We start from the raw sequence: 65,302 nt of genomic DNA, 5'->3' as shown, positions 1-65,302 counted from the left end.
CTTTCCATACTTCATCTTCTCTTGGATTAAAAAAAAAGAGAATTAACACCATTTCTCTGCTCCTGCAGGGAGCAGTGAGGACAAGGACCTTTAGAGGTGGCTCATATGCTTTGGCCCACAGGGCCTTTTAAGTCCTGTATATAGACATGAATTCAAATTCACATGTCAAACATTTCACATGGTGCCAAGCAAAGAGATAAAGATTTGCGTTTGCTATGGAGAGGTCACCACAAAACTATGTATCGTTCTGAATTGTGCCAGAAGTTCTCTTCAGTTTTATTTCCGCAGCGAGGGGCTCCGTTAACGTCAGCGTGTACAAACTTTAAAGAATCTTCAGACTTTCTGCAGCAGGCTGGGAGGCTTGCAACAAAATCACGGGATGAGGCTGATGCTGTCTAGCATGCTGGCCAAATGTGCTGTACAAACCCCGGAGCTTTCTGCACGTTCCAACCGTATCCAAACTAGGTTAAAATGTTCAAAACCTAAGAGACATGGTGACAGGCGCTGTACTAGGAATGATGTCCTGCAGCATCAGTGGAACATCCATTTTGCACAAGGAACCAGGTATTCCCAGGTTTCAGCACCAAATAACAGAGGAGAAAACCTGCGGAAGCTCCTTGTTTGTCTCTGTGGTTTCAGTCTTAATAACCCTGTTGTAGCTCCTGTCATAACCACTGGTACCTGTTCTCACCTTTCCCATATGATGTATAAAGGTCCTTGACACTGAACTGACGCTTGAATTCACTTTCTTATAATCTGAATAGTTACAAAGTCTTATCTTGCTATTCGTCTAATTTGCCTTCAGCTGAAAGAAAAAGAAAATCGAGAAAGCACCTCTCAGGAGAAAGAATATTCTCTGGAGGCACTTGAAGAAGAGTATCAAAGAGGCATTCAGAAATCTGAACAAACTTTTACCTCCATAGATAGTACAAAACCTTACTTCATGCGCACTGGATGCCTGAAACAGGAGGAAACAGTCATGTTTCTGTGTTTTGTTCACAAAACTGTTTCCATCTCCTTTAATGTGGGCTTTGTGGACAGAGGAGGTCAGCACTAATAATCTTCATCTACATGTCAGTCAGATACCGTCTTATCACAACCAGCCATCAGTAATGCAGCACTTAATCTTGCCTTTACATGGAAAATAAACCTATTTTTGCCATATAGAATAGAATTTATCTTAGTACTCCTGTTTTAACCTTCCTCTGGTTTGTGTCTAAAGTAGGAAGTACACAATTTTTATGGACTTACCTTTCAGATAATGAAATATTGCTCCTGGCACTTAGAAACCCATTCAGTTTTGCTTTTCTTGCTGCAAACAAGAAGTGATAACATGCCCACCGTAGCTGACTTTATTCTTTTATGTTAAGTGCTTTGTCTTCTCCAGGAACAGTAGGGATGCATTTGAAAGGTCCTTTCCTTGCATTTTGCAAAACACAGCTCTCCTCATTACCTGTAACAGCAGCTAGCATTCCCACGTGCTAATCCAAGTTATAACTTTTAAATGTTCTATGATTTAAAATGCAAGGAGCAATTTCTCAGTACAATATACAGCCACAAGCTCATTTCAGTGCTTGCAAATACAAAGTTTCACTGGATGCAGAATATAGATTTCATGTTGTTTTCTTATTAAAACAGTTTTGGACTGTGGGCCTTAATACCCTATATGGTCAGATATGAAGACAATTCACTACTAGGAGCACTGCCAGCTAATGTCCTAATCGTTCCTCCAGTGCAGCATATTGCATCCCTTGAAGATGGAGTACGGTATGGAAATCCAAGAGGATGAGTTGAATTTCAGACCCTCTACCCTGAGGATGTAAGGAGCTTCAAATACAGCCCTGAGTTATACTGACTGTAGAGCCAAGTCGAGCTCCCCTGTGATGTGGGATTTTATGAACATCCCTAGAGACTGACTAGAAAGATGACTTCTCATCCATGACAAGTAATAGGATCCAAGATGGATGACCTTTACTGAGGTGGAGAGAACACAAGGTTCATCCATATGAAATGCCAAAAACATGAGCTGTGGAACAGGCAAACAGAAGCTTGAATGGCTTATAATTTTAGGTGTTGACTGGGCACTAACAAATTAATCCAATTATTAGACAACCCTGGCTTGTCAACATCGCAAAAATTCCCTCTAATTGCACATTGCTTCTTTCCTTCATTCCACCTTTTCCTCTGCCTGCGTCTGCTTTGGCTTCAAGCACTGAAGAAGAGTCAGGTGAAAGCTGAGATGAGGGCACCAGCACAGGACATCCTCGTTCCCAGCGTGGAGGCCCTGCTGCCGCTAGAACTGCCCACTGCAACTTGGACATGCCCAAACGCGTGGGACTGCAGTTTGTTTGCATCATTGATGTGGTAGCTCTTCATCAACCAGCCTCTTCCAGAGAAGTTTATGTCAGTCACGGAGCACTGGGGAGAGAAGCCATAAGCAAAACCCCATCATTTTTAAAACAAGTCATCAAGCACAACTACATTGTCCCACGGGGGCCTCCAGATTATGCACAGGCACGTGCACATCCCTCCAGCATGTCCAGAGCCTGCCTGGTAAACACCGGTGCGTGATATGAGAGCTCCCAAAGTTTTGGCTTGCATCCCTGCTGTGCTATGTGTGTCCTCCATGGTGACATGTGTCTCCAGTACACTGGGTCCCTGCTCTGGCTTGCGTGCGTTTAGAGACAGAGACAAATGATGGAGCCTATGACAGAGTGGAGGAAAATAAATGAACCTTCAGGAAGAAGAAACTCCCCCCCCCGAGAAAAAAAATAAAGTGGTGCTCCTATCTTGGAATTAGGTGAAAATATTTCTTCAGCAGCTATTTAGCTTCTTTCCTCTTTCTTTGTCTACTCCACTAGCATGTTTTAAAGTTAATTACAATATTCAATAGCCTGTTGACAGCATGTCAGCAAGACTCTAGAAGGGACTCAGCAGAGGGTCTCTGGTCCATACTGAGGACAATTTTACAAGTGCTTCCCTTCTCTCCTGAAGCACTGCAGGGATAATAGAAGATCTGTCCTCCCTATGCTGCTGCTAGAGACGGTGCATTACAATTTTACTTCACATCAGCAGTTCTGAGTCATCTCCACGCACAGAGGCTTTCCTTGTTGAATAGAGGAGGTTCATTAGCGCACACGGCAGCGACTCCAGCCCAGCCACCCAAGCTGTGGTGCTTAACACCCTCAATCACCTGACTTGCCGCTTCAGATAGATAAATTACTGGAACTCTACATTAATAAAACCAGTGCTCACTCTTGGGTGGACTCCTCATTTTCCTAAATCTTGTCTCTTCACATTCCAAATCCTGGGTACTCTGAAAGCCATTACTTCCAATAAAGGCCCTTTAGGGCAACTGACTGCTTTATTTAGTTCTCCTCTGCTGTCCTGAACTATATGAGCAGAAGGCGTTTTAACCAGTATCTCCCAGCTATGCTAAGCATGGTGCAAAGGGAGGTGCAGGGAGCAGCAACCAGACACTGAGTTGTCGCATGTTAATTTGGGTGCAGGCAGATACGCATTTGCTTACATTAAAGCATCAAGACATGAAGAAGTGGTGGATGAGTGAACTGGGAGAGAGCCCCAGTTGCTGGCCTGAAGCTCTCTCCCTTCCTGTCACCCTTCCTATTTTTGTCAGGGTTTTTCCTTCGCAATTTGATAATGAAACCTCTTTGTGTGAGTAAGTGGGCAGCAGCCCCACCACATGGCCCTTGCAAGGTGGTAGACAAACAGCAGATGGAGGGAGCAGAGAAGAAAATATTTCTTCCTGGGGAAAAATGCTAAGAACGCAGGAAATCCCACCAGCAGTACTGCAGACTCATAGTAGCCTTCACCAAAACCATCGGGTTTCATCTCTTCCTGATCCTGGCAAAGCCCATGCTGAAGAGGCTTCAGCACAAGAACAAAACAGCCCCCACATACGCATGGCTTTGCCCTTTGTCTCTGTCCTTTCCCTGCTGTACCAGACCTTAGTCCCAGCTCATGATGGCATTTATGAAGGACATTGACCTACTCAATTCCTCCCTTGAAAGACCTACAACGCTGCTGTGCCAAACCACAACTAAAAGCAATCTTTGAAAAAAAAACCAGATAAAAAATCCCTCCCTAATCCTTCTGTCTTGGCAGAACTTAAAAACATGCTTTAACGCATGAGTAAGTCCTCAGACATCTCCATGCATCCTATTTTTCTCCCAGCCACCAGTATGATGATCAGAAACCTGTCTGTTCTGCACTGTGCAGCGCTTCAAGACCTGGGACTGTGCTTTGCTATGGCCTGCCAGGAGCCCGGGGATGGTCCCTGGGTGTCACCCCTGCACGTATGGGACATTGCATGGTTGTCATCTCCTCCCTTTGGGCCACCAGCTGACAAGCACTGATCACAGTGGCACCAAAAGGGCTTTAATTCCTCCTGGGGCTTTACAAACTGCTGTGCCAGGTGAAAATGTGCTTGAGAGGCGCGTCCGAAGCTGAGGTTTCCTTGTCTGCTATCAGATCTTCTGCTCTGCAGAGATAAAGGATGCTGCCAGCATGTTCTTCTCCCCATGACTGGCTCTTAGTGTGTCTGACAAGTCTCACTGAAACTAAAGGCCAACTAAAAGTAGTCTTTGAGAGAGGCAAATGAGGCTCGTTGCCTTCTGCTGTCAGCTGGCAGCAATGGGCTGAGCTGTTGATGATTCAGCTCTGCAGTTACTGCTACAGCCTTTTCTTCTCTTGTTTTCCCAGGAGAGCCCCCCTGACCCAGCAGAGCAAGTGATCACCCTGCCTCGAACAACTGCACAAATGGGAGCTGTCAGCAACATCTCCGACCATCAAGGAACCCTGACAGTCAATATGCCTTTAAGAAACCCGTGATTTATAATTTGCAACAGGAGATACACGCTCTGGGGTGAAGGATCCAAGGCTAACAATGCTGTGTCCTTATCAGCAGCCACATTTGCTGGGGAGTGGTCCAAAACCAACTGACGCAAGGCTCCTTCTCTGAAGTGCTTTGTCCTATTCCCAGGTGAAGTACGCTTGCATCCAGTAAAATCCTTTGAGCTTTATCAGTGGGTGTATATATAGATGTGGGTAAGAAAACGATGATGGACACAGTGGCCAAAAAAAAAAAAGAAAATTCCTATAAGGCTCCTGCTTTCCTTATTCCAAATCGATATGTTATGTGGCAGATGGCTAGCAATACTTGAGCTGTGGTATTAACTGTAATAACCACATAAAGCATCCACTTCCCTAGCCACCATCCTAGAAGAAGTAGTGGATAGCTACTATCAATTTTCCAGTAACAGCAGAGATAGAAGTCGCCAGAGATGAACAGACCCTTTATAGATGAAGAACAGATGATTTGGCTCCACTGACAACCCAGATAAGAAATTCAGTAGTGCTTCCACCAGTAGAACGGAGGGAACTATAACAGCCCCGTTAAATATGAGACACACTGCATGGCCACCCTCACTGCTCGGCTACCTTTTTTTCTTAAAGGGTTGGGCTATTTAGTTGTAATTAGTATTTATGTAATGAATAGCTAAGCAACAAGCTTGTTTTTCATTTAGCCAACGCTAAACAGCTATCATGTACTTTTATTTTGTGAAGTAAATATATCAGTGGAAAGTAGGTGAGTAAAAAGAAGATTTTGCCTTTATAGGATAGAGAGGACACTGCACACGGAGTGAAAATTGTTTGAAGATGCTTTGGAGGTCACGTGGTGCCATTACATTCTTGGGTCTAATCTAAGGGCATCAATGAAACAATTTGAAACAATACTCCAGGAAAAGGTCTGCATTTGAGGAAATCCAGACCCTAGCAGGACTCTGCTGTAGTCCTGATAATGGACTTGAATGTGCAGGAGAGGGGCCTGAGAAGCGGCCAGGAGGGAGATGGTGCAGCCATGTCAAGGACAAGGCGGAGGCGTTTCAGACTGTGCTCAGCTACACTTTTGCCTCCTGTTTTGCCTTTTTGGGGTTCAATATGAGGCATTTGCTTCCTGACACGGGCTCCCCTTTGAACGATGTGAACAGGCATGGAAAAGTCAAGAGCTGGGTCTCATGCGGCTGGGCCAGACGTCTTCGTTCCTCCCCCCACGGCAAAGCTCCTGTGAACTGGGGTCTCCTACATCTCTCACAAAAGCTGATGACTTCACTCATAATGATAATAATAACACAGACTGTGAGGGTTGTTTAGTTAATGGGCTTCAAATTCTTGGGGGAAAAGAAAGGTTTGGTGACTTGGCTGGCGGTATGAGTGATGGAGCCAGGACCCATGACCTCCTGGTCCCACACTCGGTCTGAAGGAGAAGGTTGTTACTCTTGGCACCACAGACTGGTGAAAAGCAGCCGCTCTGTGTGCTCTGGACTGCTTTACCTGCTGCAATAAACCGTCCACATCCACCCTGGCTGGGAAATACCACTGCCGAAGTCAAGTTGCTAGCAGGTGAAGGGGCGGGGGGGTGCCGTTTATTTTAGTTTAGTTTATTTAAAGCCTCATAATTACTTTTCACAGGGCTATATTCATTATTATTTATTTTGGACTTCAAGCAGGATTTTCCCTTTTAAAACTGCACCCGCTCGAACTCGGCAGCTGCCTTAACTCATGCAATAGGAATGAACTGAGATTTACAAGGAAAGGGAATGTATACCTTCCCATAAAATATGTCTTATTAGGGTCTATCAGCCACAGTCACCCTAAAACCCTAAATCTGGAAAGGGACAAGGCTTTTTTCCAGACGAAAAGTCTGGGATACACTGCACAGGACAGTCAGAACTGGTAGAGCAGACATCAGACACGGCAAACCACCAGGTTCTCCTCCACACCTCTGCTTTGCCTCTAAAATCACCCGTGGTCTTCTAACTTTAGACAGTATCTTTGGAAGCTATTTAAGTTGTTATGGAAACTGCTTAAAGGAGTGAGTTATTCTCCAAAGGAAGCCTTCACCTCAGTCACCTATCGTGTTTTTGTGGGAGAAAGCCCTGTGCTACGTTCGGCCGGTGGCGGTGACAGCTCCTGACCCACCTTAGTCTGCAGCTGAGTGTCAAAGCCGTCCACACAAGCTGTGCCCCCAGTCCTAACGGGGACTTTGTGCTTGGGTTGCTGAGATCTCTTCAGTCTGTTTCTTTCAGCTACACAAGAGTGGTTTAGGAGATGAAACTAAGGATCTGTTGCAAATATCTGGTGAAAAACAAGGGTTGTGTAAACAGGTGACAGGCAAAAGTTCCTGTTTCTGGACCAACGTTCCTCCACCCTGATGTGCCCAGCCCTGTGTTGTCAGCTCTGGGAGGTGAACACTGCTCCTGTACCACACTTCAGTCTTGAGAAGCAAAATCAGCTGCTGCGCTGGCAAAGGGCAGCCACCTTCCCCGTGTGCCCTAAGCAGGCAGGGACCACGCACCGAGAGGGAGCTGGGAAGCCCATGCGGTCCGGCCCCACCACCCTTCTGGCTAATCGTGCATGGAGGAAGCTCTGGTGCCAACAGGGATGCACACAGGTCCCTCCCTGTGCGTGTTTTACCCACACTGTACGCGCATCCCGCTGGCTGCCTGCGGTAACATTACCAATGAAGCAGCGATGACTAAAGAATTCATCAATGACAAGGACACCAGGGAGAGTGGGGAGCTGTGGTGACTCACAGAGAGGTTAAAAACTGGAATAAAAGCCCCTTGTGCTCCTGCGGGGAAACACAGGGGCTCCTCCTGTGCAAAGGAGGTGGGACGAGGACAGCACAGCACACCGGCTCTCGGCTGGCATTGGCGTGAGCTGGAGGAAAGCGTTTCTACCTGCTGGATCCCCAAGGCTTTTCTATTTTAAGGATGAAGTCAATTTGTTTGACGGCATCTGCCTTTATAGCATCCCCAGAAAAATGTACAACTCCATGAGATTCAACCATGCTGCTGCTGTTTGGTTGCGCGGCGGAGCTGCCAGGCACAGGCATGACCTTTTGGCGAGAGCCGTCAAACTCTGGCTCAGAGGGACCTGGCAGCCGCGGGGAGAAGAGCTCAGCATGATTTTCAGGGTAACCAGCATCTCTGCAGAGGAGCCAGGTGGGCTGCTAGAAACCCCACAGATGAAACCGCAGTGGCCTGCAGGGAGGACATCTAGCCAACGAGAGGGCAACGGCATTTCTGCCTTCTCCCCTCCCTAGTCCTCAATCCAGATCTACGTGCACATCTAGCTCTGCATTTTGGAATGGCAGGATCTCCCTCGTTGCGCCACCTGCTCCTCCAGGTCTCTGGGACACCTCTCCCTGCTTTCCACTTCCATCAGAGGATTATACAAGCGATGATGAAACCAAATGGCTTTGACCTTTGAAGTGGGAAATCAATGGCTGGGCAGGGCTCAGTTCACTGCAGAAATATTTACAGGCACATCAGGAACATTGTATTAATTTCTTTCATTCTGGGGAGAAGGCAAGGAGCCAGCATGTCAATTCATACATTAAGATCTTCATTATGGCTCTTGGTTTACCTGCCCTCGGGAACAGCCCAGCTGCGGTGTGAAAGTCGGAGACATTTTCAGGGAAAAATGTTTCCAGAACTGGAAATCTAAGTGCAAAAAACTCCTCCCGGGGGCCCGTAGTGGCAATGAGGTCCCCATGGATACGAAGAGCTGGACACAGGCGACTGCGTGAGAGGAGTGCAAGCACAGAGGTTGGGTTCCTGGAGAGCTACTCTGCTTCTGCGCTGACTGCCAGGACTGGGCCATCGCTGCAGCAGCATCTCCAGGGATGCAATCAAAGAAGTCCTCAGGCATCATGCACGACCTTTTTTTTTTTTCGGCAAAAAAAAGTTGAGCCTTTGATACTTTCCTGGTGAACTGAGGGAGAGCACGTCTGTTCTCTGGGGAATGGGAAGGAATTCTAGAGGATATAGGATTCTCAAAACGTTGAGTCTGTGCCTCCGTCGAAGAGGTTCATAGCCTGAGTAGGAGAGACAACCCAGGCTGCAGGTTCTCTTATCTATTTAGCTGGTTGGACTTGCAGACATTTTTTATCCCAAGTGTTTTGTCGTGAGCTGGCGGAAGGGGAGAATTTGAGTTTGCCAAGGCTAATTTTAGTAAGAGACAGCCTTACACCATTTCCCTCAGGGCTAGCTACATTAAAAAAAAAAAAACCAACCACAGATTAAAATCACCCAATTACCATACTATACCAAATAAAAACACCAGCCAGAGATGTAATCTCACGTGCTATTAAAATGCACCAAGACACAAAACGCCATTCAGAGATACCATCTCCTAGACGAATGCCATACACAATAGCCCGTCTAAAAGCGATTGCCTTCATTGTTTAAGGAATTACACACAGTGTTTGTTCTGACATTCCAGAGTGGGCTGGGGTGGGTAGAGAGTCTGGGTGGTCATGAGAGACGGTGCCTTTCACTTTCATGTGCTGCTCTGGATTTAGCCCGAGTTCATTAATGAGCAGAAAAAATGAGGACTCGCTGATGTATAGTAGGTGGGATATGCAATATGAGCTGGAAATGTGCTGCAGATTTCTCCCAGAGTTACGGAATAAGTTAAACAGGGTTCACGTCAGGTGTCATGACCAGGCTGAGAGGGTACAAGCCATATGCGAGCTATGGAGCCTAAGTTCTGCCTGCCTTCTTCTGTTGTACACATCACCTTGGTATCTTAGTGTTTACCACACTTTTTGTTACTAGACGTGGTCCCCAATTAGGCAAATTTGTTGATGGTAACCAGCAAAATAAGTATCTTTGCATGTTCTGGAGATGTTTGTGATGTTTGTGTCCAGGACTCTCAGAGTGATCATTTTCCTCAAATGCATTCACTTCTAAAGGATCCTCTTGTCCCCCAAATCTTGCATAACACAACTGCTGCGTTTCTTTTAGAGCATCGACTCACTTCCATGCTAAGAGCAAAATTTTCCTGACAATTCCCACTGCAAGTGTCCAATCCCTGTGTAAAACAGTCGGACTGATGGCTACAGTCAGACTGAGGCCTAACAAAGAAATAAGACAAGCCTGGGTTTATCCTAAGCCACTTGTGAACTGTGATTTCTTTTTTCCAGCAAGGTACTTAGGTAAAGGATGGGACCATATAAGTTGTAACCACAGAGAAAAACAACCTTTTCAGCCCTACCTTGTGAAGCCTTCTCCAAAAGATCTGACAGACAGTAGTGGATGTCCTCTTCAGATGCTTGGAGGAATAATTAATTCTGCCTCACTGAGGGAAAACAGAAAATTAAGGGCACAATGACTGAGAAGGTCTACCTGATCTAGGAACCAAATGCCAAGGACTATAGTCTTTTCTCCTTACACAAGGAGTATTTATGCTCCATTACACAATGCTAAGCACTTGCCCAGGGGCTCAGAAGACATTGTAGCTCCCAGCGACTGCATAGCTTTTGAAAGATGCCCACAGGATGGCCAGGCATCTGCTGACAGTGTGGGCATGGCAGACTTGACCTACTCATGCTCTGGCTACCCAGGGTGCCATCATCTCCAGCATGGGCTGTTCAAATCTGTCCAAGATCTTGGCATTGCTGAAGCCCTTCCTCCTGCACCCTTGCCGCTGCTGCCCGTCCCCCTGGCCACGCACACAGTGCAGAGCTATGGTTAGAGCTCAGCCCCATCTCCACCTGCCATCTTCTCCTTTCGCACATCTCAGCTCCCCAGCTGGCTCTGTCCTGCCAGGCTCAGGGCACCCAGGCACCAGCTGTTGGCTTGACCCCGGCACATGTCGGTGTACCTGCTTTCAGATCACGCCAAGGGCCTTGCCCACGGTGAAAAAGGTGATTAAATTAAATTAAACCCCCTCAGGTTTGCACCAGATGAAGAGCGTTCACACAGCACCCACCATGGCCGTGCCACCCTGCAGCAGGGCATTAGCAAATCCTCCTCTCGCTCTTGAACCATCCCTCAGAGCTGAGGGAAAGCTTGGTCTGACCAGCAGCCACACAAGCTATTTTGGGTTTGATATGCAGCAGATTTGATAAGAAAGCTCTCAGGAAAAAACAAATTTCCTCTTGGACTCAGTAGAACTGGGCACATATTCCGGCACACAGAGTTCCCTTTCCTATAAGCTCATGAAGTAGCCTTCTAAAATTAGGAATGAGAGGTGAAGCTCTGGCCCCGTTGCAAGCAGGGACCTCTGTCTCCAGGACCAGGGCTCACCTTAGGGGTACAGGAGACCCTCATTGATGGTGGAGAGGTGAAGAGGGCAGGGGGGCCTGTGCTTTCTGTGCTGCTTCCCTGTTGTGCCCCTATATACATGCCCATTATTTATGCGAGTCAGAGGTTTACCTTGGGTCAGCGTAGGCGCCATACAATTTGCCTCCTGTCTAATGGTACTGAGAATTATCTGAGGAGCTCAGACCGCCTTGCAAGAGCAAGGGCTGGAAAAAGGCTGGAAGAGAGAAGCAAAGCACCTCAGTATGACCGCAGCTCGGTGCATTTGTGTTTGAACGAGACCTGTCTGTCTCACACTACGACCGTGCGATTCAGCGTGGCTCCAGCCCAGGCTCCCATGAAATTATGGCTACATTTATGTAGCCTTACCTGCTCCGTGGCCCCGGGTGCCCATTACACCTCACTGGTGTCTCCTCCGATCTGCTGGGTGAGGGTAATAGAGCAGAAGCCACCTTGGTGCTGCTGATGCCTGGAGGATGGGGTGCATTTTGCACTCAAAAACCCTCCCCTGTGTGGCAAACTCCCCTGCTGCAGCCTCACACCACGGCTTTGCACCACGAGGGGAAACAAGATACCGGGGAGAGGACTAGAAAGGACTGCTGGCAGCATGGGCTCAGAGGTCATTGCCAGGGACGAGTCGAGAGGGAGGTGCAGGTTAGAGACGGTCTCTGCTTATGAAAATGATGTTCAGTTATGAGAAACACAGTAACGAGAAGAAAAAAAGTCTTGATAAGAATCTTTTATCTCTAACTACTATACCGGTGCTCTCTTCTGTTTCCTCTGCTGCCCTCATGTTGTGTCACTTCGTAACCTGTATTCACCATCAGTATTGATTTACAGGCAAGCAGTTCAGTATTTGGCCCAGAGACAATGAATCTCTGGTGTTCAGCTGTTCCAGCCAGTGTCATGTTCCATATAAAGCGCCTCAGTTTTCACTGGGGTCACTGCTCATATTCAGTAGTTTCCTTTTACTTTGGTCTAGCCGAAAAAAGAAAAAAAAAAAAGGACAATAACCGCCTCCCTACAAATGCCAGTACTCCAGAGGTTAATAGCCGTGGTCTCACACTCAGCAGGTGCCCTGGGAGATGCACAGAGAGGAGCAGAGGATCCTGACCCTGCCCGCCTTGGTGCGAGGTGATTGATTTGCCCCCTCAGTTTCCCTTCTCACCTCCACGTGGGAGGATGTGGGGACGGGCACTCTTTAACAGCGGTGGCACCTGTGGAAGCGTTAGGGATGCTCCCGTGTCAGATGGGCACTGTCTCAGGCACTTCACGTTATCCTGCAGCCCCCAGAGCGGAGGAGAGCCCCTCTGCCACCCCGTCCTCCTGCAGAGCGCGGGGTGGGCACGGTCCTCGCGGGTGCTGGGGCTGGGGACGGCTGCTCGAGGGTGCGGGTGGCAGCATCTTCCATCTTGAAAAGCAGCAGGCGTGTTTCTGTCCCTTCTGCTGTCCTCCCCGAGGTAGGTGGGTGCCAAAGGGAGCCCTGGGCTTCTCCTGACGGCTGCGGGCTCCTGGAGCAAGGAGATGCCCCAGGGCTCCCACCAGGCCATGCAGGGAGCTCTGAGAGAAAAAAGCCAACACAAAACCCCCACTTTATCACTCGAACCCTAGTTTGTAATTGCGCTGTTGATCCAAACAGGCATAAAGGAGAGAGATTAACGGGGAGCTGCGAGTCACGGGTGGCTCCCCCTCATGGCTTGTGAAGCAAGAGAGGAAGAGGAACGCAGAGCCAGGAGGCTGCACTGCTGCTGCCCCAGCCAACCTGCCCCGGGCTCCCGCAGCCCTGCCAGGCTGCAGGAGAATGAGGAAGCATTCCCTGAAGGAAGGCAGAGGTGACCCGCAGATATTGTCCCCTGTCCCTTTTCCCGCGGGCTTGGAATGCTCCCATGCCATCTGCACGCTGCTTCTGCTCCCCAGCCCTCCCCGCGGCGACATGCCGGACAAATACTGCTACTTAGCAGTTCTCTGCAAGAAGAGAATTTTACAAATTCCTCTCCTGCCGAACACTGTCACTTGCGAGCGCCTGCCAAGGGCCTGACCTGGCCAGCTGCTTAATATCAGAGCGCTTCGTGCTTTCCCGCTTGTGATAAGCATCTGGGCAGGCAGGGCTAAGGCCAGCGTCCCAGCTAGTCCCAGTCCCGAGGAAGGTTTTGCGTGCCCCAAAGCCTGGCTGTTTTTTCCAATTATGTCAGTTGGGCTAATAAAAGTGATTACCTCTTTCGACCAACCCTGCCTTTCTCATTGATCCCACCGGCCGTTCTTCAAATGTCACCCAGCAAGGAGGGAGCACACATCCAATTATAAAAAGAGAAAAGATTAGCGTGATGACAAAGCAGCGGGGTCAGCGGTGCAGATGTGCTGCACGAAACAAATGAGCCGTGCCTGGTTTTGACATCCGCCAAGCCCAAGGAACCCTGAAGGAGGCATTCTGGGGTGGGCTGGGGCTCTCCCCAGTTTAGGCAGCATAAGAAATGCAAACTTAACTGTCTTCTTCACCTCTCCTCTGAGGGCTGGTATCATATTTGTTTAAATAAGAAGCCTTGAACACGCTGGAAAGATAATAACTACTCAAAAGCACAGATAGAGGCATGCAAACCTCAAAAGCAACGCAGAGTTTGGGTGATGAAATTTATTTTTCTGTGGGGCAGATTTCTGCCTTTGTTTTGAATCCGTGATCACTAGTCCCACTTGGTGTGGGTCACGGCTGCGTAGCCACGGGCAGGAATCAGCTCAAGCCATGGGCCCACCCCGACACACCTCACTTGGGTGAACAAAGATTGCCAACACAAGCAAGAGCTGCAGAATCAAGGAAGAAAAATCAGCCTTTCTCTGCTTCCTCCGCCACACCCCATTAACTAAAGCAGAGGTTCGGGCTTCTTTGAATACAGTACAACGAGGACAAATATTCAGATGTAACCTGGGCTGGCTGATTTCTGCACCGTGGGCCACAGAGATTTCCAGAGCCCTGAAGCAGGCTCCGGAGAGGGATGTAGGACTGTTCCCAGGGATGTGCAGGACATCAGACGCCTTTGATAAAGCACTTGTTACGGAGCAGAGAACTTAGCTTTGACTCTCCCAGAGCTGCTGTTTCCCACCGAGTCCCCAGACCTGCTTCTCCTCCTTTCAAGACTCAGTGCTTCATGCAGGGATGAGCATTTGGGTGTCTGTTGCGACAGGAGCCCTAACGCTTTTTGAATGCTTTGATTTGGTGTCAGAGTATTCCCAGATGTTAGCCTAACCCACGGGAAACAGCACAGCTAACTCACCAGGACATTACCAGAAACTTACTTTGATCACTTTCTAGACCTTTCCAATCAGCTCTTAAAAGAGAAGTGGGAACAGGGAGCTGAGGATGTGTCATTCCCACGCCTCCTGCTTTTCCTTCCCTGTTCTGCTCTGCTCTCCTGATATTGCATCTCATCTGTGCCTCCGCTTTTCCAGCAGTTTCTTGCCGTGCTTCCCTGCGACGTGTGTGCAGCTGGCCCCGGGGCAGAGGGGGCGTGTGGGGGCCGCTGTGCATGGGACCGGGGAAGGGATCCTGCACCCAGCAAGCACTCACCGAGCCCGTGTCTGCGGCCGGGGCAGGCCTCCGCTGGCGTGAAGCTGCGAAAGCCAACGGAGTGCTACAGGCTCCCACCGGCCAGTTGCAGTCGTACCTGTCGGTACCCGCGGGAAATGTACGGCCCCGTTTATCTCCACGGTGGGCAGGGGAAACTCCTGGTAATCAGCTAAGGCCATTAGCACTGCACACGTGGCTCCCCCGGACGCCCCTGCTTTCCGAAGGCTGCGCAGGTCTGCAGTGGGAAGAGGTGCCCCGTGGACCTTCTGTCCCCGTCTCTTCATTTTAGTGCGCAGATACCGAAGCGGAGCGTGGAAGCCACCAGTTCAGGAAGATCCCTGCCTCGACAGAAACCTCACACCACCGAAACTGCCTTCCATCTCATTTCCTGATTTCCCAGCCCCTGTTCCGCCCCTCTGTTTTAAAACACAAAGCTTTCTCTCCGTACACCAGGCTCTTCTCTATCAAGCGCCGGGGTGCAGCCCGGGTGTGACACAGACACCCGGTGGGATGCGGCACGGGGCGCAGGCTGCTCCCCACCGCAGCCCAGACGCCACTGCCGGTGCCCGGCCCTCGGCACAGCCGCACCACCTTGTCACCCGGGAAAAACAGGGCAGAATCGTGAAGCCCCATCAGACATCAGCCACTAATGTGTTTCAAATAAGATTTAACATTAATAACTGTTTAATTGCTAACAAAGGCAGGAGTCCTCCGCTGCTTCTGCTGCAGGATAGCCACAGTGCAGCACCCAACGAGACACTGAGCAAAAGCGACTCTTTCTGTTCTCCCTTTCTGCGGCATAAGGTAATTTTAGAAGCCACTTCGCTGTCGCCCCCACGAGCCCCCCGGCGCCTGCAGGCAGCGTGGTGTCTCTGCAGGAGAGCGGCGCGGGGCTGGAGGGTGTCAGTGCGGAGCAATGGGCAGAAATGAAATTCCAACAGCAGCGCTATCTCCCGTTAGGTTAGAAGGAAGTTTGCAGGATTCCTTAGTCCTTATTTAGCAAATTTGTTTGCTTTGGAGGGAAATATTTGTGATAGCGTCTGAGGCTAAGCACACGCCTGGCTGCAGCGTGGCAGCGCGCAGCAGTCACACAGCCTCCCCCCCCGGCCAGCGCTCCTGGGACAGTTGAGGGGACACCTTGACCATCTCTGGGGTTTCTGGAGCTCGGCTGAAGCTCCAGCACTCGGATGCATCCCACCACCCTGTGCTCAGTGGGGTGCTGGGCTGGGGGTGAAGCTGCAGCGACGGTGCTGGGCTGGGGGCTGGGAGGGACAGAGACCTGGGTGACATAGAATCATAGAATAGTTCGGGTTGGAAGGGACCTTTAAAGGTCATCTAGTCTAACCCCCCTGCAATGAGCAGGGACATCTTCAACTAGATCAGGTTGCTCAAAGTGGCAACCTTGAGTGTTTCCAGGGATGCAGCATCCACCACCTCACTGGGCAACCTATGCCAGTGTTTCATCATCCTCATTGTAAAAATTTTTTCCTTGTATCTAATCTAAATCTCCGTTCTTTCAGTTTAAAATCTGTTACCCCTCATCCTATCACTCCACTCCCTGATCCAGAGTCCCTCCCCATCTCTCCTGGAGCCCCTTTAGGGACTGGAAGTGGCTCTAATGTCTCCCTGGAGCCTTCTCTTCTCCAGGCTGAACACCCCCAGCTCTCTCAGCCCTCCCAGCAGAGGGGCTCCAGCCCTTGGAGCATCTTCGTGGCCTCCTCTGGCCCCGCTCCAACAGGTCCATGTCCTTCTGCTGTTGGAGGCCCCAGAGCTGGATGCGGTGGTCCAGGTGGGGTCTCCCTAGAGCAGAGCAGAGGGGTAGAATCCCCCGCTCGCCCTGCTGGCCGCCCTGCTGGGGATGCAGCCCAGGATGCGGTTGGCTTTCTGGTCCATGAGTGCACATTGATGGGTCACACCTCCTGGCACTAAGTGTCACCCGTGAGGGTGGGAGCTCTCCGGAAAGCCAAAGCCCCATGCCCAGCCAGGAACAAAGCCTCTGTGAGTACCAGCATCCTCAGGATTTTCCTGGTGCCACTCGTGCTGGGGACACCCCGGGGCAGGGAGCACACAGGGGTGCGTGTGTGGGGGGGTGGGGACACCCCCCGGGGGGCAGGGGCTGCAGGGACACCCCCTGAGGCAGGGAGCGCTTGCAGAAGGCGCGGGGACACCGCGGGGCAGGGCCTGGGGGCACAGGTGGGGTGGAAACCAGGGGGACACCCTGGGGTGGAGACACGCGTGGGCGGGGGAGGGCGACACCGCAGGGGGGGGGGGGGCATTAAGCGTGGAGTATGCGGGGAGCGTGGGGACACCGCGGCGTGGGGACACCCTGGGGGGGGGACCACGCGTGGCCGCGGAGAGCGCGCGGGCGGGGACACGCGTGGGGCAGGCGGCCGGGGGGGTGTGTGTGTGTGTGTGTGTGTGTGTTGGTGCGGGGGGGCTGTGGGGGGGTGCGAGGTGCGCGCGGGGCGCGGGGCGCGGCGCGGGCTGCCATTGGCTGTGTGGGGCTGATGTCACGGCGGGTGTCGCTATAAGCTCGGCGGCGCCTAACGGGCCGCGGGCAGTCGGGCGGGCGCGCGGCCGCCGCGCGCGGGACGGGAGCGGCGCGGAGCGACGAGGTGCGGAGCGCTCCCAGGCACGTCCAGCGTGAGCCCCCCCCCCCCCCCCCCCCCCCGCCCCGCGCCCAGCCCGCCCCGCACCTGCCGTCCCGTATGCGCGGCTCCCGGTGCAGCGCTGCCGCCGAGGAGCCCTAGGCAAAAGCAAGCCCCCGCCGCCCGCCCGGGGGGCTGCTGGAGGGGAGGGGAGGGGAGGGAAGCGGGGGGCCATGGGGGTGGCAGGCACCGAGCTGCCCGGCGGCAACGTGAGCGCCAACCAGAGCGCCGCCGACCCCACGGTGTCGCGGGACGTGTGGATGGTGGGCATGGGGATCCTCATGTCGGTGATCGTGCTGGCCATCGTCTTCGGCAACGTGCTGGTGATCACTGCCATCGCCCGGTTCCAGCGCCTGCAGACTGTCACCAACTACTTCATCACCTCGCTGGCCTGCGCTGACCTGGTGATGGGGCTGGCCGTGGTGCCCTTCGGCGCCAGCCACATCATTATGGAAATGTGGAAGTTTGGGAACTTCTGGTGTGAGTTCTGGACCTCCTTGGACGTGCTCTGCGTCACGGCCAGCATCGAGACCCTCTGCGTCATTGCCGTGGACCGGTACTTTGCCATCACCTCCCCTTTCAAGTACCAGAGCCTGCTGACCAAAAGCAAAGCACGTGTGGTCATCCTCGTGGTGTGGGTGGTCTCAGCCCTCACCTCCTTCTTGCCCATACAAATGCACTGGTACCGGGCAGACCGTGAGGAGGCCATCCTGTGCTACGAGAAGGACACATGTTGCGATTTCTTCACCAACCAAGCCTACGCCATTGCCTCCTCCATCATCTCCTTCTACCTTCCACTCGTGGTCATGGTGTTTGTGTACGCCAGGGTCTTCCAGGTGGCCAAGAAGCAGTTGCAGAAGATAGACAGGAGCGAGGGGAGGTTTCACACCCAGAACAAGGAGCTGGAGCAGAAAGGGGGAGCTGGGCACCGCCGTTCCTCCAAGTTCTTCTTGAAGGAGCACAAGGCCCTCAAGACCCTGGGCATCATCATGGGCACCTTCACGCTGTGCTGGCTGCCCTTCTTCATCGTCAACATCGTGCATGTCATCCAGGACGACATCATACCCAAGTACGTGTACATCCTCTTGAACTGGCTGGGCTATGTCAACTCTGCCTTCAACCCTTTGATCTACTGCCGGAGCCCGGACTTCAGGTATGCCTTCCAGGAGCTCCTGTGCCTCCGCAGGTCCGCCCTGAAGATGTATGCCAACGGCTACTCAAACAGCAACGGCAAGAGCGACTACAACGAGGAGCACAACGGCTACCCCCTGGCATCGGATAAAACCTGCGAGTTGCTCTGCGAAGAGGGCTCCTTCCCTCACCCCGAGGACTTTTTGCACTGCAAAGGTACTGTGCCTAGCGGGTAGCTTCGAGACGCGAGGGGCTCTGGCGTGGCACACATCGGTTATAAAGAGGAGCCTTTATCTAAGCAAAAACAAAACCCATAATAATAATAATAATAATAATACTCCTCTAGAGCGCACCTAAAATCTAATGGCTGCAAGAAACCCCAAAACTCGGCAAACCTTCTGCAAACAGGTGGGGTGTTGCCCCGGGCAGGGTCGGGCGGGCTCCTTGCAGTCGGCCCGTTTAGGGGCACGGCCGTGGGTCCTTCGAGCCAGGGGGGTGGAGGGGGGGCGGAATTTAAGGCTGTGCAGAAATCTCGTCCCTAGAGGAACTGCCTGGCCGCGGCCAGTGTTCAACTACCTCATGACCGTACCGGGGCGGCGGGAGGGGGGCCGGGGCTGCAGCCCCCCCACCCCCATCCTCCGCCGGCAGCAGCGCCCGCGGAGCCGCCCGTCTGCCCGGGTCCCTGCTCATCACCGAGCCGCTGGCCGTGGGACCCCTCCCCGGCCAGGAGGGCAGCCTCGGGCGGCGGTGACAGGGTTGTGCAGCCCAGGGGACTTGTGCGGAGATGGCACCCTGCGACAATATCCCCGGGGAGGGGGGCTAGGAGCGCGGCTCGGCAGGGCTGTGTCGGATCGGCGGCTGGTGCAGGCACTGGGACGGTTTAAACAACGCCCAGAAACAGCGAATGTTGTTTTTTTGGTTTTTTTTTTTTTTTTTTTTTGCCAAATGCTATAGGACTTTCTGCTGAAATAATAATATAATAATAATAGAAATAAATCGACTGTTTGCCCAGAATGTGAGACTGTGACTGTGGGACTCAGGAATGTGGTGCTGGGAAGTTGGGTGAAATGCTGCTACAACCACAGCCCGTCCTCTTGTTGAGGCTCCAACCAAAGCTTTTAAACTGCCCGGTTTGTTTAATTAACTTCAAGTCTCAAATGACCGCGAGCCCGAGGAGGTGGGGAGGGAGGGGATGTTTTATTTTCTGTGGCAGGCTGGAAGCACGGCTCTGGCCGCGGGACGGCTGGAGGTTGGTTGGTTTGTTTGTTGAGGGGTTTGGGGTTTTTTTGGTTTTTTTTTTCGGCTTGTTGCAGGCTTTGCATTTCGTTCCCGGGCTGGAAGAGTTGGCGGCGGGCGCGCAGGGCTGTCAGGGGGGCGGCAGACACGGGCGGGCAGGTGTGGGCTACGGGACGCCACGGGACGGGGACGGCGACGGCGACAGGGGTGGCACTGCTGCCGAGGGCTTGCTCTCGGAAAGTTCCCAGCTGGGGAAGATCAGCAGTCGGGGTGGGAAATGGAGCGCCCCCCCGCATTGCTTTCACCTGCGGCTGCTGTGTGAAAGGCTGGACCCGAGGGGCGGGAGGATGATCCAAGTGCGGGGGTTTTTCAGAAACGCTCGGGAGAGGTGCGGGGGAAACGGTGGCTGATGGGACCTACCGGCAGTCCGTGGGGCCCTGGTGTCCCGTGGGGGGATGCTCGGGCTCATCTCCCCTCCTGGGGACGTGTTGTGGTCAGTTTGGGGATCGGTGGGTGCCCGGCAGAGCTGGCTTTGGGGATCGGTGGGGTGACCAGCTAGGCGGGGGGTGACCCGGAGCCGAGTCCCCTGGGGCTGGTGCCCGCCGCTGCAGGCGGCAGAGGGTGTTTGGGGCAGAGCTGGAAGGAGGTCGGGGGCTGGGAGGGGGAATGGAGCAGAGTTTCTGGCTGCCGACACCTCTGTGCAGTCCCCGTGCGGCCCTGGCTCTCTTGTGTGCTCTGAGAAGGACTTGCCCCAAGCGCTGCTGCCGAATGGGGCGGCCCCAGGGAGAACTGGAGGGGAATCCCCCCTCTGGAATGGCACTGGGCGGGGGGGGGGGGGGGGGGGGGGGCGGATTGCTGCTGGCCTCTGCTGCGGCTGTGCAAGGTGCAGGGCAGTGACCAACCTCTCCTTGAGCTCTCATACTCCGCATGGTAAAGCCCAGCCTGGCTCTTGTTGGCTGGGGCTGGGGTCTGGAAAATCCTAGCGCTCCTTTCTTTCTTTCCCAAAGCGGTCCTGATCCTGCTCGGAAAGGGTGCTGGGAAGGAGGAACAGCTGTAAAAGCCCTCTGCGCCTCTAGCCCTGTCACGGGTGCTGGCTCAGCTCCTCTTGCAGCCTTTCCAGCTCAGCACTACAGCAGAGGCAGGGAATGTGCCCGAGAGCCCTTCCCTCCTGCCTCTGGCTGTCTGCTGCCATGCCTGTGCCTCTCGCTGCCCTCACCCGCTGCCTTGGTGGGGCTGCCAGCAGCGCCTCAAGTCCTTTGAGCATGAGCCGCTTGAGCAAAGGAGAGGTGTGATGGCATGAGGTGTGTGAGGCTCCAGGTCAGCAAAAACATTTGCTCCCCAGATAAACATTAACAGGCTGTCGGAGCAGGGGGAGACCCAGCGCAGGACTGGGACCAGCAGTCAGGTGCTGTTTGCTTCGTACTGTACAAGGATTGAAAGGCGAGAGGGTGGCATGCTGTGGAGTCCGCGTAGGTACGCGCTGGGGGCTAGAGATGCACTTTAGCTCAGTGCGAAGCAAGATTATTATGGAGCATTCAGGGGGAAGTAAAAATTAACCTCTTGATTTTAGTGATCGATATCTCCTGTGTTGGTTTATCTCCTGTGTTGGTTTATCTCCTGTGTTGGTTTATCTCCTGTGTTTTTGATCTTGCCAGCCACTTGCTGCATTTTGCAATGCCTGGGGGCAGCGTAGGTTAGCGGGTAGCAAGGGCACAGGGGGAGGAGGTGTCCCACAGTGATGTCCCTCCTGATGGGGGTCAGACCAGCCTCTGGCAGCCTCAGCAGCCAAACTCCTACTGGCTTTGGGGCAGGAGCCTCTGGCGCCAAGAAATCCAGTGTCCACATTTCAGTTGCTGTTTGTGTTTTTACTGTTATTAATTATTTGCATTTCGGTAGCACATGTTGTGGACCAGGAATTTGTTGTCCAAATAATTGCTCTATCTGTTTGGCTGGCTCTGCTCATACTTCAGGCGTTGTGGCTGTATGTAGCCAAAGCTGAGAGACGAGCAAGTGGCTTGTTGCAGAACCACTACAGCATCCAGAGTGCACGTGGAAGGGATGGGGGACATGGGGCTGTTTGCACTGGGCAGTTGACCTCGGTACTCCCATGCTCAGCTACAGTTTTAGGAAACCTCGGGCTTGCAATGAAGTCTGAGTGTTGAAGAACTTGTTTCTTTCCTCTAAGGCAACGTTAGTAAAACTGGTGAATAGGAGCTGTGCAGTTCTGGGGAGCAGCTGTAATTGAAAGAGAGAAATATTGGAGGAAAAAAATATGGCATCACCAAAGCTGAACCTGACAAACCTTCCCTGTTCTGTGGTTGAAAAAGAAAAGTTACGTAAAGGAATCCTCTGGCTTGTTAGAATATTTTTTTAATAAAAAATTATAGTTTTATAGATACATGCTAGGCATTAAAAAATGGAGCATTGAAGTCAGGATACTAGCTGCTTAAATTGATTTTGGGGTACTTCGGATTTTAACACTAAGCAGAGAGTTGGCTCAGGTTAAATATATCTGATCAAACACACAGCTGTGACTTCATTTGAGGAGAATCACTGTGACAAAATACCAAATTCCTATTGCAAACAGAGCAGGGTACCTTCTGTGCTGCTGGTTTGTACCTTACGCCACTGCCACAAAGACGGATAGAGCACGGGTGGGACACCGTCCACCCCCCGGTGTCAGTGGGTACAGCTGATGGGAGCTTTGTGGTACATTCACTGCTTTTAGCCTCTGTGGCCAAACAGATTGTTATTGGTTTTGAAGTCTTAGTCAAGGTGAGCGTCACAAACGCAGCTTTTGTGTTGTTACAAAATACCGCCCTCGCTGTAGGTCCTGCTTGTGATTCAGGCAGCTGTAGTTTCCACATCAGGGGCTGTCTTTGCTTTGTCCTCCAAAACGGGCAGGGTATGGAGAGCTGCTGAGTTATGTCAGTCCTTTGCTTCTTGGGAGCATTCCTGGAGAGCTTTTGCTTTCTGGGAGGCTCAGGCCTTGAAATATAACCTGCTGCTTGCTCCGGCACCAGGGAGGTGTGGAAGTGCAAGGGGAGCTGGTGGAGGGGACCGGGTCTAGGTGCAGATCCCCACTGGGAGCTCGACCCGAGCATCTCTTGAGGACTGGCTGTTCCCAAAGCGCCTCATATCACCGGTTCTTTGGCAATTCCTAATGCGCAGCGTCGCCTGTCAGTGCATATCGCCTTGGTGTGGGGTGTCGGGGTGTGCTTGGCCTCACCTGTGGAGCCCAGTCCACGCCTGGTGGCCTCCCCTGTGGTTCAGGGGAAGGTGGGACCCCGGCCCAAGGACACTGCCGAGGCAGCGGGTACGGCAGAGAGGGAGGGAAGAGACTTAAGTTACCAAATGCACCCAAATGCTTGAAAATAGTCCAGGGATTAGTAGTGCAGAAAGGAGAGCCCAGCTCCTCCGGAGAGCGAGCGGATGTGCGAGCAGGCACACAACGTGCTCTTCAGCTCTCCCACGTCACAGCCGCTGGGCTTTTCAAAGGGCTTATTTATGTATTTATTTACCATAAGGGACATGTTTTTGCCATAGAGGGGAGGGCTAGGAGTAAACAGCAGGCTGCAATCTGTCTCCCAGCATCTTGTGCCCTTCTGCTATTACGATGGTCCTGCTGCCAGCAGTCTCAAGCACCGGCACTGGCTAAAGGAAGGGTTTCTGTCCCCCTCCCTTTGCCAGTCCTCTGCCTCTGAGTGTTTGCTTCCACTGGTGTGATGAATCCCTTTCCCAAGGAGGTGGGTTTAGGAGCCTGGCAGGAGGGAGGGTGTCCTATCTTGCACGTTCCATTCTTTGTTCTCTGTCAGCAGACAGAAAGCGCCATCCTTCTAAAAGCGGCGGGGAAGCAAAGGTTTCCTGAGCGAGCGTGGCAGTGCCTGGCTGTGTCCCTGGGCAGGGAAGATGGAAAGGGGGAGCCAGGAAAGGTGCCTGCTGGTCTGCTCACCAGCATCGCCCCAGTCTTCCCCCTCCCCAGCTGTCTTTACAGAAGCATCCAGCCCCAGTGAAGCACCTCGTACCTCGGCTGACCCACGCCTTTTGCTAACTTGTAAGACAGTATCGGCGCCTGCACTTCAGGTTTGCAGTGTGCACGGTACCCAGGGTGCTCCTTCAGGTTCAGAGGAGCAAGGGCTGTTTTGAAAAGCCACCCTGGTCTTGGATGTTGCTCTCAGCAGAGAGGTGGTGTGACCCCGGGCTCCCCGAGGCTAGTGTTTTGCAAGGATTAAGGTCCCTTACCTCGCTGTTTTTACACTTGTGCTTGGTTTCTCAGGTCCACGAGTAGGACCGAAGCCACGCTTTGGTGTCTCCTCCCAGTGCAACACAGTCTCTTTTGATGTGAAAGCTTGGCTCTTTCTGAGACTTGAACCCAGCAGCCCGAGCACTTCTTCCCCTTGTTATTCTTTTATTGGAGCTGTTTTGAAAGCGAACATCAGCCCTAACCTTTCTTCCTAGGGGCAAAGAGAACATTTTGCAATGAACACACATCCCAGGCTGTGAGAACACCGTCATTTGGCAGCTGGGGTAGCTACACCCTCTTATCAGAGACATTCCTGCGGGGTGACCAGCCGCACAGGGCACCTGTGGGGACCTGTAGGTGCTTTTTGTCGTATTACAGAGTTGGGCTGCCTCTTGGGAGATGCTCTACGGCTGTTCCTCAAGGGCCCGAGCTGCAGCTGGTGGCACGGGCAGACCCTGTGGCACAACCGCTCCCTCTTGCACCCTGGGCAGAAGGACAGAGGCTCGTGTTTGCCTGCCACAAAACAAAGTACAGCCAGCTCGGTCGGGAGCGCAGACGCTCCCCTGGGGTCTTGGTGACACAGCCGGGGTCCAGACAGAGCAGTGCACCCTCAAAACTGGAGTTTACACAGAACTTGGGAGGAGGTCATCCCTCCTGGTATGTGTTGTAAGGGTGGGATACGATCCTGATTCACCTGGATTTGGCAGTGGGTACCTGCTGGAATTGTTGTGTGTAAGGCGATGAATCAAGCAGAGTATTTCAGGGGGTGTCGAGCCTCTACAAACATTCTTTATCATGAAAAAAAGTGGATTTGCTGCTTTTCCATGCATGCAATTTCAGGTTTTCTCCTGTTTTCTTATCCTCCCAATGGCAGGACCATACAACTGAATTTCGGTGCAATATTGCCAGTGCCAGCAAGAGTGGATTGGGAAATATTTACTTGTTTACTGTTCTTGGTAAGGTCATTTTTGCACAAGTGCACATATATTTAAATATATGTATGTTTCTGTGTGTGTGTATATCTCCATTATCTATATACAATGATATATAGATTGTATATAAACAAGGAAATGTAAAGGTATTTTGTTGTGCTAGGTAGATCTAGGTGAAGATCTGTATGTTCAAAAGTTTGAGTATTTATTGCAGGTCCTATTGATTGATTGTGTTTAAATAAAGAGTATTTATGGTATGCTTGTAGTCAAGTGTCCTTGCTTAAAGCTGTTTTGCTGGCTCTATTTCCCCCATACTCTCCAAGACTCTTCCAGTGAATCCTTCAGGGCTCATTAAAACAAACCAGCGCCTGAATAGCCCAGTGCTGGCGGGGAGGCACACGCAGCCTCCTCGAGTGGATAAGGATTTTATTAGTTTATGCAGTGCATTGAGCCCTGGAAAGGGTGAGGAATTGGAGATGCTCAGCATCTTGCTGTAAAAGGGCTTCTCTGTTTTTCCACCTCTTATGTCAGGGTTCGCAGGCAAAGCGGTTTTTAAAAATCCACCTGCTCTTCTGCCTGTTTGGACTTGAAACACTGGCAGTCTTGGGTGGCTCCTGTGCCCCTGTGGCAGAGCAGGGCTGCTGCAGAAGCACGGACCGGTACAGCTGGGGGCTTTAATCCTCTGTTGCTGATCACCAGTGCCAGCCTTCCCCGGGACTGGGAAGGAAACACAGATGGAGAGTGCAGAGACTGTTGGGATGGGAAAGGTGAAACACTGCAAAATGTACGCAGGGCTTGTCCATAAAGCCCGGTGTGCCTCTGCTCCCGCTCCGTCCCAGAAGCAACCCCCCCGCTGGCATCGCAGCAGGATGAATGGTGGCTCTGCTCCCTCTCTCCTGCTTGGGCCAGGTCTGCCCTCGCCGGGGATGGGCACCACACACCTCAGCAGGGCTCCTGGCTCCGCACAGGGCCAACGCCTCGCTGCAGCTCCTCCAGCCCTGCCAGTTTGGAGCTTGGGCTGGAAGCGATAACGGTAATGGAAGTAACCCTGAAGTAACAGGGGTGACAGGCGCACAATGTGGTAGGTCACTTCTGTCTGCCCCAGATTTCTTGATCTTCTAATTAAGATTGGAAAAGCTTCCGGGGGAGTGTCTTTGGAAAAGTATCCTAGTCTCTCTGTTACCTGTTGCCTAGCCCTGTTGTCCTGGTGCTCTTATTGCTTCGGGTGGGGATGGAGAAAGAGCATGGTTAATGTAAAGCAGGATCCCAGCCCAGCATGTTGCAATGACAAGTATTTTGTATTCTTTGTGCCACTTAAGACCATGATGAAAGTCTTGGCAGCAGAGGCCAGCGTGTGCCCTGCACGTTTTGAGGCTTCTCCTTTCCAGAAACAACAGCGGGGAGTCGTCGTGCAGCTTGGACAGGGAGGGATTGCACCAGGCACTTCCAAAACATGGCAGATGCCCAAATTATAATAATTTATGGGTTTGTGACTTTGTGCTTTCAAGGGATAGAGAGCCCCAGCTAGAAACATAAGCTGTTGCTGATTGCAGGGGTCCTGAAGAGGGAATCGGAGTCAGACCATCCGCATCTTGCAGGGGACAGCCTCAGCTGCCGTCCAGCTCCCCCCGGCCCCGTTGAAACAGGATGTTTAGACTGGAGGATGTTTAATATCCCATCTTACGGAAAGGTGCTTGATCTTAAGAGGCGCTTAGAGCCCAGAACGTGCTTCACAGCACCTTTGGTGATTGCCCTGAGGCTCCCAGCAGCCCCTCTTGGCTCTGGTCCTCCAGTGATGCCAAAGGAAAGGCATTAGGAAACCACAGCGGCCGCTGCTAGAGCTACCTGCAGTCTCACAAACATGACTTCATTGCAGGCGTAGGCAATGGGAGCAAAGAAGAGAGGATCTCACCAGCCCTAGAGACGGTCTGAACGCAGCTCCCCACTCGCACCACCTCCTCGGTGGCTTGGGCCGGGGGGGGGTTCAGGCTCCACTGCTGAGCTCCGCAGCCTCAGCCCAGTCCTGAGAAATGCATAAACAACAAACGGCCTCTGGGAAGCCCCTGCCAAGTCCTTTCTCCCTCATGTAAATATTTTCTCCTCTTAAGTGTATGCGAGTGTGAAAAATCCTTCCTTAATCTTTTTTTCTCTCTGGCTGAAGGAAATGCTTGTTCATCCCTGGGTGGGGACTGCCCTCATCTTGCTATTTCGCAGGCATCAGCCCAAGCAAGAGCCACGCTGCCGAAAACATTCCTTACTGCCCCCAAAGCCGCACTGCTCTGCCTGCCTCGCAAGCCCACTGGCATTGGAGCGAATGGTGCCTACCGCGACGGGCGCCTGTCGGCACGTTACACTCCTCAGTGGCAGCTGGATGGAGGTCCCATGGGCTGCAGTGTGTGGACAGCAAATTGGAGAATTTTTTCCACAATTTGGAAAATTCTGTGGAATTCCCAGAGGCCCTCTGCTCGGGACCTCAGCTGAGGTCTGCGTCTCACCGAAATAAGAAGATGTTGCTGTTGGTGGTTTCAGAGAGGAAGCGTGTCAGCGCGGTGGCCAGCCTCGCACAAGAGAACGATGCTGAGATAGATAGATCCGTACCAGCCTTGGCTGCAGGTCTCTTGTGATACCCCGTTGCAAGGCAGACACTACTGTGCTGCTCTGCCTGAGCGCCAGCCTGGCTGAGCATGGCGCCTTCTTAATAGAGACAAGTTAGGCTCAAAACCCAGAGTGCAGAGCTGCTGAGTGTGAAGGGATGTACGAACAGCTTTGTAACTAAAGAAGAGGGGAAAGAAGCTGTTCCCTCGTGCTCAGATGAGAAACACCCTCACAGCAGCCCAGCAATTCGATACGGAGAGATGTTGACTTTCTAGGCTGGGTTTTAGGATGGTCTCCCAGCGGGATTTGCTGTGTTGGGCTCTTGAGATGCCTTTCCTGCCCCCTGCGCCTTCCTGGGTGCCTTGCTAGGCTCTGTGTACGTTAGCCCCCTTCAAGCAGGACCTCTTTCCACCCAGCTTGCCATATATGAAAGATGCGTTTGCTGTAAACCACCAGGTCACAGATTTTCCACTGGGATGTGTGTTACTCTGTTCCTGGGCTGGACTGCGGTGCCAGATGCAGTGGTGTGAGCTGGAAGGTAACTCGTGAAATCCGTCGTGACAGTCAACACTCTGCATGATCTTGAAAGCTGGCTTGTAGGGGGGTCCGTGTCTGATTACAAAGAACTTTGGCGTGGAAGGTGGGAGGGAAGGAGAGATGCTTTCATAGTTGGGCTGGAAGGGTAGGTGGTACTCAGCACAACAACTTTTCTAGCACAGACATCAGCGCAGTGTCTCACCGTGAATGGCATTTTGCTTTGGGTTGCAATGAGTGCTGGTAGGGACCTGCCTTTCACCAGGACCAGCCCTTTGAAGTGCTCTGGCTCAGAGGCACCTCTCCCCTTGCCTTCTCCTGGCAAGCACAGGTTGTCCTCTTCTTTTCAACTTCGTGAAAGTGGAGCCATTTGTGAACTCGCCAGAGTTTTGCACCAGGGAGATGCTGGCACGTTCCCTGCCGTGGGAGACGGGGCCCTGAGTAGCAGTGGTGGCCGTGGAGAGGCAATGAAGGCAAGTCCCACCCAAACCTGGAGATCCTGCTGTCTCCAGCTGAGATACAAATACAGAGATACAGAGTACAAGTATATACAGTTATAGGCATGGAAGCGGGGAAGGCACTTAGCCGGGGGCACAATCCACAGCTATCGGAGTTAATGCATATCACTTCAGCACAGCAGCTGAGGCAAAGGGGAGCTGCAGGGGGGAGACGCATGGGAGGAAAAAGGAGGAGCAAAACCACAGAAATGCATTTTGTGACTCAGAGAAAGAAGGCCATTCCTCAGTAACTGCATAGCGTGATTTGTTCAGCTCATTTAAAAGCTGGCTGTGTGGTTCCCCATCCCGCCGGGGCTCCCTGCTGCAGAGAAAGACCCTTCTTAAAAGGGAATCCTCAGGGTACCTATTTATAGCATGGAAACCCCTCCAGGAGAGTCATCCAGCCCTGAACCAACATCTCCCTGTCCCCGGCAGCGGAGCGATGTGCAGGCTGTCCCTCCTGCAGGCCCAGCCCCTCCTTCGCGGGGGCCCAGCTGACAGTGGCTATCACACTGTTGGGGACAGTTGGGGGCATCTCTCCCTGGCGGGGGAGGTGATGACACCCCAGCTGCCGGGCCGGCAGGGGCAGGAGGGGGCAGGGAGAGGGACAGGGTGCCGGACAGGGTGCCAGGCTGCCCCTCACTTGGTGACAGGGGAGAGTCAAGTGATGGGAGACGGGAGGTGCCTGCTGTTCCCAGAAAGGAAAGGTCAGGGCGCAGCGCTGTGGGGCGATCAGCCTCCGTGATCAGCCTCCGAGCAGAGCCGGTGGCAGCAGGGCCAGGGCCGGGGGGCTGTGATTTCTAGGCATGGCTTGTGGATATTGGCCAGGAGGGACAGAAATGAGTTGGAGAGGGGGGAAATCGGTTGTCGGTCTGAAGCGAAGCGTAGGGCTCTGCTGGCTGGGGGCACAACAGGCTGTCCCTACCAGTGTCCCCTCCAAACCTTAAAGGGACCCCAGGAGGGGGTGCTGGCATTGCATCTCCTCGGGTTTGGTCTCAGGTTGGGCTGGCTCCAACCTTCCATGCCGGGGACAAGCCGCTGCTCAGCAGCACTTGGACTCACTCGTTTGGCTGCAGGGTAGGATTTCAGTTTGCCACAGTCAGATGGCAGAGCTTTGGGGATTTTCCTTTCTGATATGATTTGCAAAGCCAAAGGCTTATAGCAAAGTCAGAGTGATTTCAGGGATGTTTTCTCTCTCTGCCTAAGAATTCCCTTGAACATGCAAAACTCAGAAGGGGAAAGATAATGATAGAACTGGACCGTGCCAACTTTTTTAGCATAGGTTCAGACAACTGCAGCTTACTGAGGGTCTGTGTCTGTAAGGAGGCTTCCATCAACTCTGCCATAAGTACAGTCATAAATACAGTACAGACTGGTGATGAAAAACAGAGAGAAAGAGAAGGACTCAAAGGAGAATGGTTGAAGGGACAGATGAAGGCAACCAAAGAACTGGGGCAAAACGAGATGTAGCCCAAGGAGAGTGTAATGATGATGAAGAAAGAAATGAAGATGAGAAATCAGTTCTAGAAGGGACGATGACTCAAGCACCAGCAGGAAACTCAATGTAGGTAGCAAGAGGCTGGATCCCATGAGGAAGAGGAGGGAGAAGCTGGAAAGGGATTGCAGGAGGAGAAGAAACAGGGCTGGAAAATGCGATGACAGCAGGATCGGCATTTCAGTGCAGGCAGTCTGACTGGTGCCTCTTCCCTCCTACGTTAGTAGCTCCTTGTCTGCTTTCAGCCAGTATGAGTTTGATTTAGCAGACCTGTCAGGAGGAAGATGACGGGACGAAGGGAGAGGGGATGGTTTCTCCGTGATACAGAATTGCTAGGGAACCGCGGGTGAGAGAGGACGGCCATTAGGGAGGCAATGCATGCACAGCATGTTCCTAGCGTCGGGGGAGTTGTCCAAGGCAAGTGGCCAGCCTAATTTATGCACCCAGAGCAGGGAAGGTGAGTGTTGTTTTATTTTTAAAGACAGTCTCCTCCGCCTTGCGCCATGCCACCTTCTGCAGTGGGGTTCCAGTTTCAGGAAGAGGAGGGGGAAAAATAACCTCAACCAAACAAAACGATTCTGCTTTTACCTGTAAATAGCATCAAATAATATTTTTTGTCTCAAATCATTACTCCTCCCTCTTGCCTGATAAAGCCTGTGCTGGAAGCCCTGGCCCTGCAAGCCAGCACCTTGGGAAGATGACCTGGGCAGGTGGTGGGGCAGGGCTTGGCACAGGGCAGCGGGGTGATATTTAAACCCAAATCACCCGAGCGATGAGCACAGTGAGAGCACACGGTGCCAGGTAGCTTCAGACCTCACTGGCCTGATCTAGGTAGCCATGCAGTGGGTCCATGCTGGGTAACCGGTGACAAACTGGAGCTGGAAATTTTCCATCCAAGGCAGAACAAGCACCCAATTCACCGAGAAGGCTAGTGAGAGGTAAAGGAGGGAGGTGTTGTTTGAACATGCCGCAGCTGAGCACTTCGGAGGGAAGGCTGGCTGCTCAGCGGACTCTCCTTTCCCTTGCCGTCAATGCCTTCTGCTGGGTTTGGTTTCTCCTGGGGCCGGTAGATGCTGAAGAAGAGCTGGCTGATTGCAAACAGCAGGTATGCAAGGAGAAGCTCTCTGCATCTGCCAACTGCAAGTAAGGATTTAAGTGGTCCAAGTTAGGTGTTCAAATTATGCTCGTGAGCAGAGCCCTGTCCCTGCTGATGAGTAAATCATCTGGGAGAGGGCATTCAGACCTAATGAAGGGATACGGAGGGGATTTCCCCTGGAAATGAGTGAAAAGAGACAACTGGTCCTCCTGTCCAGGAAAATCCAACAAATCCTGGCGCTGAGCGTCCAACATGGATGTCACCTTTTCACTCGGCCAGTCTCAGGGCCAGGGGTCACAAGACAGCAGCCCTAGTCACGTCCCATCCTGGCCTGACACTGGAGAAGGCACAGAGCATGTCACACCCGTGCTGTGCTGCTCAGGTATTCTCCCCTGCCAGCCAAAACTTTCAGCAGGCTCATTACAGCAACTTTATGGCTCCTTCGTGCTGCTGGAGTGGGAAGAAAAGCCAGGGATTTTGTCATGGGGGGGAACTCCAACTGCAAACCTGAGGTGCTCCATAAACAGCTGGATTGCTTCTGTCTTTAGTGTTTATTTTCCTGCAGTGTAGGAAAAGTGCCACATGTTGACTGATGGGCACTGCAGGGCGGTCCCGCTCCGTGGCGGTGCCCCCTCGCCATGGGAGCGGAGCAGGAGCGGGAGCAGGGATGTCCCTGGTGCTGTGCTCCTCGCTCCAGCGTCACCTGCGGGATGGGACTGTCCTCAACCTCTAGATTTGGCACTTCAGGGCATGCTCTAGTGGCAGAGATTGTAGATTGTTTGTTTGTCAGGTGTTGTGGTTTTTTGTTTTGGTTTGTTTTTTGTGTGTGTATGGTTGGACTCGATGATCTCAAAGGTCCTTTCCAACCATGAAGATTCTATGATTCTGCGTCTTGTTTTTGGATGGAGGTGCCCCAGCTCTGTACTGCTTATTACAGTCTTGCTTACAACGTTTTTCTCTCCCGTCTCCCCTTCTGGCCAGCACGAACGCAAGGATAGTCATGAGGTGGCCTAAAGGTGACCTTGGGTTACCTAACCCTGCTGGAGCACTGGGACAAGCTGTGTGTGTTCATGTGGGTGTGTGTGGTAGAGAGAGAGGAAGATGACTATAAAAGCCAAATAGCTGCAGATGCATCCAGGACCTCACTGTTATTGTAACTGCAGCGGCTTTCATGTGAATTACTGCCGTGGGTACGCTGTCACAGCTCACAAACAGCACGAAGTTCTGTGGTTTGGGCTTAAACAAACGGGCAAATTAGGAAAGTTGACCTGAAATCATCCTGTGCAGGCATTGCCTTGCCTTGTGTCTCCTTGGAGGGGGTGGTGAGGTGCAAACGCGGTCGCTGTGCCTCTGCACTCCAGCTCTGCCCTGCAGCCTGCAGCATTCCCCAGCTCCAGAGCTGGGCCATGATGCCAGCACCATCCCTGTGCCTGCGGCAGGTCCCTGTTTGTGCTTTGGTGCCTGTATTTGTATCTTGCCCTCCTGTTGCACAGGATTTGCGCCTCTGGCATCCCTGTCTGTGACCCCTCCTGCATGCCCACCAGCCCTTCCTGTCCTGCCATGGAAGCTTGGAAAGGGGAAATCTTTCATCCCCTTCTCTCCTCCGTCCTGAGATAACTCTGCAAAGACTTTCCCCTCCATCTCCTTGGAGCAGTGCGGGGCCGCCAAGGACTCGGACTGGGAGCAGAGAGCTGCACATCCCTCTCGCTCTGCTGGGATCAGCCCTGGAGCTCCCGTGGAGCTGGAGGTGAGGATCCAGGAGCCGGCAGCTGCTGGACCAAACAGGGAGCGCAGAGGCAAGCCTTGGCATTGGTGCTGTGTTTTGCCAACACGATGCCTATGTGGGAGCCTGTGTGGCTGGTGGACCAGAACACATTACCCTCGTGCTGGCAACGAGCTTTGCCCGCTGCATCCAAGTGTAAACCCTCTGAGCACAGAAGCGGTCTTTGCTGTTAGTGAAATGCCTCTCCAAACTCTCCCGACGTGTCGGGAAGGCGTTTCTTCGATCCAAGCAGGTGCTCTGATGGTGGAAAGGGGAGAGACGCAGTTTCAGCCATGCAGCCGGGGCAAAGAGCCGTCTCCAGCAGCCTGCTGCAGCTCTTTAGCTCTGGGACAAAAAACCTCTGGAGGCTTCAGAGTCAGGCACTCCTGCCAGGCACCATGGCACCCACACCACCCCGCATGCTGTGTAGGGATGAAGCGAAGCTCACAGGGAGCATTCAGCACCCGGGAGCCCCAGGGCTGAGTTTATTTCATGGCAAGCGGAGCAGCCTTTCTGCTTGCCCCTGAAGCAGTCAGAGGGTGAGGTGGGGCAGGGCTGGGGGAGCCCCCAGCAAAGCACCTTGGCTGGGGGGTGGTGGAGAGAAGGGTTTCACGGGGTGGGCTGGGCAGGCAGGCGGACTGAGGGGGCTGTGCCGCACAGGGCAATTAGAGTTTCCCAGCGGAGTCCTGCTGGAGTCAGGTGAAAATTGTGGCATTTTTTTAAAGAAAGAGCTTATACGGATGGGATGAAATGCTTGTGAGCACCTCCCAAAGCGCCACAAATCAAATGGCCAAGAAAAGAGTCCCTGCCAAATGCATTGCTTTCTGAACAAAAGCCATAGCTGGGGAGAGCAGCGTCTTGATTTGGAAATTGGGGCAGACATGCTTGCGTAGTGCCTGCTTGTTCCCTGGCTGGCATTAGCTGGGGTTTTTAACTTCCGATGTCCCCGAGTGCTGAAAGAATTAAAAGGTGTCTTAAAAAAAGCATTTTTTAATGTGTTTTATATTAGGAGCCTCCCTGTGTAGATAGAGGTGCTCAGAGAAAAACCAGTGATGGACAACAGATGAAGAGAGCCTGGTATCCATTTCCAAAACACACTGTCTACCTTAGTATACCATCTTTATTTCCCTCATTTTCCATCCCTCCCCTTCTGGAGCTGGGGCATTTGAGTCCTACAACCTGGCTCTTTCCTGAAGCATTTTTTTCCTCCTCTTCCTTGCAGAAGACACAAAGACAAGCCCGTGCGTTTGGAAAGTCCCCTCCCAATCCTTGGTGCAAGGCGGGATTATATAAAGCAATAATTCACGATTTCCTCTCAGCCCCCAGGTTCCTTCCCGAGTTGTTGAAGCTTTGTGTAGAGCGATGATTTCCTCTGAAACGAACAGCAAGCTCGCTTCCTTCTCGGAGGCCGCTCTGCTGCCTGCCAAGGCGCAATTAGGGAGGGTGCGGAGCTGGCGTTTCTTGTCGTTCTCCAGGCACGTGTGCCTCTGCAGTGAGCGTGTCGGACAGGTATGGAGGCAAATCAGGACAGCCGTCTCCCCGCCCCGGCGATGGCCGTGGCGATATGCGGGAGATGCAGCTGCGAGGTGCGAGTGGGGAGATGGGGTTTTCCCGGGAGGCGAGCCGCGGGAAGGGATTGGGTACCTGGGTGGCACTGGGGATGCTGCTTGGGCTTTGGCATCAGCATCGCTCCCAGAAGTCTTGCTGCTCTTAGTTTGCGTTTTATTTATTATCTTGGGGTGTCTCCACAGTGCAAGACGTGCCAGCCAGCAGCTGTGGTTTGGAAGGGACAGGTCAGCGTAGCTCGCCTCTCCTGGTGTGCCCATCGCGCATGCTTGTCAGCGCGGCGAACGGGCCTGCCTTGCTGCGGCCGTGCTATTTCCAGTGCCAGCGGTGACAGCAGGACGTGCTGCGTGGCCAGCGTCAACGCCGCTTTGCTGAGATGGCTTTGCCACGAGCAGCCCCGAGGACGTGCGGAGGGGCCCTGCACCGTGCCCCCGGGACAGGCAGACCTCCTGCGGGGCGGTGGGAGCCCAGCAGGACTGGGACCGGGCAGGACCCTGGCCATATTAGGGGTGTAAACCTATCCGTGGTCCAGATCCAGGTGTCCTGCTGTGCGAGGCAGCCTTGGAGTAACGTGGAGATACCCCCACTCTTCAGAGTCTGTAGCCATCCCTGAAAAGCAATCTGGGTTACGTTGCCACTGGGCAGAGATCGCGCTGTTACTGAAACACACGCGACTCGGTAGCGCCGAAATGTTTGTTCAGGCTTTGTGCGCAATTCCGCAAGACCTCAATCCTCTCTGAAGCACAAAAGCTTTTTATGTGAGGCGCTTGTTGAGCCGCAGAAAGAAATACAGCATGGAAATATCACCCTGTTCCGCAGTGACAAACATCTCCGATGCAGGACCCAGATTAGAAACCGAGAGCGCTGAGGTCTGCACTCCGCTGCCGTGACTCATCTCACGTCTCGGTGCCTCAGCGCTCGCCTGCAAAATGGAGCCTGCCTGGAAGGGCAGCGTCCCTGCAAGCGGTGGCCGGGAGTTTGGAGAGAAGGTGCTTCACAACTGCCAGATATTGTCATTTCTTGGCTTCCGCTGCCGGGATCTGAGCCTCAGCCTGATCCAGCTTCACTTAACAATTAAACCCTTTTGTTGCTTTGCCAGAGCCTACCTGGAGTACCGTGAGGTTGTCTGTGAGACAACTGCCAGCGGGGCATTACGCCTCACCACCGAGAGGGCGAGACCGGGGCTAGCTCACCAAAGGATAACCACAACATAACCCTTTGCACCAAGAGGGCAACCCCTGCCTCGTAGCAGCGGAAAGCCATTTTGTGTTACGTTTATCAGTTCGTCTTGAGTCCTCCTGCCTAATCTAAAAGTGACTGCATCCCCTGCAAAAGCTTCCCGTTGTCATTAACACTAAGTACACGCGGAATCTCCTTCCTTCAGCTGATGACAAAAAAAGGTTGTGTTTGCAGAGAACTTTCTTCCTCCCCCTCCTGCCTCTTGCATGATTCATTCAGGGATGCCGCATTCCTCTGTCGTGATAGAAGCCAGGCTAAGGAGGCAATTGCATCACAAACATCAATGCGAATCGGGCCAGAGAAGTCGGAGGATGCTAATGGGTACTTTTCTGTACACGTGCTAATTATAGCATCAGCAAAGCCAGGTCGAAGCCATGGCTTTGCTTGAGGAAATCCCCAGTGATTTTAGCCAGGAGTTCCAGTTACTGTTTGTTACAAGTAAATGACTAATAGAAACTTGACCTCTTAGGTCATCTTGAGCGTTTCTGGAGGATTCCTCCGCTAACGTGTAAACACAGGGATGGGTATATTGTGCTCAGATGTCACCGGAAAGTTTGTCATGCTGTGTTTGCCCTGTGCAGGATGATGGGGTGCCCACCTCTTCCCTGGACAGAAGATCCTGGCACACCCCAGAGGGCACACACGATTTCCAGTGCCCGTGTCCCCTCTGTTTTACCCCTTTGCTCACGGTTATTCTGTTTTGACCCCTCTTCCTGAGCTCTCTGCTCCAGGAGGACAGCAGGGGCTGCCCATCCCCTGCTGGTGCCGTGCCTCTCACCGCAGGCATCCTCATCCCCATCCACAGCTCCTACAAAGGATGCCGATGCAAACAAGCAGCACTTTATTGTTAACAATAGAGGCAATTTGGAGATGGGCGATTAAAGGGCTGGCTGGACTGGTTTTTGAGGCGAGAATAATAGAGCTGAATGTATGTGTGCGTCTCACCCGCTCCACCTTTTATCATCCTTACATGGAAATTGTTAACATTTGACTTCCAGTAATTTATGAAAAGCTCAGGTACAATTTCCACACGGACTCCCTCAGGATGGATTTCCGTGCCACAGAAACTACTCTTTCATTGCTCATCATGGGTTCTTTATTGGCCATTTTATCACACTGTTGAGAACTCCTGTGATCCCGAACGCTGCTCTGTCCCCTGGCCATTGCGGTGAGCCCTGGTATCACCAGGTCAAATGTGGAGGAGTCAGACATTACATTGCTGCTCACTCTCCAACAAGAAGTTGGGGGCCTTCAGATTTCAACGCTGTCATAACCATGCGACTGATTCAAAATATAATAAACTGGAAAGCCCTTCCATGTTGGACCATCGGAGGGCTGTAGATGAGCTGCTTGAACCCCTGCTAAATACCAGGGCTGTCACTCCTGCAGATGGACCGTCCATTTTTAAATGGAGGTTCAGGTTACAGCTGGGCTTCACAGCACAGCCTGCGATTGCTGCAGGGTCATGATGCTGTGAGGTAAGATTTGGCCCTTCCTAAAGAGCAGGGAAATTACAGTAAATAAATCACTGAAATGAGAACCCGGTGTCCCTTTCACATTCTGCCCCTGCCCTTTCTGCGTGTTCCTGGAGAGGTTTTGCTGGGCTTTTCCTCTCCTTTGGGCAACTTCTGCAAGGGCTGTCTCGCTTCCAGCCCCCTTTCTGGGGGCCAGGAGGACAGGTCTTGCTCTTGTGTTGTGTGCAACTGAGATTTGCGCTGGAAAGGACGGGTTAGGTGATCCCAGCCTCCCTGGCTGAAAACTCGGCTGAAGACAGAAGTAGCTGCTGGTGATGGTGAAGGAGGGCAAGGGCAGGGGCACTGGAGGAAGGGGTGCATCCATCAAGTGCAGCAGGTCACCGTGACTGCAACCATGAGATCATCAACAAGCCGAGCTCCACCTTGCAGGGAAGTATGTCTTTTTATATCTCCCGTGGCAGATGCCAGCCATTTGCTCACTCGCTGAAGAAGGTGCTTGCCAGAGAGTGAAGCAGAGAAGCCCCTGAGGGCTGCCGCGGCGCAATGACGAGCTCAAAGCCAGGCTCTGGGAAAACAGGCTTTATTGCAGCCGTTGTGTTTACCCAGGCGCGATGCCCGCTCCACCCATGGATCCCTGGCCGTTGCCTTCGTGCTGTTTGTGCTGCAGAGCTGGGTGGCTGCTGGCTGCAGGGCGGTGTTGTGTCTGCCTGCGATACCATCAGCCCTGGGCCTGCCATCCCGGTGTGCCAGCCGCTGCTCGGGCGGCTGTCGCTTTGCTTTGATGAAGGAAACCAAAGCGTAGCGTGAACAGGGCCGTGCTGAGGCCGAGCGTTTTCCCCACAGGTTTAGCCCGGTGAAATCCCTAGGAGTATTTATCAGCCCTGGCACCAAACCTCTGGGCTCCGCGTTTTGATGTAGGTGAGCAGGATAAGGGAAAAAGAATCAGACTTACTCTCAACACGTAACATATGCTCATCTACAAGTGAACAATTGCCCAAGGAAATTTTGAAAATGGGACTTAAGCTCCAGAGCTGCTTTTGGAACAGTTACTGGATATTTGTTGCACAAGGTGATAGAAATAAAGGATGGCCAGGGCTCCATCTCTCTCCCTGCCCGCACAGTTATGTATTTCTAATATGGTTGTCACCAATTTAATGGGATGATAGAGCCGCCAACCTTCCAAAGAGCGGTGTCCTCCAAACACCAATGATATAACCACGATTGCAGATGTTTGCCACTTGGACTCTCCTTCAAATTGTTTGTGTGACTCCGGCATACACAGGGTGAAATGAATGTGCTTGCCCTCGGGTTATTCTTTTGTGAGGTGAAAAATAGGTTTGGTCTTTATTAAATTAAGTAAGGTGAGGAGGGGACGGGAAGAGGGAGTGCCGATAGGTGCTGTGCACTGAATCCATGCGTGTGGGCGGTTCAGAAATAGTCTACGGGGAGAATGTCCAAGGGGCATAACATGCTGCTCGGTCTTCGAAATAAGACTTTCTGCATGTTCTTAGGTGGGACACAGCATCATGTGGGGACCCGCCTGCCTCAGGCCCGGTTTCAGCGCCGTGCTCTGCAGTTCTGCGTGACTCTGCCGCATTCAGCATCCTTTTCTGATGCTTCATTGCTCTCTGGCTGGACGAGAGCAAGCCCCTTGCGCTGCTGCTCGGGAGTTTCCAGCCTTTCTTTAGTCTTAGAAACAGAGGTGAGAAACTGCAGCTATGGAGTAAGTGGGCTGAGAGCCCCCAGCCTGGGGGAGAGCTGCTTTGTGCTGTGCCCCATGTGGGTTACGGATGCGCGCGGGGAGGATGCCAGCTAAGAGAGGGTTAATGCCACCTCCACGTTCCCCAGAGCCACCTCTGTCCTGCAGGACAGTCACGGCAGAGAGTGGCTGTGGAGAGAAGGCTGTGACAGGGATGGCCGTGCCGTTTATATTGCTTTTGTGTTATTTTCGTACTCGGTTAGTCAGAGTCACCACTGCCACCGGAGGGGAAGGACTCGCCGTCTCCAGATGGTTTCTTTGTGCTGAATCACTTAACACTTGTGAAACTGCCTTTCCCCAAAGGTTAGCAAACTGTGTGGACCCCCAAAGTCTGCCTTAAGAAAACCTCAAAACCCTCAAAAACCTGTGGCTTTTCTTTCTTCTCCCTCTTTCGTTTGCTTTCCCTTGTTCTCTGTGCCTGCTCCCTTCTGAGCCGTTAACGTTCGTGCCAGCGTCAAGTTTTTGAGCTGCCATCAACTATGCCGAGGGGCACCAGCATATCTCTTACTTCCCAGTGGCAGCGGCAATACCCTGCCAGGTCAAATGTTGTCAAAATTTACAGCTTTAAAAAAGAAACCCTGACCTTTATGACCGCTGTAAGCACTCCTGAGAAGAGAGAGCGCTTCCTGCCCCGCGGCAGCATTAACATTTCACCAATTTCTCTTTATACTTTGATTCCCGTTCACCAGAGAAGCTTCTCTTTCGCCCTGTGCACCTGCCGCAGTCTGGCTAAAAGGCGGCCGGAGCCCCTGAACAAACCCGATCTGTCCTGGGCAGCCCCTGGAATATTTCCACATCTCTGGGTCCTGTCCCGCTCCACCAGGAAGACGGAGCAGAACAGAAACTGGTGACATCTTCCTCCTTCCTTCCCGAGCGGTGTTGTTTAAAAATACGTCAGCAAAGTCATATTTAGGAACAGCTGCTTTTGAGCTGTCCCATGGCCTGGATCCTCTCGCCAAATACGAATTTGTGTAGCACGACGGTGTGATTTGAAATCCCAATAACTGATATATCCCATAGTCACCTCTCATGGACAGCTGCTGCCCTGTCCCTTGTCCCCTTTGCCACGTCCCAGTCTCAAGAAGTCAAACAGGTGGATAATGCCCAGTTTAGGAGAATAAGTTCTTCTACGGGAAAGGAAGGGATTTATTTGAATAAATAATTTTATTTGTGGGTAAAATGGCATCCACTATGTCTCTGAGTCTAAACTAGTATACATGTTACCTCATTAGTCATGTTAGTCATAAACCAGCATTAGCATTAGCTCACACGTTCATCAGGGGATGTCAGAGCTGTGCAGGGAGTTGGCTGAAGATTGGAGATTTGGAAATCGGACTTACATCACTAGTGGCTCTGGCTCGGTAAGCGGCCTTGGTCAGATGCTAACCCTTTGTCTGCTGGGTGGGAGAGGTAGCGCTTCTTTCCCAACTGCTTGGAGATCAGCAGATGAACTGCACCATTTTGAAAACGAGGGAAATACTTTTGTGTTGACGTAAACAGGCAAATGCTGTCCCTTCCTCCTTCCTCCTGGCCGCCGGTGGGGCCACGCTCCAACACCAGCCGCTGGCCGGGGGCTGCAGGCAGGAGCACCTCCTTCCCTCTCGGGGAGGGACAGGGGAGCCATTTCCTCTGTCCGGCCTCGCTTCAGGCCCTTTCTGGCACCACGTGTGGTCAGAGCCCCACGCACGTCACACTCGGGCTTTCATCGAGGAAGGAGAAGAGCGTCGCGGAGGCGGGCTGGGCAGCAGGAGCGTTGGAGGTGGACGGACACAAACCACCCGTGTCCTTCCCCGGCGAGGCTCTGCTCCTCCCCGGCAGGAAAGGTAAACCCCAGCAGCTGCCAGCTCCCGGCGTATGGAGCGGGCTGCTGCCGCTCGGCAGGGCACAGCAGTCAGTGAGCATGGTGGAAGTGTCTCCTCCAGCCTCCCCGCTCTCCGCCTAGCCCCTGGGGCTGCCCTGGGGTTCGCAGGCTGCCTGAGGATAAGGGACTTGCTTGTAAACCATTTCCCACATCCGAGGCCGTTCCACTCGTGCCCTTGGGATCAGAGATCATCCGCACTGGAGCTTTGCATGGGAACGGCGCCTGCGAGAGAGGCAGCGGCAGAGCTGCGCGTGGGAGACGGAGGGGGGACGTCCTCTGTGTCTCGCACTCTCTTGCTGCCTCTTCCCCCCAGGAAGAGTCTCCAGGGAACCGCAGCGGCATCACAAAAGCTCAGAGCAAAGCACAAACGAGGATGTTCTCTGTTGCCAAAGGGGGAGGTGGTAACGCCCAGTTTCACCTGGCCTGAATTCCACCTGCATCCCCGTCCCTTGTTGAAGGCTGCCAGCCATCCTGGGAATGCTTGGTTCAAGGAGGCAGAATTTAGGTTAGAACAATCTGGGTAGCTGTGACTGTCAGTTATGGGTGTAGGCACGTAGGAAATGCACCAAATTCCTCTAAAGAGAGAGATCCTGTGGTCTGACCAACCACGGGACAGCTGGTTTGGATGTTTGCCAGTGAATAGGAAGCAGAGGACCTCCTTCCCCATTCCCTTATCTCCAGCCAGCTCACTGGCTGTGGATTGGGTCTCTGAATCTGGCTTGGTCCCTCTTTACTAGCAATGGTATGCTAGGCATCGGAAAAGCTTGCTCTTCCCACTTTATTCGGTAAAAAGGAAGCCTCTTACAGGGAAAAGGAGCAGATTTGCTTCCACTTATTACCTGTTGGACCCTTGCACCTATAGAGCATGGAGGTAGCCTTGAGGGACACTGTCATGGCTTCATGCAGCATTAAGGAACACTGTAATGGCTTCATGATGGCTTCTGCTAAGCCACCTGGCCTTGACAGCTTTATTCCTAATTCCCTGTGCTTGCTCTTTCAAACCAGACCTTTAAGAAAAACTTAGCACTGGAGCGTTGTGGTGGCTGCTGCCAACCCATGGAGTCCCTCTACAGAGCTGAGAAGGATCCTGTCTTGTAAGCATCTCCCCACATGACAAGGCAGCATGGAGAGGATATCCCTGCTTTTTGTGGTAGGAAACAAAACCCTGGCTGAGTGCTCGGTGCGTTAGAGAGCTGCCCCGTAACACTCTTGGACGTTCCAAAATAAAAATTCTTTTGTGTTTTCCCCTGACCCCAGGTTATTTTGCATAAAACAATTAAACAGACCACACAAAATCCATTTACAAGGTTTCCCAGAAATCCTTGGAGCGTTTGAAGCAGTTGGAGGAAATCAGAGTTCAGACCTGAATTCCACAAGCAATGACGCTAAGTCTGGAGAAGAATTTTCATTGCTTGAAGCCAAATGTCCACAAATGTTTCTTTCTTAAAACATAGGACTTTTTTTAGCGTGAAGCCCCCCCAGACATTCACAGGCGAGCACTGAACGACCTGCTGATATGCCGCTTCAGTCACAGTTTTTCAGATCAATGGCTCTTTCTCATCCAGACGACCATCGTTTGCTATTCTAATGTATGGATTTGCATCTAAAAGCAGGGCAGGGAAGGCACCTGGGCTTAATCTCTGTCATAGTGGCCCTTAAGTTTGGTTCTCTTGATGGTGGTCCGCCTCTGCCTCCTCGGGCTGGCAGCCTGTCGCTTCAAATACTCCTGGGCCAAAAGGAAACTAGTGGAGCCTTGAGGAACAACTTGACCCTAAGTGGGATCCCGCCTCATCAAAGCTGAGAAACAGCCCTGCCGTGCGCTCTCAGAGCATCATCTGCCTTCAGCTTAGCAGCTTCCATCAAAGGCTGGTTCTTTTGATTGTCTGTTTGCAAGTAGCCTACACAGCAACAAATCACAGTGTAGCAGGAAAATGGAGAACTCCTGAATTAAGGAGGAAAAACAAACACAGTTGTAAATAAGTCAGTGGTGGGTCTCTAGCTGGTAGCTCCCACATCACCAAGACCTTGCCACTCAAATGCCCGTGACAGTGAAATGAAGCGTCCTCGCTGTTGCAATTCACTGGGAGACTCAAGAGCCCTTAAGGAAACTGCCCCTGGAATGCCCCTGTGCGCCCGCCTGGCAGCCAACGGGACTGACTGACAGCCCCACAAGCTCGGGACTGACAGCCCCACAAGCTCAGCGTGCTGCCCGGAGGGCAGAAACCAGACATTCCACAGGAAAATTAGGAGATCGTCTTTGCTACTTCCCAGCTTGCTGGCACGAATGAAGAGATGGTGGTGTCAACATGTATGTCCTTTTTCATGTTGCACGACCTTCTGAGCCTGACGCACAGCGGTGCTCCTAAACCGCTGTATTTCACGGGATTTCAGAACAGTTGGGGCTGGCAGGGACCTCTGGAGATTACCCCATCCAAACCCCCTGCTCAGAGCAGGGTCAGTGAGAGCTGGTTGCTCAGGGCTGTGTCCTTTGACTGTGGCAGGAGGGGAGCTGAAATCCCATCCCAGCACCGTCCTTCGTTAGGGTGTGGAGTACAAAGGCAGGTGGAGGAGTGAGGGTGCTGTTTGGGTATTCTGTTGTTCCTACAGGGAGAAGGATGTTCTGCTCATTGTTAACATGTTTGGTTTGGTTTTAAGTCTGTATTAGTTGAAACAACTGCTTAGGAAACTGGGTGTAAGCCCGGCTTAAGTCTCCACAATGTTGGCATCACACCAAGGAAAGGAAATTACAGCATGCCACAAACCAAGACAAAAGCATTGCCTGCGCTATCTGGCATGCAGGGCTCTGGTTATAACAGCACACTTATCTCTGTCATAATTTCAGGTTTGTAGAGCATTGAAAACGTGTTTTTTTGAGTAGTCATGAAATGATGTTTCTGTACCTTGAGAGCATAGTGAGATCCCACCTACAGGGTATTTTACACTTACATCATGTGTACAGGCAGTAGCTCATGTTTCAGCGTAAACCTCTTCCATTAAGGCTTCAGAAAATGTCTTCCCTTTCTGCAGTCCTCCCTCTTGCCCCGAGAGTCACGGTTGCCACATCTGCATGAAGTCTATCAGCTGCAAAGAGTCGAGTGCGCAGTAACAGCACGTGCCCTGGTGCATTGCACTACTGTCAGGAAAACACAGGGAGGGAGGAAAATCATTATTTGCCAAAAACCATAAAACCCCAGAAAAGCATTACACAAGGCCCCCAACTCTCCAGCAGTCAAGAGCTCCTGCTGGGGGACTGCAGGATTTTACAGTTTCATTTAATAGTTTCAAAGAGAATTGTTGCTCTGTTGGGAACCACCTTCAATCTGTTCAATGATTAAAAAAAAAGCAAAGCAAACAATGTCCTTCCCACTTCCCCAAAACTCAAAAAAGAAACAAACAACCCCCTCAGAAAAGCTGGGGCAAGCAAACGAGAGAGAAATAAGATAACACAGCTTTTAACAGCCTATTGCTTTGCAGCTGTTCACATTCTGGCTACTTTCCAGAGTTAGTTTGATGATCTTCTGCCAGGAAAAAAAGAAGTCCTTCAAACCTAGAATTTGATGAGGACATTATTTCTCAGCAAGGTAAATGAATATCCAGGTCTGGGATTTAGTGATGGGACTGCCACCTGCATCAATTTAAGGGCCAGTGGTCTTCACCAAGACCCTGGCAGATTCGAGTGATCTCCTAGTGGTGGGAGATCTGTGTTCTTCAACTGGTGATAAAGGACAAAGAGGACTTTGGTCTTCTGAGAAGTTTGACACCACAACCGACAGGTGGAGATGTGAAGTGGAATTGGTGCCTGGCTAGTGAGGAGCAAGCTGGACGTGCTAAGAACTGACACTAACAGGGAAGTTGTGTCAAAGTTTGGCTTTGTTGTATTGGCTGTCAGATCCCTGTCCCATAGGAGAGCTCACGGGGAAGGAGTATAAAATAAGCACAAACTGGTGCAGGGGACAATGACAGGGAAGAAATACTACCCCTGAGCTGATGGATGCATTATAAAGTGTTCAGAGGCACTGACGGGCATTCCCGAGGCTGTGACTTCTACCTAGGAGTCACAGATTAACTCCGTGGAGGAAAGATGCTGTGTCAGAGTCCTGCAACAAACACATAGCATCACCATGTGTCACCCAGAACATCACCTCATACAGCCAAGTACAGAGATGCCCTGAAGCACAGGTTTGGGTTACAGCAAACTGAAAGGGGTGAGAAGTAATTTTTTCCTTTCTTAAGTAAGTATGGTCATAAATTAGCCAAACTCTGGGACTGGTACAGTCTGGGGTTCCTTCTGCCCTTGTGTTACACCTCAGCTTCTTATCATGCATTAACTGGTTCTTCTTTTACCTTGAGCTGTGAAGGAGCAACCGATGGTTCATTTCATGTTGTTGTACCCTAGGATTCTTTTTACACCCTGCGCTTTTAACATATGCTATTTAAAGGTTACGGGAGGAATTGTTGGCAAATGGTAGATGACAGGTTGCCGAAACATGATAAAAGAGCAAGCGTTTCCACTGAGAGACTGAAGAGGCAGGAAAGGAAAGAGGGGAGAATCTGTAGACAATCTGTGCCAATCTTTACTAGGTTGGAAGACCCCTGTTTAGATGCAGAGTGTGCAAGGCAAGGCTGACAGACTGTCTCGCTTGCCTGGGGTGCAGGAAGGCTACAGAGTGAAACCCCGTTTTGCTCTGCCCTCGCTCCACCCTGAAGGCGGTTGATGCTTTTGGGGAAGAGCCGCACAGCTGCCTCGCGGGTACCTACATTAGTCTGAGGACTAATTCTCTGGACGACTAGCTCAGAAGGAGATATCCATAGCGTAGATGTCTCAAATTAAGTAAAACAAATCTTCTAAGATTTGCAAAGCCACTTAGCAAACCACCAAGACAATCTGCTGCCAATCTACAGCCTAGGGACGGGGAGGGAATTTTTTCCTTCTTCATCCTTTCCTCGACCCCTTGGGAAATGTCCCTTAGTGGTCATTTCAAAGTGCCACTGTGACTATGTGGGCAATAGTCAGTTCCCATTGATTCAAAAGGTCATTTTTACTTTCTCATGAGGTCTTCACCCTGCAGAATGGCTGCCCTTGAGCCTGGGATGAATTATGACTAATGACCAACAGTGATTTCATCGTTAGAATTCCACCTCTCCTAGGGCTGTACTGAAACAAAACAAGGGAATTGTAAATTAGTGATACCCAGCTGGCTACGCAGTTAGCAAGATGAATGGATGTGGCCTGTCTCCACCCATCCCCTGCTTTGTAGGATTCGGGTGGTCCATCCCTCTCATCGTTGTTTGTCTGGGGAGCAAATCCAAGCTTCCCACAGGTGAACAGGCACTGGTCAAGAACACAGGCTTCAGCCTCTTCTTCAGACGACTTCTGTTTTGAATATTATATTTTGACTTGTGAACCCTGAGGAATTCAGATCTCAGGGCGGAGGAAATGTTGGAGGAGGTCAGGCGAGTTGTGCTCTCTCTGTGTTACTCGGAGCAGCAAATAGCACGCGTTCCAGGGCAACATCTGATTTTCTGCTTTTACGAGGCAGATGTTTAGGATAAGTGATCTGCTGTTTATTTTAATTGCCATCTTCCAATCCTCCTTCCTACGTGCGCGCACACATTCGGAGACCATAAATAAGGATTCTTCAGATTATGCTGTTATTTGGGTAGCCAGCCCTGTCTTCCGTCTGGGCCGGGCCAGGGCTGTGTGCTGCAAACGCAGTTCCCCTTGCACATCAGTTTTACAGTGGTGTAAATCAATTAGGTCTAATTCCTTTCTCAATGACACTAGCATAAATCTGAAATCGCTCCACTGACGTCAGCGCCGTAATGGCAGTGTAAGGGAAAGTTAGACTCCCTTGACTTCAGAATGTTGCTGCTGATTTACACCAGAACAAGAGCAAAAGTAGTTGGGCTCAGCATGTCCTAGCACTGTGTTACTGAACAGCAGGCTGGGCTTTGCTCTGGGATACAGTGGTGACGATGGAGAGCAACTCCATGGATTTTGCTGGCATTAAGTTGATGGAAATGGGTTGTACCTTCACCACAGTTTGGGTCTCAAAGAACTCCATGCAGTGAGTCATTAATGAAAAGAAAGGATAAACCAATGCTCCCGTGTAAAGTGATTAGTCCCATTGCCTGTCACTGTTCCAGGAGCGTCGTACAGGGATGAGTCTGACCATTTGGATTGTGTTGTGATGATGATGATGATGATGGAGAGCAAGGCAGCTGGACCCTCATATCTTTATGGGCACCAGGCAGGTGTCCATGGGGGAACCGGTGGTCCTAGCTGAAGACAGAGGGGCACATGGAGGGTCTGCCCTTGCAACCAGTGCTAAGAGCTAGTCTGGAGGGGTGGGAATGCTGGCTGCACTTTTCTCCTCCAAGAGGACACAAGCAGTTGTAGGCATTCTGTGCTGGCAGCATTCAGGGTGTTAATCCTCACTCCCTTGTGTCTCTAAATTTTCCCGTCTTGTCTCTAAAGGGCCAGAAGTGAAAGCCTGGCTGTAAAAGGGGTGCTGGCCCCTCTCTCTGCTCTGCTGCAGCTTCAGCCTGCGGACTGAGCATTAAGCAGAAGGAGATGAGAAGTGGATATTTCCTCTTGAAGCTGTAGGGCTTCACAAACAACCTTGCTGTTTGGAGAGACTTTGGGAAGGATGGCCTGGATTTCTGGTGGCTGCTCTTCTGGAGGCTAGAGAGCCCCAGTGGTCGCCTCGGAGTCCATCAGCCTTGCTCCATTAAAGCCAGTGGAGACAAGCTGATTTACACCCCTCTTCTGTTGGCATCTGGCCAATCCCTTAATTGTTCATAAGTGACTTTCTCTTTTAATAGCACACGTTTGCTCTGAGTGGCTCGGTTTGTACACAGTGAAACGCAGCCATGTGTGGCATAACTGCTTTAAAGCCAGTGAGTCACAACAGGGTCCATGTGAACCACGAGGTAGCCTGGAGGTGCCACAGAGGAGGACGGGGCTGTGGGTGTCCCAGGGAACTCAGCCCTCACCTTCTATCTTTTTTAAAAAAGCTGAGACCATGCTTTACCCTCTCTCAGCCTCCTCCATGCTGGCAGAGGTGGGAGGTAGCAGGAGAACCTCAGAAACCAGAGAACTGCAGAGAACTTCCCTTCCCACTTCTCATCCAAGGGTCCCACCACAGCTATCATTGTCAGACAGGAGAAATAAACCCATTTTCCATGCTCCTGGCCCCAGGGAGTCCCAGCTGGGTGCACGAACTGGTTCCCACATCCATGCTGTACAGCCATGGGGATGCATGGCTGCTCTGAGCTCCAGACAGGGGTTTCGGCAGCCCAGGCTGTACGTGTGACCCTCGGCAGCTCGGAGGTCCCTCACTCACAGTCACCTCCTTGTCCACACACTCGGCCGGAAGGTGGCCCTGTGGAGATGAAATGGGAGCTAAGGGAGCATGGCCCCAGTTTTCCCACCCATTTTGTTCTCACTAGCGGTAAATAACTCAGCCGATGCGTTCGCTGGCGGGGAGCGGCAGAGTTTACCAGTCAGGAAACAAAACCATGATTATTGCCATAGAAACTGAAGCTTGAATGTGAAGCTCATCCAACAGGGCAGCAGGGAGAGATCATTGGACTTCTGTCTCCTATCAAAACTCATGTGCATGGCTTGGATTTGGAATACCAGAAAGTCACTATTATAATAATTGTGTCATAAAATATCCAGATATCAAGAAACATTGACTTCTTTTGGGTTCCTAGGAAGAACTGAGCCAGGCCCTGGCCTGTGAGGGATGAGGGTGGTTAGTAGCACCACTGCAAAGAGCAAAGCTCTTTCCAATTAGGAAAGGAGGCAATTAAATCACAGCAGCTGAGGGATGCGGAGTCAGAAACATAACCTTGCTCTGCTTCATGGCTCCCTTTCCTGAGTGCAGAGGTGCAGTTTGTTTAGAGAATTCCCTCCTCCTTCCCATTTGAACTCGTTACAACAGCGGCTTTGCTCTGGGAGCTTACAGCATGGTTGAAGTTTCCTTGTAAGCTTACAAGCTCCATCTATAGGATAGTCGAAGAAGAGCCCTTTGGCTTCCCGCTGATGAAAAAAGGGCAGAGAAGCTTCACTTAGAGATTCCAGTTTTGTTCTGGAAAACCTCCAGCATGCTTAGCATACCACATTGCAGAAAGTCACTGATTTCATCCTCGTTACTTCATATTTGGGTATAGCTTTCCTCTCCGGTTAAACCGTCTGTCCTCGGTCCCAGGACTGTGGAAATTGCTGGAGTCGTGGAGCTGCTGTTATTCCACACGGGAAATCTCAGGGATTTTCTAAAGAGCTCCTGAGCTGCAAGATTTCTGGGCTACAGCTGTGATGCCTTTAGGTTCTGATAGCCCACAGTGCCCCATGTACAAAAGTAAACAGTAGCGATTAACATGTCCAAATTGTGTAAATACAGCTGATTTAGCAAATCAGTTTCTCTTTAGCTTGGTGTTTAATGATTGCCAGCCCCAGCCCACACTTCACTGCACAGGCTGCACCAGCAGAAGTAACGGCAGTCCACGGGGCTGGTTTTAAGGAGGAAACACAAAAGGTGAAAGACTTTTCTGCCTCCTTTTGTGCAAAGTAGAATCCTTCTTGGCAATAAGGTGCGGTACAGACTGGGACTGTGTGCGTTTCCGAAGGAAGGAAAGGAAGGAAAGGAAGGAAGGAAAGGCAAAGAAGGGAAGGAGGGAAGGAAGGAAGGAAGCAAGGAAGGAAGGAAGGAAGGAAGGACGGAAGGAAGGAAGGAAGGACATACTTTGCAGGGCAGACGGAATGTGAGTGGATTTTTTTAAAGAGGTGATGGCAACTGACGCTGTGTCAAATCCTCTCTCTCATGTTGGAACTTCATCTTTGATTTGCACAAGAATTACAACCTCATTTTGGATACCCAGAATTCTTCTGGGAGAGGCATTGTGTCCCCAAAGAACGGATATGGTTTTTTCCTTTCTGCAGATCCATTCTGCTTTTAAATGCTGTTTTCTCCCCGCACGTGCACAGACCATAACCTTTGACATGTACTTATTAAAATATCACTTTCAAATAAATAAAAGAACAGGCATATCCAGTATTCGTTCCTTTCCCTATCTCAAGATTAATTTCCCATCCATCTAACGTGTCTGTCATTCGGGTATCTCCATAATCAAAAAAAAGCCCTCTTTCTTCCCTTTTGTAGATTCACAGATATTAAAGTCTGAAAGAAATGTGTTCTCACCTCCTGGGCAGCTGACCTGAGTGTGTATGTAGAGTTGCACCTGTTTATTCCAATTATTTCATGCAAAGAAGCTTTGCTTTTTGGTAGCTACTGCGGGAAAATCATCGCTCGGGTACTAAAGCACCCAGGTGTCCAGGGGTGCAACCCCTGCCCGATGCCTCGGTCGATCGTCCCCCTCACACAGCTCAGGAACGCAGTGGCACTGTAGGAACATCACTGCAGGACGTGGGGGCAGAAGCTCACCCACCCCGGGGAGGTGCAGTGGTGGCATGCGGTGGCATGTGTGGGCAGGGCACCACCGGGCATGGGGAGAGCGGGGCTGCTCCTGGTGCTCGTTCATCCACTGGCTCCTTCAGGGAGGTGTTCGACAGCAGCTGGGGAGGGCGCCTGAAGGCTAAGATAGAGCCAGTGGACATGGTTGTGCACCAGGCAGGACCAGCACCTCCTGGGGAAGTGTAATCTCTCTCCTGGCTTCAGTGTCTGAATCCCTCCTCTACCCCAACATCTGCCATGCTAAACTGATGGGTTTTGTCTTTCTCTGTCCCACAGAGATCCCTGGGTGTCCAGGAATGGTGGAGAGCTGAATGGGCTGACCTCTCTTCCTCACCATCCTGAGCTCATGAGGGCTCTGAAGAGATTGAGTGAGAGCATGGCCTTGCTTCTCTGAGCCTGGGGATGCTGTGGGAAGTGATTGCCTTGGCAAATGTCTTCATCCCAACCCATAGCCCATCGTGCATCACCTGAAGGAGAAGCTGATGAAGGATAACCAGAGGACCAGGAAAGGCTCTACTAGCCTCGGAGGACACAGGTGGGGGACCGGCACTAAGAGAGGCACTTTGCAGTAGTCACTGCGTGTGAAACCGGCTCTGGAAAGGAGCTACAGGAGCCCTGTCAACTGAAGGAGGTGAATATCCAAATCACCACAAAAGGTGCAGAGGGTTTTCCCTGGCACAGCATCCTCAGAAAGCACTTTCAAAAGGGAAGGGGGGTATCAGGACCACGTGGCCGACTCCAGTGGCTGGTTTGGAAGAGGCACAGCAAGGTCACTGCCTTACGGCCAGGTCAGCAGCCCAGCAGGACACGCTCACAGCCACCTGCCCACATGCTGGCTGGGGCTCCAGGCGGAACAGGAACCCGACCACGACCGAGAGAGAAGGAGCGTGGAAGATTGCTTTGACTTATTCTGTGCTTGTTTCTCCTTCTGGTGTCTTCTCTGTCTACCTCTTTTTCTCTCTAGGACTACGTGTACCGCGTGCGGGGCCCAGACCCTCACCAACAGGCAGCAGTATTAGCCCAGGACAAACCCTGCCCAGTGCACGACCGTGCTGCCCAGTGCAGGGCTGTTGTTGGACGGGGCTGACATTGCACTGTACAGACGTGGTGTGGCCTTCCCTTGCTCCTTTATGCCAACAAATCTGCAACTGTAATGCCTGGATTTCAGACAGGAGAAAGGTTTGAAGCTGGCAATCCTGTTACTTGCAAGAAGTCGCATGCTAGCCACACTTGGGAGCCAAGTTTTAACACCTGAGCCCCAAAACATTATAGAGCAGCCGTCCCTCTCCTGTAGCTGTGAAATGGCCGTGCCGGCAGGCTGCACGCTCAGCTCCTGCATCTTGGATTGTGAAAAGGTCGTTCAGCAGAGAAAGAGACAGAGATGGCGGGAGCGACAGGGGCTCAGGCAGAAAATAGTAGGAAAAACTGATTCAAAACTATAGGACAGTGTGGTGTCCCAGCTGCGGACCGTCGTGCCCAGCTGGGCAGCTGCAGGTCTCCGTTCACCCAGCTGCTCCCAGAGGCCTGGGCAAAACGTGCTGGTACCGAACTGTGCCGGGAGCCCCATCTCAGACCTTCTCCCTCGGGCTGCCAGCTGCAAACCCCCCCTCTTCCCTCATGTGCAATTGTATTTATTTATTTATTTTCTTGCTGCTTGATGCAAAGCTGCTAACAGAGCACCCTCCCCGCAAACATCCGCAGCCGGGAGAGGATGGAGAGAGGGATGCGTGCCGTGTCTGCGCGAGGGGAGTGGGCAAAGGGCAGGTGTGTGCTTCGAGGGGGCCAGATCCAGGCACGCGCACGGGGGGGTGCCTATGAGAGAGGAGGAAAAGGCTGCAGTTGAACCAGAAATACTTTCCCTGCGGTGAATGTGCGATTTTGATCTTTCAGGAATTAGGAAAGGGCTGGGCAAGCCTTTGTTGGGCAGGACAGCAGCGTAGCAGTGGGCTGCATAAGCTCTGCAGTGCCCCTCTGGCCAGATTTTCTCCGTGCAGGGTATGTGTCTCTGTGCAAGTTGCTTGCCCAGATCGCAAGGTGCTTGCCTAGATAGCAAGGTGCTTGCCCAGAGCTCCCAGCTGTCATGAAGCAAAATTACTGTGTGTACATCCCGGCTTTGGACACTCGCAGGGGGCCGTATGCCCAGCCAGGCAAGTTCCCACCAGAGGTTTAATACCTGTCAGCCTTTTCTGCTGTGTCCAAAAGAGATATCCGTGCACAGACCCATTTAACGCAGCCACTTTGAGACGGGCAGACACGAGCCTCTCTAGGCAGCGCTGTAACGGTTCATGCTCAGCCTTGGCTGTTCCGACCCATTTTGCTAAAAAACTGGCAGCATCTGCTCATGGTCAGGTATCCCGTTTTATGGAAAGCCTGCATGTCCTAGTGCAGAGGGGCACCATTTCTCTGGGACAGGGGGGCTCTCCCCTGCCCCGCTGTTCTCCTGCAGCTCCCACGCTCAGGATGGGGACAGGGTGCCCAGGCATCCCTTGGCAGGGCTCCCGGCTGCTCCAGGGGAGCCTGGCTTCTCCCATACCCTTCCCTCTGAGATGCCCCACCAAGGCTTTGTCCAAACCTGCTGAATGGAAATATTTCCCAACCAAAACCTGTTCCTCAGGAGATTCCTGGCTGGCTCTAGTCACTTATTTTGTACTGGAAACACTGCCCTTGGGATTAGTTTTCAGGTTAAAGACACGCATGGGATCGTTGTAGTTCTTTTTCTCACAAATCCTCTCGTGTGCGAGAGCAGGTTGCAGTAAGTGAAATGGATACACTTGCTCTGATAACGTGCCAGAGTGGCCCAAAAGCAGTGGCCTGCTTATTGCTGATTGCTTCCTTGCAGAGTTGTAAGACTTGGAGACAGAAGAGATGTGTTACAAATCCATCTGCCTATGACCCTTCAGGCTCGTTCCATGTATTACATTTACCGGTGGTGTGCTGGGTCTATTTATAAATGCCCTGACACCAGGGTTCTTGTGCTGTCCTTTGGGAGATTGCTCTGTATCCAAGTCAGGAGCTGCTACTAGTATTCCACCTGCATTTCCTCCTGAAAACTTCATTCCATTATTCCTAGTGATGCTCTTCAAATACCTGCTGCTCATGATGTCCCGGTCAGTCTCTACCACTTGACCTGTGCTGCTCTTTCCTCCTCCAAGAACCTCTCTGGCTCCCTGATCGCTGCTGCTCCCTGTCTTTTCCGTAGCTCGGCACAGAATGAGCCGGTTTGTTAATTCAGCTGGTTTGTCAGGGATCCCTACCCACTGGTGGAGCAGCCGGGATCTCCGGCAATGCCCGGTCTCCCCAGTGGTTGTGGAGCTGCTCTCCCTCATTGCAAAGCACGTGGGATGCAGGAAAGGGGCAGGCACAGAGATGTGTCTGAAAGCAGACCCGTGTGGCAATGAGCACAATGACCCGTGTGGCAATGGAGCCAGCGCCTGCTGGGGACAGCACGTGGCAAAGTCTCCATCCCAGCAAAGCCCAGGCTGAGCAATGGAGGCGGGTGATGCTCCAGTATCACCTGCGCAGCTGTACTGGGGATCGGTGGGGGGCAGAGGCAGGGAGCTATGGTCTGTCCTGCCTGGAAATCGTATCCGTGAGCTGGGGCCGCAGCTCCGCAGGGAGGGAGCCCCCCGAGCAGCGCGGGGGCTCGGCAGGCTCAGGGACACGTGGAGCGCTTGCTTGGGGAGTCTTTGTGTACAGCTCGGCTGGAGCACCGTTGTGATTGTAAAAGAGCTCTGTTCTTCTCACCGAACAAATTGTTCCTACAAATAAAAGAATGAAAAGTCCTCCTCTCCCCACTCTTCTTTTTTACGCTATTCATCGAGCGGCGCCAGAGGAAGGGATGGTGGGAGCAGAGTGGCTGTGCTCCCACGGGGGCCAGGGCAGCTCGTGGGGAGGCGCCGGGGCTACCCGGGGCAGAGGCTGGATGCAGGCAGGATAGCCAGGGGAAGCCAAAGCACAAAGTGCACCAGAGCAGGTTGCAGGGCCTCTCCACGAAGCTTGCCGATGGGTGACGGGTTGCAGTATCTCCAGGCACTGTGGGAATGGGGCTGTGGGACAAGGCTAGAGAGGAGCTGAGGAGCAGCAAGGCAGTCCGTGTGGGTACCAGTCCTGCAGGTGCTGTGGAGCAGAGCAGGAGGAGAACAGGTCAAAGAAACCAAGGAGGAGAATAAAAGACAAATGAAAGAGGGTGCTGAGTCTCCCAAGTGTTTCACAGGATGACAACAGAGGAATCTGGAGTCTCCTGCTCCAGTGTGTGGTCCCGAGAGCTGGTTCTTCGCCCAAACTTTGCATCAGTGACAGAGCAGAAGGCTCCTTAAACCCTCCCCTCCGTCCCCAGCTGTTCTCCCCAGTGACGTGGGGCAGGGTGGCAGTGACAACATTACAGCTTTTCAGAAGCAATTGTCAGGGGAAGAATTTGGTCCCCAAACAACGGAAGAATCAAAATGACACATTTCCAACAGAATGCATGATTAGACAATTAATCATCCCAATCTAAAACATTGGAGGGCCTGGAGTGCCCTAATGCATAAAAATGTTGGAGGCAGTGGTTGCGCTATGTCTGTCAGCAGCCTGTTCTCTGGCTGCCGGTGAGCGTGGGGCTTTCGGCATCACTCACGCTGCAGGTCCCCTCGGCATGGGCACCCGTCCGCTGGTGGGACCTGCACACAGAGCTGCCAGGGGAACTCAGTACGTCTTTTATCAAGGAACAGAGACAGCCTTAACTCCTGCATAACTGCATGCAGGCCTACATGGTGCCATACCTCCATTTTTTAGTGTGGCTGCGAACCACAAAACCTCAGCATCTCTTCCCTGCTTTCTAAGGACGTTTCCAAAGTCACTTATGGCTCAGACGCTTATGTGCTGGCCACGCGCAGACCCAGGTACCTATACATCCACATTAGAGAGGCTTGTCTAACCTCTGCAGGCCCCCAGCAAGTTAACAGGGTGGATTTTCTCCATCTCCCAGACTTTGTATCTGGCTTTACTGAGCTCTGGGGTCAGCCCTGGGTTTTGGGACTGGATAAATTGTGAGCCTTATTTGCCAAGAGCACACGCAACACCACTGCCTGCAGACATCCCAGGATAATTGTGTCCAAATATCTTTCTAAAGTTCCTAGAGCTTTAAAGCAATCCGGAGAAAAGAGCCGTGAGGAGATTATTGCAGCACATAACTGCAATAAACCTTTTCTTCATCCTTTCATGGTTAGAGGTATGAACATGAATTATGGCAACTTAAACCTCTTGAGAGCAGCCTGTAAAATCGCTTTCCCAAATGGCTGGTAAAGAACCTCGTTAAGCTAAGATGTCAGCGCTCACAAATGCTGTTGTCTGAATGGAGCTATTTTACGAGTCAGTTTAATCCTTCCAGGAATCAGACGACCCCTTTCCACCCACACCGAGCAGCAGATTCCCCCTTTGCTCCTTGTTTTCTGACCTGTTTGTTCATTCGAGGCTCTGGCACCGTCACCTCTTGCAGCAGATGAGATGCCTCATAACTTGCAAATGTAAACAGGTTAAAAAACTCCCCATCTGGTTAACTTTCATGCTACCTGGCAAATGGCAGAGGCTACAGAGAAGTCGGAGGCTTTTCGTGGGCAGCCAGCAGCAAAACAGGAAGGAAAGAAATCTTCGCTTGCTCCAGCTGCAACTTTTAGGGTGGTTTTGTCAGCTGCTTCGCAAGCAGGGCTCCCCGTCCCCAGAAACCCTTGTGGGACGGCTTCCTGCAGTGCCCTTTTGCTTCTGGGCGTGGATTTTCCTGGAGGAATGAGGAGGACTGGGGGGACCGTGCCCTCAAGGGTGGCTCAGTTCCCCCACCGACCCAAGAGCCACAGTCCCTCCCAGCCGCAGCCACGTCTTCTCATTCAACAGTCCTCCATCTCTTAGCATCCTTTTAAAAATCCAGGTACCGTCCCTGCGTTATATGCCTTCTGGAGGATGCGTCCCTTCCCCGGTCATGCTTCCCTGGCCGGACACCAGCCCGAAGGGTGCTGCTGCCATGGCACCGATGTTATTCCTGAGCCTCTTCGGACAGCCCCCCCCGCCCCAGCGGGCGCCGCTCTGCCTTCCCGAGGCAGAAGCTGATTTCTGGGTCTCCCAGACACATTTGCTTCTATAGGCACAAATCCCAGTAAATGTTGGATTAAATAACTTCGTGTTGCTAATTTACCATAATTTTTATTACTATGGGAGAACGTTTAAATCCCAGATGCTCTGTTTTGGTCTCCATGGAAATTGGTAGAAGGGGTCACCTTTCGATTGCAGAATCCTGATGCTGAGGGGAATGGTTTTGCCTCATCGGCTGGGGAAGTGATGGGGGCTGGGTTATTTGTCTGCTTTTCTTTTTGTACGTGTCTGTCAGTGAAATTCATAATGAAAATGTGAATCTGCACAGACCAGGCTGTCATCCGACAGCAGGAAACGAAAAACAGGAAGAAGGGGTGTTACAGAAATGGAAATTACGGTAATTAAAACACAAAAAATAACAGCAAAATATATCTGGGCATTACAAACGCCAGGCTGGTTTATCGATGCTGCTGCTCTAAAGGCTATTGTGACTGGAAACTGAAAGAATAGAGAAATATCTAGTGCTGTTGTTAACCATTAACTGTTTTGCTGCTGGTCTTGACGGCAGCCTGCCTAGGGAGCCTGTGTTTTTCAGAGTTAATCCTCATTCAGAGCCCACCCAAGCCAATGGACAGGCTGCGTGAGCGTCCAGGGCTGCAGGTGACTATTAACTGGTGTTTGCAATGGCAACAGCAACCAGGCAACTGAAGCTCCACGGCTCTGGGCATCGCACCAGCCGTGGGGGAAAGGTTCTGGTCCTGCAAAGCTCAAGATCTTAATAAGTAAGAGGGGGTCAGTAGGAGAATAAAAGATTGGCAGAGGGGACATCCCAGGGGTAGCAAACAGCATCTAAGTGCATACCCTGGTTGGGCAGAGGCCAGCTAAACGTCAGGAAATTATGACTATCCTATGCTAGGATAAACTGCCTCTCTAGGCGGGCTATTTTTCTACCAAGATTACAAAAGCGCTTTGGAGTAGCTCAGCTGGAGACATCTGCATCTGGTCAGACAAATCCTGCCCCCTCGCTCTGCTCTCCGCAGCCTTTTTTTCAATGGCCCTGCATTGGTTCAGTAATGGGGACCTGGCTCTACAGCAGAGGTGCATTTTGCCCCGGGGTGCTGCCTTCCCAGGGCAGGGAATCCAGCAGTGCCCTGCTCTGGGGAACTGCACGTTCCCGTCCGCATCCCTGCACGCCCCTGGCTGCTCTGCAAGCCCGGCCGGAGCATCAGCTGCTGCCTCTTGCCAGAAACATGTGCAAAAATTGTAGAACCAGAAAGCAATTGCACAACAAGCACCAAGCTTACAAAGGCAGATTTTTATGGGGGAAGGTTCTGTTGTTGTTCTTTTTTTAAAAAAAAGGGGATTATTTGCCATCTTTGAAAAATCGTTTCAGATGTTTCTTTTTAACAAACAAATAAGTCACATCTCTATTGCCACATTCTTCCCCTTCCGCTTCTAACGCGGAGTACACTGACCCACCGACTGTTCCACTTTCTCCTACCCTCCGTCAGCTGGAGAAGTTTTGGAGCTATTTTTTTTTTAAACAATAAAGGAGGGGGAGGGGAAAAATGAGAACCCTTGACTTCATCTAGACAAGTGCATTCAGGGACAAAGTAAACGAAGAGGAAATTAAATTTTTCAGTTCTATTTTATCATCAAAACCAAAGCAAAATGAATGCGTCAATCCAAAATTAAGTTTGCCACGTTTCAGAGATACCCCTATGAAAGTGTAATCAGAAATGACAGGTTTTTGGAGAAAAAGATGGTTTTGATGGAATCTGACTCTTTGATCCCCAAAATTGTCACTAACCAGAGTTAAATGGCATGTCCAGCTCTCCATCCTGTGGCTGTAGCTGTGTACTTCACGTTGGTCCTTGTACAAACTCCAGATGGTTTTGGTAAACGGCTTGAGAACCCTCCTTGGCAGTCGAGCCCTCATGCCGCACAGAGTCATAGAGTCAGAGTCATAGAATGGTTCGGGTTGGAAAGGACCTTAAAGATCACCTAGTTCCAACCCCCTGCCATGGGCAGGGACACCTCCCACCAGACCAGGTTGCTCAAAGCCCCGTCCAACCTGGCCTTGAACACCTCCAGGGATGGGGCAGCCACAGCTTCTCTGGGCAACCTGTTCCAGTGTCTCACTACGCTCACAGTAAAGGCATTCTTCCTAACATCTAATCTAAATCTCCCCTCTTTCAGTTTAAAACCGTTACCCTTTGTCCTATTGCTCCACTCCCCCATAAAGAGTCCCATCAGTGTGATTTTTGGCAGGTCAGGAGGAAGAGAGGGAGCTCTTGCTCACCCTCCTGTGCTGCCACCGGCACCCCAGCCTCTGATGCATCCCAGTTGCGCCCTGCAGCAAGCCATGGGATAATGGCAGAGAAGTTACGCTGGGTTTGCCAATGGCTGGGGGGATGGAGGGCTCCGAGCAGCCCGGTCGGCCGTGGCGGCTCCAGGACAGCACCTGTTGCTGTTGAAGCTGTGCTCAGTGCAGGGGGCTCAGTGCTATTTTTGGAGCGTGCTTGAGGGCAGGAAGGATTAGCATGCCCCAAATGCAGAAGAGCTGGGCTTGTTATGAACGGAGAGGGCTCAGCTTTGCTCAGCAACAAGGTCTGCCGCAGCTTGGGGCAGGAAGGGATAACCTGGACCTCCTTGGGCATGGAGCAAGTCGGGAGCAAGATGCTCAGAACTCACCACCGACAGCAATGGGGACAATTATGGCACGTTTGCAGCAATCCTGGGATGGCTGAAAGGTGCCGGCCAGAGGCTGAAGCTTCTCTACTCACACGATGCTGAGCAGAGTGTTCTGCATCTACACCAGACTGGGGTACAGGAGAGAGACACAACCCCTAGATGGGGGCTTGAGGGAGGGAAGTGGGAAGAAGAGACGCTTTTTCTAGGATCAGGAGGTTGACTGAAAAGGGGCAGTCATTTCACAGATCAAAAAAACCAACAGAGGAACTTTGCAGGAGAGGATTTTCTTGTGGGTAGGAGCCAGATCATGTGGTGGCACCCATTGGATGCCAGAGGAGCTCCAAAGCTGACACCCTTAATAAAGATAGATACACCGGCAGGGCAAGTCCCTGGAAAGCTTTCAAAGAGTGTTGTTTTCATCCTGCTGCAAACATGCCACTTCTTCTGCCACCTGGAGCCCCGACTCTGCCGGCAGCCTCCCCTCTCTCTCTGGGTGCTGCAGGGAGTGGGGACCATTAGCCCACAAGATGCTCGTGCCAAGTCCTGAAGCCTCATCAGCGCTACTTTCCGTGTGGATAGGGCATTCTCCACCTCTTGGGCCCCCAGCAGCTGAGGTGCGTTTCTCCCAGCCAAAAGCATTGCTCAAAAAGGGATGGATAAAACATAGCACCAGTGAGACCAACAAAGGCAGTGGGGTTGGGCAAAGGAGATGAAGCAGGCACAGGGAGGCTGAAAGCAAAACAGTTCTGAGGCAAATGCCCTGAAACCTCAGGAGAAGCCCGTGGTTCTGGTTCTGTCCCCATTTTCTTCTTCTCTGTAATTGATTTATAAGATGTACTTGTATAATGGATGCACACCCAGAAAAAATAGTGGCCACCGCTCCACAGCCCTGCAGTGCAGTGCTGGCGGGGTGATAGAAGCAGCCAGGTTTATCTGCAAGATGCCTCTGCAAACGTGTCACGGGAAAGATTTCAGCAGATGCAGAGCTGGGGAATCACAACTGCCGCACTTCGACTTCAGCACATGGAGAAATCCGGGATACTTCTCGGGAACAAGAGAACAAGCCTGTCCCCAGAATAGAAATGAACACCCATTTCATTAGCTAAGACTTCCCTGTGCTTATTTAAGCATCGATTCCTGTGGTGGTTGCGCGCTGTATAGCGCTGATTAACAATTACAGAATGTACCAGACCAGCATCTCCACGGCACAGCTGGGGATTGCGGAGCCGACCGGGGCGATGCCGTGTCAACCTGACGGCTGCATCTCCAAGGTTACTTTTAATCGGAAACCACTTGCTGGATAACTTTGGAGGAAGCAAACATGTTTTTAAAGTCTGTTTTTTTTCTTTGCTGTGAATTCCTCTTAGCTCAGCACTCCATAGCTGCCTGATGGAGCAACTGCCTGAGCGGTACCTCCCTTTCTAACTCTGTTTTGTCTTCTTGCTCTTCTCCTTCTAGCGGAGGATGTATTTCCTCAAAGCCCACCCACACCTCCATTTTTTTGCCACAGGCCGCAGAAGGAGCCTTCCAGCTCAGTGTTGATCCCTGCAGTCTTCTACATAGCTGGTGAGAAGAAACAGTGTCTCTGTCTATTCATAGGCACATCCTCCAGGACATTTCATGTCCCCTCCTGCCCATCCAACGACATCTTAGGCGCTCCTGGTCCCAAACTCCACGCATTTGTCCTAAAAGCTGAAGAGGACCCATTTGGGGTTGATTTGTCCTGCCCATTGGGAGATGAGCTTCCAGATTCAGCCAGATGAGGGTATCAGAGAGCAATGCAAGGGGGGGCTTTCCTCCACCACGCTGCCTTCCTCCAGCCTTATCACCTTCCCAAGGCTGGGGAACCAGCCTGTTCTGTGCAGCCTAATGGCTCCCCTGAATGAATTTGGATCAGCTTAAAATACAGCATGGCTCTCTGGGTTTGAATCCTGCTCTATTATTAACTTGGCTGAGGAACAGGAAAATCTTGTGCATTTGCCAGGGCTTGCTCACTTTGTGTGTTCCCCATCTTCCCCTGGGACATCAGGTGCCGCTATCAGGGACAGGATATTGGTGGCCTCAGTGCAAAGCTAGTGTCAAGTCCTCCTCTCCTACAAGCTGTCCTTGTCCAGAGAGGAGCCTCCATGCAGTACCAGAGTTGTTTCCTATCTCCCATCGGGCAGGGATTCGGACTGCAGGAGCCTGTATCCACGGAGGTTTGAGTGCGTGGAGGTCCCAGCAGCTCACTGAGTCCTCCTGGCCTGCCTGCAACACCGCTGCTGGCTGTGCTAATACTGCATGGGGAACGCTGGCATTCCCAGAAAGTCCAATAAAATAATGGCCTCATCACCATTCGTTCCTTCAGTGCGGACTCTCTTGTGCCCACATGAATCCTAATGCACTGATAGGGTATTAATGTGGGTGCCCTGGGCGCCCCTGAGGAACCGGCACTGACACGGAGTGTTAATAGCCCATCTTCATTTCCACTGAGAAGTTGTTACACGTGGTGCACACCGACTTTAACCTGCTCCGAGCAAGCCCTTCTTCCAGGCTGCGGTTTGTTTCTGCTGACAGTAAAGACCGGCTGCAGCGGGGCAGAACGCGGCGGTCCCACAGGGAGCCTGGCACGGAGGTGACATGGGCATGCCGGCACTGCTCACGCCTGGAGCAGCAGATGCCTGATGGAGAGTCCTGAAGAAGGGGTTTGTAGAGGTCCCTGTACACATCCAACAACATTTCCCCATCTCTTTTAGCTTCCCCAGCACAAATCTCCCTTAAACCAATCCATGGTGCCTTTACTTGCAGTCAGGCAAAGATCTGCCATCCCGCCTGGCCGGGCAGGCAGTGCTCTGCAGAGCAGCGCTGGGTACGGCCAACAGCGCGGATCCCCATCCCCAGACAGAGGAAGGGAGGTTCATCCCCTGGTTGCTCAGCTCATGCCCTGTTTGTGGTCTGAAACCCAGGGTCTGGCGCTCTGCTGCAGCCCAACGTGCTGAGCTTCCTCACTCTGATCCGGGCAGGCAGCTGCGATGTGAAAATGAGGTAGCTGCGATGTGAAAATGAGGTAGCTTTAATTAACCTCAAAAAAAAAAAAAAAAAAAAAAAAAGCAAACGGTTTCTCTGGGGAAGGAGAGAAAAAAGAGAATTTGTACTCCTGGTTACAGAACTGCTCCTTCCAGCTGAAGGATGTCTGGGGCAGCGGGGAGATGGGAAAAAAGATTTGAGAAGAAAGACATCGAGAGAGACCTGGACTTGGAGATGAAACATTGAATAGAGTATATTTTACACTTAAAATGCCTGCCGCTGCTGGAACCCAGGCTGTTAATTGGATTGACAGTCCTTTTGATCTTAGATATATGTCTCCTGGCTGATTCACGCTGAGACATCCTTCTGACCTTTTGAATATTCAGCTTTTTGGGGAGAAGCAATCGGGGAGCAGCTTTCTTTTAACTGACTGAGCAATAAAGCGGTCGCTGTAGCAGTCCTCCTCATTTCCTTCAGCGTGATGTGTCAATACCTGACTAATGAATGTAGTCAATAGCTGAGTAACTTAGCCTGACGAGAGCGTGACCCTACCCCAGGAAGACGGTCTCCCATGAGCAGCAGTGCCAGGCGGGCAAGTGAGCAGGACCAGGCCTGATGGGACAGGTGACAGCTGTTGGTCCAGGTCTTCATCAAAGGCGACTCCATAAAGCGGGTGTTGAGATTGGCTCAACTCAAAGCTGGGGACCATCCATAGCAGCAAGGTGAGTAACGAGGTGAGGACAAGGCAATCGCGCCAGCATCAGCCCAGACCCGTGGTGCTTCTTGTGGATGCAGAGCACAGACGGAGTCCCGGGAGCATGGCTGCCACCTGCAGCCCTCTTCCTCAGACAGGGAGGTGGGTGGCAAGCCTGCAGCACCTCAAGGGAGAGGGGTCTTGTCTTCACTAGCAGCCCTGCTGTATAGCCCTTATGCAGACGGGTCTCTCCGTGGCACTGTCATGTTGTCCCCTGGCACGGCATTTACAGCACGAAGCTTCCCCTCATGTCTCTAGGGGGGACCGGGGAGCTGGCAGACTTGCCTGTCCTCTTGGTGTGTGACAAAGGTTTGTTTGTCATGGGAGCTCCTAATGAGATCCATTAATGTTCCCCTGGGAGAGACTGAGACTAAAGTCTTTGGGAGATAAATAGAGCTTCTGCCAAGCTGAAGGGATTTCTTTTTCGCTACAGCAATTTATCCTTCACGGCTTTTTCCAGTGTTTATTGCCTGGCTTGTCTTCTTCTGGAACAGAAAAACTCCGATGTGAGAACTTCTGCAGGAGCTCTGCAGGCTGGAAGAGTGCCCCTTTCAGGGGTGCTGTACCCATATGCATAGAGGCACCTGTTTCTTGGGAAGCTGCATCCAAACGGGATCTCGCCTCTCATTTACACAGGTGTAAATCCACCCTCACTCAAGCCCCCACAGGGCTGAGACACAGCCAGGCCCCCAGAACTCCTAAAGCTCCGTTTTTTCCTGGAAACCTCCCCTGCTCAGGCTCCCCCACGACCTCACATAACCCGGTCCCAGCTCCCGGGGACCCTTCTTGGGGTGGTATTATTAGAGGGGAGAAAAAGGAGCCTGACTCACCAGGTCCTGCACCTGCGTCTGAATTTCCCTCCAGACTGGCTAGCAGGGAATGCAGGTTCATGTCAGGGCTGTTTTTCCATCCCCTTTTCGGGGTTAATCTCTCCAGGGCAGTGCCCGTTGGAGGAGGCTCCCTGACTCTGCCCCGCTGTGGGCAGATGTCTGTCTGATGACAGAAGTGCCCTTCACGCCTGCCTGTGACCTTCATCTGCTGCAACCTGGTCCCTCCTGCGCCCGGGGCAGGTAGCAGGGGGTTGGAGCCCGGAGAGGAACAGCAGCAGCACGGGCAGAGGTGCTCAGTCCTCCCCCCCACCCGCCGCTCCGGTGGGGACTGCAAAGGGACCAGCAAAGAGCCCTGCCGCTTTCTGCCAGAAACAGATGGACAAAGCTCAAGCTTCACCCATACGGATCTCCCTGTTTTCTTCCGTTTCCCTCCACCCTCAACAGTTTCAAAGCCAAAGCAAGGAAAACCAACAGGAGTCCTGAGTGGGAAATTTCCTTCTGGCCCTGGATGCAGAGGGTTGAGAGGTGTCCTCAAGTGCAGCGATAAATTTCCGTGGAAGATATATTTCTGTCTTTCGGTGATTAGTGCAGCCTTCAGCAGCATAAATTGCTTCTGCTGATGCAGCAGAATTTATAAGCAAGAGGATCATTTACTACATGAAGAACTGAACCACAGGTCTTTCAACCCTCCCCATAACAAAATTAAATGGATGCAAGTGGTCATTCCCCCCGTGACAGGGGCTCCCTGAGGGCTCCTCCAAGCAGCTGGGATGGGGAAAGACATCCCCAAGCAGAAATCTCCAGAGGGGCTTATTCCTGAAGCAATACCAGCCGCAACAATACCCTAATGATCCGGTTGGCGTATGAAACGCAGAAGAAGGGTCAGAGGAGAGTCACCACCCCCTGCCTGGCTGCCAATGCAGTTTGCAGAACAGAGCAAGCGCCCTGGCCATGGCGCTCAGCCTTGCTCCTGCCTGGAGGCCTCTGGTTAGAGAGCAGCTTCAGGGTCACCAGCAGCATGGGAGGAATGCATGGGTCATCAGGAACACCTAACAGAGAGACAGATGTAGGACCACAGAATTGCCTAGGTTGGAGGAGACCTTTCAGATCGTCTAGTCCAACCATTGACCTAACACTGACAAAAACCATCACTAAATTATATCTCTAAGCACTATGTCTACCTGTCTTTTAAATACCTCCGGGGATGGTGCCTCAAACACTTCCCTGGGCAGCCTGTGCCAGTGCTTAATAACCCTTTACAGTTTTGACAAAGGATAGAGAAAAACAAACTCCTTCAGCTGTAACCCTGCAGCTCAGGTCATCTAGCAGCTCCTCCACCAAGCTGCATCAGAGGCAAACCAAGGCTTTATACCGGGGCAGCCGGTGCTGCTTCCCTCCATTCCTGCCAGCAGCCACTCATGCACAGATGAATCTCTAAATTCTCCACAGCTGGTCTTAATCTACAGCTCTAACTGCTGTGGAGGAAATGGAAGCTGGTGATCTTTCTAAAGTAGTTCTGCAGGTGGGGAAAAGAAAAATGCTAATGGTAGAGCTCTTAAATCCAGCTCAGAGGCAAAGGTGGGGGAGAAATGCTGTAGGGATAGGGAGAAGGTGGTCTTAGAAGGAAGGATTTGTCCTTTGCTCCTTGCGCGTCTGGAGTAGGGGCTGTTACAGGAATGGATGCGCTGCTGGTGTTTGTGGAGCTTGTGCTGGTAG

General features: G+C 52.0%; 1 protein-coding gene across 1 annotated transcript; it reads left to right on the top strand.

The window, feature by feature from the left end:
- The first annotated feature begins 17,375 nt into the window (after nt 1-17,375).
- ADRB2 (adrenoceptor beta 2) lies at nt 17,376-54,021 on the top strand. Its single transcript, XM_074604074.1, has 2 exons — nt 17,376-18,686; nt 50,516-54,021. Exons 1-2 carry the CDS (start codon nt 17,513-17,515, stop codon nt 50,548-50,550), a joined length of 1,209 nt encoding a protein of 402 aa, XP_074460175.1. The 5' UTR covers nt 17,376-17,512; the 3' UTR covers nt 50,551-54,021.
- Nucleotides 54,022-65,302: the final 11,281 nt, after the last annotated feature.

The sequence above is a fragment of the Larus michahellis genome, chromosome 11, assembly GCF_964199755.1.
Source record: "Larus michahellis chromosome 11, bLarMic1.1, whole genome shotgun sequence".
NCBI lineage: Eukaryota > Metazoa > Chordata > Aves > Charadriiformes > Laridae > Larus > Larus michahellis.
The sequence above is the reverse complement of the archived record's forward strand: the minus strand, read 5'-3'. Positions and strand labels throughout refer to the sequence as shown.

What these genes read in the sequence shown, in the direction of transcription:
- ADRB2 (XM_074604074.1), top strand. Translation starts at nt 17,513, where the DNA reads ATGGGGGTGGCAGGCACCGAGCTGCCCGGCGGCAACGTGAGCGCCAAC. An exon ending in GGACTTTTTGCACTGCAAAG is followed by an intron (nt 18,687 to 50,515) that starts GTACTGTGCCTA and finishes TCTGTCCCACAG; the next exon opens with AGATCCCTGGGTGTCCAGGA.